Consider the following 72,089-nt stretch of genomic DNA (forward strand, 5'->3'; position numbering starts at 1 on the left):
TTGAGTATACTTTCGTAAGATTTTTTTCTCTCTATGTTGTAAAAAAGCTTTAACCAAAAAATTGTCTTTTAATTTTATGAAGAAGAAACGTTTCTACAAAAGTAAAGAGGAACGCTTTTGGGAGGAAATTATTTTTGGTTACCTTATTAACAGGCCACGTTTATAATAGGTAGCATTTTTCAAGCGTTTTGATGTTTAAAAATGGCGTAACGTACGTAATTTGAAAATCTATAGTTTTTTGTAAGGGATCCTGATCATCCTCTACAATTTTAAAGAAATAATAGATTCTCAAATTGCACAGTTTTGAGTTGTTTTTAGGCATCGAAACGCTTGAAAATATCAATTATTAAAAATGTGCTATGTTCCATAATGAATGCCGAATATTGCATATTTGAGTCCCTTAATTTGCATTCGTTAATCCTTTAGCTTTATTTATAATTTGATGTTTTGTGTTAGTTTTGGTATTTTAGTGTTTTTGCAGGTTGCAACGTAAAAATTATAAATTTGAGGTGAAAAATGCAAAATTTGAAAAGAAAAGCAAATGAACAAGCCAAGCCAATTACCAGATGAAGAAGTCAAGCATGTGAAACTCAAAAAGACCAAAGGAAAAAAGAAAACCCAAAGGAGACTTTTCTCATGAATTGTAAAAAAGCCATGCGTGGGATCGATCCAAAAGAATGAAAGAAATAAGGGGAAAATGCAGTTTACCCCCCTGAAGTTTCAGGGGTTTTGCAATTTTAACCCAAAAGTTCAAAAATTGGCAATCTAAACCCTCCATTAAATTTTTCCGTCTAAATGGACGAAACTCACCCCACGTGCTTCTCACGTGACTTTTTTACCCATTATCTTCCAATTTTGCCCTCTATCTAACTTAATGGCTTTATTACATGATGACCCTCCCCTTTTGAACCCCACCCACACACGTTGCTCGTCCTTTTCACTCCAACAAACCCACTACACAACTGAAGCACGAGAAGAAGAAGAAGAAAGTTCCAAAAGCATGGTCCACTCGTGTATTCAAGCAGCAAATCGCATGGTCTCCTTTTATTTCTACCCCACCCACACGACACATCACGACAACAGCAAGCCGACAGTTTCGGTGAAGTTGTTCGTGGTCCCTTGTTCGTGGTGCCATTGTGTGGAGAAAGGGTACAGCAAACTACTTGTTCCCATAAATTTCGCTTGCTATCTAGGTATGCCCCAATTTTGCAATTAATTTTGGACCATCTACTAGGGTTTTTTGTTAATTTGGGGTTTTTGGGGAATATTGGTTTTATGGTTATTGTGAATTGTTGAATATTTTGGGTTCATCGTTTTTGTCGGTATGCCCCAATTTTGCAATTAATTTTGGACCATCTACTAGGATTTTTTGTTAATTGGGTTTTGGGGGAATATTGGTTTTGGGGTTATTGTGAATTGCTGAATATTTTGGGTTCATCGTTTTTGTCGGTATGCCCCAATTTTACAATTAATTTTGGACCATCTACTAGGGTTTTTTTGTCAATTTGGGGGTTTTGGGGGAATTTTTTTTTTTTTTTTTCTACTTCTCCCTATTTGACAATTTTGAACCCCTATTTCTGAAAATTGCAATGGGAAATGTCAATTCTTTGTTGTGAATCAAACTTTCCTTTGAAGAGATGCACACACACACACACACACACACACACACATATACTTGGAAGTTGGATGAGAGACAAATGTAAGCAACCACATATTGGATTTTGGTTGGAATTTAAAGTAAAAACAGTATTGGTGTTTGGCTATATATATCTCCATGTTTTTATAATGAAGCTACAATCTTAATAGACTCGAACATATGACTTACAAATCATCATCATATGGTCCATCTCCTTGTTGTGCTTGTGATTATATTCACTTAATTTTTTTTTTTTCTACTTCTTCCTATTAAGTTACAATTTTGAACCCCCATTTCTGAAAATTGCAATGGGAAATGTCAATTCTTTTTTGTGAATCAAACTTTCCTTTGAAGGGATGCACACACACACACACACACACACACACATATATATATACTTGGAAGTTGGATGAGAGACAAATGTAAGCAACCGCATGTTGGATTTTGGTTGAAATTTAAATTAAAAACAGTATTGGTGTTTGGCTATATATATCTCCCTGTTTTTATAGTGAAGCTATAATCTTGATAGATTCGAACATATGACTTACAAATCATCATCATATGGTCCATCTCCTTGTTGTAATTGTGATTATATTCACTTAATTTTTTTTTTCTACTTATTCCTATTGAGTTACAATTGAACCCCCATTTCCGAAATATATATATATTTATTTATTTTGTTTCCTTCAAATGGTGGTTTGGGTTTGTTGGCTTTTGGATGGAATTCACCATGTCAATTTCTAATGCATTGCCTATATGTGAAATGTTATTGAGTTTGAAATTAATTTCAAATTATTGGTTTAGGATGGCCAATTGAATAAAATTATTCACTAAAAATGTCTATTTCACTTTGTAGGATGGCCAATTCAAGGTTAGTGTTTGAGGTCCACCGTGGTGGTAGATTCAACAGTACACTTGGATGTGAGTACGTGGGGGGTGATGTGGCAGTCCATACAGAGAGTGTTGACCTGATGAGTTGTCATACTTTGAATTGGAAGGCATATGTCGACAGTATTGGTACAACTAGGGGGATTTAATCTTTTTTCAAGAACTTGGTAAAAGTCTAGTCAATGGTTTGTATTTGATTACATATGACCATAATGTACTATTTATGGTTGCTAAGTACACTGGTCATAGTGTAGTTCACTTATTTGTTGTTTCTTTCGGGGAGGGTGTAGTTGATAAAGAAGATTGTGATGAAGAGGATGAAGATGAGGACGGAGGGAGGGTTGACCTTAATGACCCTTGGTGGCGTAATAGGATTAGTGATGATGAAGATCTTTTTGATGTAGATCTTGATGACATTGATAGTGGGGCTAGACCATCAAATACAAAACCAAATAGTCAGGAAGAGGAACAGAATGGGGATGAAAGAGGTGTTGAAGAGGGTGAGGATGATAGAGGTGATGAACATGATAATGATGAGGGTGAAGGTGATGATGATAGAAGTGATCATCATGGTAATGATGGGGGAGATGTTGGTGTTAACCGAGGTGAAGGGAATAACAGTAGCCGTAATTTCAAGACATCTTGTGACGGCGACGATAATGATGATGATGACAACTCCGAAATGGCTAAGAGTGATATACTTGAGTTGCCAGTCATCAGTGATGAAACTTGAGATGAAACTAGTGGATCCAGTCACTAAACTTGAGATGAAATTCTCAAACATTCAAATGTTTAGGGAAGCTATGAGAGTGTACAATGTGAAGAGGGGAAAGGACGTCAAATTTACGAAAAATGAAACAATGAGGTGTGTAGCGGTATGCAGGGATGCCAAATGTAATTACAGGGTGTATGGAAGGAAGATACCTGATGAAGAATCATTTTAGGTAAGATCAGTATTGTCTAAACACATATGTGGTCGAAAATACCGAAACACCATAGTCAACTCCTCTTGGATAGCACAGAATCTAATTGAGAAGTTTAGGGTTCAGCCCAACATGCCGTTGGATGTAATCCAACATGAAGTGAAAGAGAAATGGCGTGTTGATGTGAACCCAAGTATGATGTACAGAGCTAGGAGGAAGGCCAAACAAAAATTGTATGGGAATCTTGAGGACCAATATGGGAGGTTGTGGGACTATTGTGAAACCTTGAGGTATACTAACAATGGAAGCTGCGTTGTGATGAAAGTTGACAGACTAAACCCAAATTTGCCTCTAAAATTTGGAAGACTATATGTTTCTTTGGCAGCCATGAAGAAAGGCTTTTTGGAGGGTTGCAGGCCGATCATTGGGGTAAATGGGTGCTTCCTAAAAGGAACATTCAAGGGCCAACTCCTTTCTGCAGTTGGAAGGGATGGGAACAATAACATGTACCCAATTGCCTTTGCGATTGTTGAAGCCGAGGTTAAAGACAGCTGGATCTGGTTCCTTGAAACCCTTGTCTCTTATCTTGGTACCTATGCCAGGCATGCTAGGCCTACATTTATTTCAGATCGACATAAGGTAAATTTTTTTTTTTGTTCACAACTTAAATATTCATGCAATTTGTTTGACTATTGTTTTGGTAACATAAAATTATTTTATTTTGTAGGGTCTAATGCCAGCTTTTGAGGTTGTTATGCCCATGGTTGATAACAGGATATGTGTTAGGCATTTATATGCCAACTTTAGAGACATTGGGGGGCATTTAGGGTTGGCACTAAAGGAACAGTTGTGGGCTGCAGCATCTTCATACACAAAATATGAATTCAATGATCATATGGAAGAGTTGAAGAAGATGACTGAAGGCGCATATGAATATTTGAGTCAGATTGACCTTAGTACATGGTCTAGGGCATGGTTTAGTGACTACCCAAAGTGCGACCTCCTAGTCAACAACATCTGTGAGTGTTTCAACTCATACATTTTGAAGGCTCGTGACAAACCCATCTTGACCATGTTGGAGATGATAAGGAAGAAGCTGATGCAAAGATATCAAGCTAAGAGGGAAGGGATAGAGAAGTTGACTGGGAAGTTATACCCCAGGATTGCTGCAAAGTTGGAAGAAATTGGGTTACAAGCAGTTGATTGCATTGTATAGTATGCTGGTGATTCTATGTTTGAAGTTACTTGTCCGGATAGGAGACAATATGTGGTAGACCTTGGTAGAAAGAGGTGTGGTTGTAGGTAGTGGGAAATTATTGGAATCCCATGTCCCCATGCAGTGGCTACTATACTTTATGATTGTGGGGACCTTGAAGATTATGTTGATGAGTGCTTTACTATTGAGGTGTACAAGAAGGCATATGCTCCAGTCATATACCCAATGCTCAATGAGGAATAGCGGATCAAAACAAGTCATGATAAGTTGGAGCCTCCAAGAGGAAGAATTGCTCCGGGTAGGCCAAAGAAGCTAAGGAGAAGGGCTCTCGATGAGAGCAGAGACCCGAGAAATCCATATCGGATGAGGAAGTACGGAGCGCGAATGAAATGTGGAAAGTGTAATGGCCTTGGACACAATAAAAGGTCATGTCCAACCAATAGAAGTGAAGCATCTAACAACAAGAAGTCGGATACACCAATTGTAAGTTTCTCATATATATAGCTCATGTTTAATAATGATATGTTTTATAATATTTATAGTTCGTTGTTATATATGATACTCAACTTGTTTTTGATGTTGTGTGTGCAGTCACAAAGTATTGGTTCGAAAACACCTAAAGTGACCAAAGGCAAAGGCAAACAAACAATTGTGCAAAAGGTAGTGGAAGGACTTCCTATTTACTTATATACATGGTAATATTGTGATACTAAACCTATTTTTGTTTTTATATGTGCGGTCACAAAGGGTTGATTCTAGTACACCTGAAGCGAGCAAAGGCAAACAAAAAGTTGTGGAGAAGGTACTTGAAGGACTCCCTATTTATTTACTTTTATACATGGTAATATTGTGATACTAAATATATTTTTGTTCTTATGTGTGCAGTCACAAAGGGATGGTTCCAGTACACCTAAAGTGACCAAAGGCAAACAAAAAGTTATGGAGAAGGTACTTCAATTATTTGGTATTATTGTCTTTATTTTGTTAAGTGATTTGGTATTATTGTAGTCCACTGTTTAACAAGTTATTGTATAACAATTGTGCTAAAACCAATTTTGTATTTTAGTAGGATATGTCTTTACTTAGGGCATTATGTGGTGGTGGACTACTTGGTCCACAGTCATCTACTATTTTTAAGGTAGTTAAAAACAGTACCTCATACATGATTTCTATTTCTTTTTCTTTCTTTTTTAACCCTCATAATTGTCTTTTATATAACTTATTTTTTATTTGTTTTATTTTTATTTTATTTTACATATAAAGAAGAAAGGTATATCAAACAGGAAAGCATCTACAAGTGTTGGTGCACATTCCAAGAGAAAGGAAATTCACATCCCACATCTTGTTGACGAGCGAGAGCACACACCTCCCCCCGGATTTGCTGATGTACGTAGAGATTTACCACCCGCCGGGGGTGCTGTTGAAGGAAGAGTATCACCTCCCACTGCAGCTGCTGATGAAGAGGGCGTATCACCAGCAATTGGAGTTGCTGATGAAGGCAAAGGCTCACCTCCACCTAGACCTGCTATAGTTGAACATGGATTTGGTGCAGGCATTGAACTACCTCCATCATGGGGTGTGTCACTTAGAGCCTTAACAGATGATCTAGATGATCTAGTAGTTCCTAAGTTGTCTATAGGAGGGCCTGCAGCAAGGACTTGCCATTCGGATCGGATAGCTGGTATTTGTCACAGTGTTCCAAAAAAAAACACTGGCCCAGTACACATTGACCTAACCGAAGATGACTGTGAAACTGAAACTGCTGTAAGAAGAGGGCCATTGACTAGGGGTGGCCGAAGTTCAGGATCTGCAAGAAAAGGCCCATTAACAAGAGGTGCTTCAACTGTATCAACTGCAACTAGGGGTGGTGCACCCAGGGGTGGGGCAACAAGGGGTGAGGCAGTCAGGAGTGGTGTAGCCAGGGGTGCTGCAGCCAGGGGTGGTGTAGGTAGGGGTGTTGCCAAGGGTGGGGCAGCAAGGGGTGGTGGAAATGCTTCTTCATCACTAGACCAAGTGAAAGGCAAACGCATTGTGACAACAGTCAAAAAGGGAATAGAAATTATGGAGGCCAAGCGGAAAAGAAAAAATCCAGATTGGAAGCCATAGTCAGAGATGTTTTATATTTGTAAATTATCACGATGTTGGTTGTGGTATGTTAGGTGTTATGTATAATGACATGTAAATAGGTAGTTTTGGTTTTTGGTTTGTTAGTTGCTAAGTTTAGTACAATGACATGCTGTTTTGCTATGTTGGTTGCTAAGATCAATACAATGACATGCTGTTTTGGTATGTTGGTTGCTAAGATTAGTACAATGTCATGCTGTTTTGGTATGTTGGTTGCTAAGTTTAGTACAATGGTTTAGTACAATGGTATGCTGTTTTGGTGTGTTGGTTGCTAAGTTTAGGATAATGGTATGCTGTTTTGGTATGTTGGTTGCTAAGTTTAGCACAATGACATATTTTGGTATGTTGGTTGCTAAGTTTAGTACAATGACATTTAATTGGTATGTACGTTGCTAAGTTTAGTACAATGACATGTAAATGTGTTTTGCTATGTTTTTGTGGTTTGTAATTGATGCCGAACTTTCGATGTTTGTTAGCAACAACTTGGGAATTTTTGATATATTGTTATTGTATGAGGATATTTGAATGTAATATACAGCTTTGGTATTATTTTTAGTATGTTGTGCTAGTATGAGGATATTTCAATGTAATTTACAGGTTTGGTATTATTTTTGGTATGTTGTGTTGGTATGAGGATATTTCAATGTAATGTAAAGCTTGAGAATTTTTGGTCTATTGTTTTGGTATGAGGATATTTCAATGTAATATACAGCTTTAGTATTATTTTTGGTATGAGGAAATTTGAATTTAATGTACAGCTTGGGAATTTTTGGTATATTGTTTTTGTATGAGGATATTTGAATGTAATATACAGCTTTGGTATTATTTTTGGTATGTTGTGTTGGTATGAGAATATTTGAATGTAATTTATAGCTTTGGTATTATTTTTGATATATTGTTTTTGTATGAGGATATTTGAATGTAATGTACAGCTTGAGAATTTTTGGTATATTGTTTTGGTATGAGGATATTTCAATGTAATGTACAGCTTGAGAATTTTTGGTTTATTGTTTTTGTATGAGGATATTTCAATGTAATGTACAACTTGGGAATTTTTTCGTTTATTGTTTTGGTATAAGAATATTTGAATGTAATATACAACTTTGGTATTATTTTTGGTATGTTGTGTTGGTATGAGGATATTTCAATGTAATGCAAAGTTTGGGAATTTTTGGTCTATTGTTTTGGTATGAGAATATTTCAATGTAATATACAGCTTTGGTATTATTTTTGGTATGAGAAAATTTGAATGTAATGTATAGCTTGGGAATTTTTGGTATATTGTATTGGTATAAGGATATTTCAATGTAATATACAGTTTTGACATTATTTTTGGTATGTTGTGTTGGTATGAGGATATTTGAATGTAATTTACAGCTTTGGTATTATTTTTAGTATATTATTTTTGTATGAGGATATTTGAATGTAATGTACAGTTTGAGAATTTTTGGTATATTGTTTTGGTATGAGGATATTTCAATGTAATATACAGCTTTGGTATTATTTTTGGTATATTGTTTTTGTATGAGTATCTTTAATCAAATTTATAGCTTTCGTATTTTTGGTATGTTGTTTTGGTTTGAGGATCTTTATTGAAAGGTGTTGAACACAATAAGGTCTTCAACACAATCTCGCGTACTACATACTCGTTGGAAGGTCTTGAACACACCTCCCCCCGGTCTTCAACGCAATAATGCAAGATAAATCGCACTTGGGACTAATTGAGTTAAACTAGGGTTTAGGTCTAATTTAGGGTTTACGGTTTAACCCTAAACCCTTAAACTAAACAAATCCCACATGGGACTAATGGAATTGGCAAATTCGTGATCCAACATAGGGACTAATACCTTTAAACAAAATAACTCCAATTAAATAATTCCTAATTTATGGAAACCTTCTAAGGTTTAGCTTATACGTTTAGTGTGCAACACATGGCAACAACATATTGCTCATAACCCAAAAAATAAAAAATAAAAAAAAGAAAAAATCCTTCAAACAACACATATTGGCTAAGATTAGTGTCACAACACATGACACTAATGTATTTAAAGTAAACAAATCCCACATGGGACTAATGGATTCATGATCCAACATATCGACTAATGTCTTTAACAAAATAACTCCACATACGACTACATAGTTCTACCATACTACACCTTGGTAAATATATTAACATATCACAAAACCACAACAAAAAACTACAACACGATCCACCAGCTCCACCATGACGACCAACCTCAAGATAGCATCACACGACCTAATTTGCAGACATGGTGACCATTGGGAATGTATCCAAAGAACAACATGAATAATGCACACATAATTATGATTCATGAACACACAATGATTGTAAGGTAATTCTTCTTCATTGCATTCATCTTTATGTCCACAATCTCGAGTTGTTTACGATACTGTGATATCTCATTCAGCAGTTGTTCCTTTATATGCCGAGCTTCACTCTCCATTTCTGCCTTCAACTGCACAGTTTTTTTCTCATGTTTTGCTCTCACCTTCCTAACTTCAACTTCAACCAATGTTTCATATCGTTTCGCTTGAGCCTCCAAATATTCATGCCTTTGATGCAAACGATGTACCACCTTATTAACAAAGGAGCACATTTTAGGATCAAGTCATTCAAAGAAACCACAGTCTTGGTTAATCTACAAAACACATTACAACTAACAATTACCATCCAAAATTAATTGAATAAACTAAACAAAAGCAGTAAACAATGACAGTTCATATATTGATTACATAAAATATCAAGTACTTGCCTTCCAGTTTTCACAAATCACAAACCTCCTTCCAAAGTTTTTCTTAGTGTTGGCTGTTTTGACAATAGTTGGCCGCTCGCAGAAATAAACGCGCTGCACCGCAGATGAACCATTGCTATGAGCTGAACCAAAAGAGCTTGCACCTTCATTTGAGGTATCCATTCTACATGATATAGTAATACATAATTAGTCCGCTTCCACATTTGTTTTATTGTTGATCACATTTCAAAGGGGTAATAATGCATGCATGTGGCCAAGGTATTCTGAAACTTACGCTATTCTTTTTTTAGCAAAATAATTAGAGAAAGAGAAGAGTGGAAGAAGCTTATTTCAGGCTGAGCTTCGGGCTTATACTGTTCAGCTTTGTCTGCTCCTCTCCTTATTTAATTAATTACGTAGCATTTTATTAACTACTACCTCAAACCATAGAAAATAACCACAGCCAACCAAGCTACAAGTGCTTACAACTGTTCACTACACAGTTAATTCATCCATTAATCGTTGTAGCATGAAAAAGTAATGTTTATTGGAAGCTAAACCATAATAAAGAAGAATAAATAAGAGGCATATAATATTCTCCTAAACAACAACAACTCTAAACAATATTCCAACAAAACCCCCAATTTTTTCTCTACACAAAGCCCTAAAACATTAGATGGTCTAATATTTTGAAATTGGGGCATACCTCATAAGAAATGGCGAAGAGGGGAGATGGCGAACAAATCTTTTAGAGTTCGTTGCTGTCGCTGGGCTAGGAGCATGAGATTTTGGAATCCCTTCTTCACCTTGCCGTGCTTCAGCGTGTGGGTTTGTTGGAGTGAAAAGGACGACCAACGTGTGTGGGTGGGGTTCAAAAGGGGAGGGTCATCATGTAATAAAGCCATTAAGTTAGATTGATGGCAAAATTGGAAGATAATGGGTAAAAAAGTCACGTGAGAAGCACGTGGGGTGAGTTCCGTCCATTTAGACGGAAAAATTTAACGGAGGGTTTAAATTGCTAATTTTTGAAACTTCAGGGGGGTAGATTGCCAATTTTTGAACTTTGGGGTTAAAATTGATAATTTTTGAAACTTCAGTGGGGTAGATCACCAATTTTTAAACTTTTAGGTTAAAAGTTCAAAACCCCTGAAACTTCATAGGGTAAACTGCATTTTTCCTAAGAAATAAAAGAGAAGAAAGTAGAATCCATGCATTGGTGGGGCTAGCAAAACAAACAAAGAAGAACATGGGCCCACAGTAAAATAAGAAAACAAAAGGCATTATTCTCCCTAAAAGACATTGGACACCGCAAGCCACACTGGAGGTCAAGACCGACTTCAATATATAAGAGGATTCTTATGTTTTTCTGAGAGAGGGTGCGCTGCGGGAGAGCCACAGTGCACCGCAAGAGGATCGGGCCACAGAGCGTCGTTTGTGCGCTGTAGAGAGCAGGCAAAAAAAAAAAGAAGGAGGGGTTGCTAGGGTCGAAATTGGAGAGAATAGGAGCAAAAAGGCTAAGGCTTTCTAGTTTTTGGTGGCTTTCAATTTGAATTTTCTCATTGTAAGTTTCTCAATTTCTATGGATTCCCATTTGGTTGTATTTTCTCTCAATTCCATGAGAGGCTAAATCCCCAACTAAGGTTGAGGATGAAGCCTCACAAATGATTAGCAACGGAAAATTTTCATGTAAATTGATATTTCCCATTGATAAAAATTGTATTTCTCATTGTTTTATTTCTATTTCAATTAATTGCGATCACTTTTAATTGACTGCTTGTTTTATTTGTTAAATATTGGATATCCATTGTCATTTGTTCGACGGAGACATCGGATCATTTGGTTTAATTTGGATATCCCTTATGATTTGTGCAAAGCACGGATACATTTGATGATTTAAATTAAATTGGGTATCCTTTGTGATTTGTACAAAGAACGGATACTTTCGATGATTTGATTCATTTATTGTGTAAAAATAGAACATACATAAAATGTGTCATTGAAGACTTTGGAAAATATTGATGAACATGAAAGTTGTTGCTATGAGTTTATGAGGGCTGATTCCAAAAGCCTTAGTATTTTATCTTTTGATTATTTTATTTTGTTTCAGTTCATGTTTGTTTATTTCAATTTAAAAAATCACACAACTTTTGGAATTAGGTTAAAATTCAATCGATTTAGATAGAAAATTCTTTACATGAACACAATTCCTTGTGGATTCGACCTCGCACTTGCAGAAGCTATATTGCAAATGACTCATGTACTTGCGAGTACTTTTAAAACTCACAACATTCCAGTTGAGAATTGAGTATATTTTCATAAGATTCTTGTTCTCTACGTTGTAAAAAAGCTTTGACCCAAAATTTGTCTTTTAATTTTATGAATTCTAAACATTTCTACAAAAGTTCAAAGGAACCCTTTTGGGAGGAAATTTTTTTTATTGTTACCTCAATAACATACCACATTTTAATATGTAGCATTTTTCAAGCATTTTGATGCTTAAAATTGGCATAAATTACGTAATCTGAGAACATACAATTTTTTTAAAAATAATAATAATAATTGTAAGCTATCCCGACCATCCTCTACAATTTTAAAGAAATAGTAGATTCTGAAATCATGCAATTTTGGCATTTTTTTTGTAGTGGAAACCTCCCCCCCCCCCCCCCCCCCCCCCCCCAAAAAAAAAAAAAAAATTGCTTGTTCCGTGCATGCTTCTTCTTCTCATTCACGCATGCAATTTTTTAGCTATTTCTCTCTAATATGAACCTTAAACTAAAGTCAGTATAATAGAGTATCATATAATGCATGAAAACATGACAGTGAAGCATTGGGCATTGAACGCAAGGTGCATTAATTCTAACAACTCAAGTAGGTTGATATGATAGAAAAATAGCAAAAGAAGTGCATGACTGAGAAAAATAACCAAGCACGGAAGAAGCACATTTTATCATTTTATGTTTTATTTCCTTCATGTGTGTAGCTGTTAGTTTGGAATCCTTATTGGAGTGCGGGAGAGGAAATGAAATAAGCTTTGAAAATTATTATTAGTGTTGATGTGTGAGAGAGAGAGAGATGTCATGCAGTAATATTATTAGACTACGTTTGCTTTTTCCTCTCAAACCTCTCCATCTCTCTCTCTCAAAACATGCATCTCGATCGTATAAAGCCTTTGATTTGATCTATAATTGTTCAACCATATTAATCCCACTAAAGAAGACTTTTATGTTCTTTGAAATCATCTAGGAATTGTGTTGCAGCCAGTACTTCTGCTCAGTAACAATGCTAGTGGTGATAATATTGGTTCCCTTAACTACCATGGTCTCCTCCTCCCCTTTCCCTCCCAGGCCCTCCTCATACTCATCAGCAAACACAACCACCACCCAATCCACTTTCATGTCTGTGGTGATTTCCCCTCGACCAGTTGGAGTTGGAGTATATTTTATTCAAATAGAGGTGGGTACTCCTCCGGTCAACCAATATATGGTTATACACACGGGTAGTGACCTTACATGGTTTCAGTGTAAACCCTTTAATTGTTTTCAATCGACAGGCCTTGTATTCGACCCATTCACTTCCACTTCCTTATCAGTGGTTTCGGCCAGTACTACTGCTCAATAACAATGCTGGTGGTGATAATATTGGTTCCCTTAACTACCATGGCCTCCTCCTCCCCTTTCACTCCCAAACCCTCTTCATACTCATTAGCAAACACAACCGCCACCCAATCCACTTTCATGTCTGGGGTGATTTCCCTCCGACCTTTTGGAGCTGGAGTATATTTTATTCAAATAGAGGTGGGTACTCCTCCAGTCAGCCAATATATGGTTATAGACACGGGTAGTGACCTTACATTGTTTTAGTGTAAACCCTGTAATTGTTTTCAATCGCCAGGTCTTGTATTCGACACACTTACTTCCACTTCCTTATCAGTGGTGCCTTGTGATTCTGCAGCCTGTAATCACCTTGGTTGCAACAACAGTCAGTGTCAGTACAAGGTGGACTACATGGATGGATCCTTCACGAAAGGCGTGCTTGTACTTGAAAAACTCATGTTTGGAGGCATTGGTGTTCTGGATGTGTTTTTTGGGTGCATGCACTCAAATCATGGCTTGGTGACTAGAGCCGATGGCCTTTGAGATGGGCCATTGTCATTGCTAACTCAGCTTCGGCTACATGGATTGGTTGACATCTTCAACTATTGCTTGTCGCAAGGTATGGTTTTTGGGTCACTAGGTTGGTTGAATTTCAGCGTTACAGGTGCATTGCAACATGCGGTAACCGCATCCCCTTGCCCCCCAACCCAAACACACCGACCTTTTATTATGTCGGCCTCTTGGGCATAGGGATTGAAGACATGCGACTGCCAATCCCGAAAACAATCTCAAAAGGAAAAAAAAAAAAAGGGTTTAGGGGTGTTGGGTGGTATTAGGCTCTCTCAACCTCAAAAGCTAGCTCTAGAGGTGAACACTTATCAACTGACCACCAACCCCTTTCACAACCGATGTGGAATAACCCCAACAATCTCCCCATCACATATTGGTCCTTGGGTCGGAACAGAGACAACCCGTTTCTCCCATAGACTGTTGAGCCGAGACTTGTTGGTTGAACCTGGGGTTTGATACTAGTGTTGGGTGCAATGGTGGAGCCAGAATTTTGGTTTCAGGGGGTCAAAAAATTTTTTTTTTTAATGAATGAAAAAAAAAATTAATAATTGTTTAAAATATATAAATGTAACCTACAATTTATTTTCTAATGCCTAGAGTTAATTTATTCAATTGTCTTCGGATTTGGTATCTATCACTAGGATGGTAATGAGCATTTTTTTTTTTTTTTTTTAGGAACGATCATCTACTGACATATTTGTTAAAAATATCTCGACACGAGCTCTTTTAGAATTTAATTGAAGCTCAATTGAACCATTGGTGTTCTTCATATCTTAAGTAACTACAATTATATATTTTATACAACTAAAAATTGTAAAAAAATTAATTTAATTGAGAAATCTAAATATAAAATCTTAATCAATATAAAAGTTTAATTGGGTACCTTAAATTTTTTTAAAAAGAGAAATTGTTAAAAGAAAATTGATTTGAATTGTTGGGCGGCTTGAAGAAAAAAAAAATTAGCATACTGAAAAAATGGCTTCAGAGTTTAGAGTTTTGTAGAAGTTTAAATTGCATTTCACAATTGTATTTTTTGCTATCAATGCCCTTTGTTTATTGCTGGACTTTCCTTCTCGATTGAAACCTTATATACTTTAGGCTTTTATTTTTAAAGTTGCCTTAATTATTATTATTATTATTTTTTTGTGTGCAAGTAACGTTGCTTAAGTTTTTTTATTTATTATTTATTATTTATTTTATTAATTAGTTGATTTGGACTTTGGAAAGCCTTCTGGAATTTGATTTCTCAACCAAATCTACTGACGGGTTAAAAGAAATAAATAGTGTGGGATGCAGGCATTAAGGTTTCTTTAGGTTTAGGTCCATAAAGAGTCAAACAGCAAAACTATAGGCTTTTTGTTATTATTATTAGTTCAAAATTGTAGGCTTAACGTGTGGTAAAAAAAAAATTCAAACAATAAAAACTTAATAAAACGGTGTGTTTAATAAAAGGGTATCCTGTGTCAATTGTCATTGTCTTCTTCCCTTTCCTTTCCTCTGGACTAAACCCAAAGGTTGAAAGGTAGAAATTATGGCAGAAAAAATTTAGAACATCCTGGTGCTTTTTGATTCGTATGCCTCTGATGTGGTTGTTGATTACCCCTGATGCATGGCTGTAGGTGGGCAACTATAAAATTTGAAGGATTTTTAACTTAGATAAGAAAAAGTTTTGGGGGTTCTGTGTTGCGAAAATTTTAATAACTCGCAAGTGCACGAATCGTTTGCAGTGAAAAGATTACAAGTGGGAGGTCGATCCCACAAAACTTAAGTCTAAATCAATTTAATCTTAACCTAATTCCAAAAGAGGTTTGAATTTTGATTTTTGAAAGTAAAACAAAGCATAGCAAAAGATAAAATACTAAGGTTGTGGAATTCACACTTACTAAATCATAGCAACACAACTCATGTTCATCAATATTATCCAAAGTTCTCACAATAAAATTTTAGGTATGTTTTACTTTCGCTTCAAAGAGTTAATCCAAACCATCCCATATATCCATTCTTTTACACAAATCACAAAAGAAATCTAATTTAAATCAAATCATCAAATGTATTCGTAAATCACAGTAAGATATCCAATTTAAATCAAAACATCAATTGTATCCGTAGAACAAATCACAGGGGATATCCAATTTTTTTATGAATTAAAAACCAAGCAACCAATTATATGAAATTATATCAAATCATCAAATGTATCATTAAATCACAAAAGATATACAAGAATCATTTCACGAATTGATTACAAGTAAAACAATTGAAATAAAAACTCAATAAAATTGGATAACATTAACTTATATGAACACAATGTTGCTCTTCATTGATGATGCTTCATCCCCAACCTTAGTTGATAATTTAGCTCCACATGATTATTGAAAATAAAACCTAAACTTAAAGAAAAACTAAGCTAAAAGAGAGAAAAGCTGTGGATTAAAATTGTCTCATTTTCTTGAAGGCTTAGAGGTCTATTTATAAGGCTTAGGAGAGTCCTAGGAGCCCTTATAATTCCAGAAAATCTTGCTTCAATCTCCTAGTCAAATTAGGAAGCAATCTTAGTACAAATTGGAATAAGATTCGTCCAGATTTGTGTTATTTTATTGTGGGACAATTTTGGCTCGCAAACGTCAAAATTAGGAAAATCCTATTTCACAGTAATTTGTATTATTTTGAGTTAGCTTTTCCAATGCCACTGGTTTCACCTTATTCTGATACTTGAGTGAAAAGTTATGATCAAAATACTAAGACATAATAATTTGCATTTTTTTTTTCCCTTTAAAGCCGCAGTTTTCCTTTAACAACCTACAAAACACTAAAAACACATAACTAATACAAAACATTAGATTAAGACACAGTTAAATGATTAACAAATGTAAATTAAAGAGCTCAAATATACAATGTTTGGCACTCATCATTCTGCTCCTGGTTGGGTGGTCTTAAGCATGTCTTAACCCCAAAAGCTCGTTCAAGAGGTGAAACTTTCCTTCACACTTAGAAACTAACCACTAGCCCCTTTTACGACTGATGTGGGATAATCTCAACAATCTCCTTCACCCATCGGGTCCTGGGACGGAGCATAGACAACCTGTTTCTCTTGTGTGTATTATTGGGTCGAGACTTATTGGTTGAACCTAGAATCTAGGCTCTGACACCAATTTTTGGAAAATTAATACCTTTGAAGAGTCCTTTTGTGAGATATAATATAGCATGTTGAGACACCGCACAACCCAAATTAATTACAAAATGATCCTTTCCCTTTAGGTTATTTGTTAGTGTAGTCATTTTGTTTAGCAGACCCTTCAAAGCCCTGAGACATCACACATGCACAGCTAATTGGATTAAATAAGCGAATGATGGAAGAAAACAAGGGACGGTTGAGATTCAAATGATCAAAAATTAGAAAGAGCATGAGTGACACGTGGATAGCACTAAGGAATAGTGTTAGTGGGTGAAAGGTTAAAGGCATCAGGAGAAATCTAACGGTTCAAATGTCAGACTGCGTAAGTGGGATTACACGTGTAATTTGGTGGGTTAAGCATCTGGTAGTTGTACAACGCGAGCTGCTTGGGGAATGGTCCTGTGTATCTATGCATGAGCAACAATCTAAGATTTTTTTTATTTTTTATATTTTTTTAGTTAGCAATACGAAGGAAGGATAAGGGGAGAGGAAATAATCTCACATTTGTTTATTCAAACATGGGCCCAAAAGATTAGGAAGTTTAGTTATTTCTCAACTAGAGAATTCTCAGCTAATGGGCCTAAAGGGCCAAACCTCAACCATGATTTCTTGTAATGGTTGGGCTTGAAAGCATTTCGTCAGCTTCAACTATGGCCCATCATTTCTTTATATTAAAAATAAAAAATGTTCAAATGTTGAGGTTTGGAATCTTTATAAAGACTGAGTAATAATATAGAAAACAACTCGGGACCCGTATATTCGTGGTGGTCACGTGGCTTTGTGATTTTCATAGAATTAAGATTTATTGTATTATTGCCATCAAAGAAAATTATAAGAGAGAGTAGAGTATCCTCCCTCACGTGCATTCACGGTTAAATGGATAATAAACTGAACGACTAAATAGAAGAAAAATACAATTCTATTATATTATATTCCTCATCGTAAAAGGGTTATTACAAAATTTTGTACATTTAATCAACTAATGAGTAACTGTTCAAACAAAAAGACAGCAAATCTGCTGCTACTCCTTGGATTTTGGTAACCACCTCCACGCCGTGACCAAACCAGTTTGATCCCCAGTAAAAAAAAGTCCGAGTCCCTTTGGACCATGTAGGATAACTTTAACTTCTTGTTTGGCAAATAATCTGCCCCCATCATCGAATCTACAACAACAATAACAATTCACTGCCAACTGGAAAAGGTAAAGAAAGAGAATTTGAATCATGAATGAAAGAGGGTTTAGCGTACTCACGATGGCATTTCATACAACTGGACAGAATTGTTATTACAAGAGCAATACAAGGTTGGTTTGCCATTCCCATCCCTCATCCCGCAGAAAGCAACAACACCCTATTACACAAATTATGAAATTGGGTCCGTTAGTAGAATACTTCAACTACTATCAAAAACTTTTAGCAAAAGAAAAAATGAAGACCAAGCAACAAATGCGCGTAAATATACAATTTAAGGATTGTGGTGCTTCAATAACTTACGTGTTCCTCAACGTGTGTATAGATTGCTTCCACGTGGCCCTCTTCATTCATAGCCCAAGCCTTTACTGTCCGGTCCAAAGAACCGGATAACAGATAATCCTCCCAACAAATAAGGGACGTCACAGTATCGGCATGACCATCCAGTGTCATAACACACTCTAAAGTTTTATGATCCCAAACCTATTAACACGAAATAGAGATAATATGAAGAGTGATAAAAGAAACAGTCAAGCAATTACTTATATCAACATTAAGTCAAATAGCTTTATCAAAATATTTTGCAAATGTTTACATAGTGAACCTCAATTAATCAAGTGAAGGAACACAATCATGATAGTCTCAATTGCTTCAAGTCCGAAAAATAATGGAATGATATAATTGCTTACACTATCTATGTTGCAAAGAAGATAAAAGTAATCAAATAACATACAATTAATAAATAAATAAAGACACAAGGTCAGAGCACCAAGAACACTCAGTTAGAAGTAAATCTGACTTTTATGCTTGAAGCATCCAGAACAACTAAAAAGTAGTTCAATTTGCAGCTACCATAAGAGAAGAGAAAGAAGCAAAATACCATCATTTTTTTAATAAAAATCAGAAGTGTCTCATCAAATCACTACTAATGAGAACAAAAGTTATAAGCGCAATTATTTATCTTCATCATGTACAAACTTACCCTTATTGTGTGGTCCTTAGAACCTGAATACAACCGCTCGCGTCCAACAGTTAAAGATACTACGTCTGATGTGTGTCCTTTAAGAGATGCGATGGGTTGGAAAGGGGAATTAGTTTCAGTAGTGCACTTCCACGCTAAAATAACACCATCCTGCGGTTACAAGTAATAATGAACCCTTTTAGAATTCAATAATACAAATATGAAAAGTGCTGCAGAAGAATAGTGTGAAAAGTAAAGAGACGATAAATAAGGTGGTCAATCTTGCATGAATATCTAGGCACTACAGAGAATACAACCAAGAGACTCAAAATCCAAATCTAATTTGGTTTCGAGCATTATCATGATATTAGGTGATTTATGAAATTGCTTTGCATAACATGAGTTACGTTGTTTCTCAAACAACAAAATAGATTTAACATTTATAATTAAAAAAAAATTAATCCCAAAAAACAAAAAAGTCAAAACCACTAACAAAATCAAATCTGATCGAGAATTTTAAGAAAGCAAATGTTAATATAGTGATTACCTGGCCTCCAGCAAAAAGCGTAATATCATCAGTTGTTGCCATGGCGTACACTTGACCAATCGGTCCATTGAGATCATATTCGGCACCTAACTCAGTGTTCAATGCCTGCAAACATCATCAAAAATGCTAGATTGAGCATAGATATCAAGCAATCATACAAAATATTAACAACTATAAGAAAATTAAAACAATAACAAAGCAAAACATATTGAGGGTATAGCTTACCTTAACAACATTAGGCATGCCAATGAACACCCAAACAGCTTCACTAATCATTGATCCTATATCGGCACCGAGTTCAATGACTTGAGCACATTGTCCTGTATGACAATCCCAAATCCGAACTGTTCTGTCACTGCTGCCTGTGTAAAGCTTGTTGTTTTTTTCAGGAAGTGCAATCCCTGTGACTGCCTGTTATCATAAAAGTCATAAATAAGGATTCTAAAAGATATTCAATAAAAACCAAACAAATATACAGATTACATATACTCTATTTGTGGAGAAAAGATACAAAAGAAAGTAAAAAAACTCGCATGGAATGTTTTTATAGTTAGACCAGCTATCCCCGGCATTTCAATAGAACACACAAGAAACACAATATTAACACAGCCTTTACAGTCATGAGAATTAGTTGTTAATAAAAGTCTTGAAAAAAGGTAATGATTTTACGTCAATAAATAGATTACAAATACTTAAAAGTTAAATCCAATTTTTACGCAAGCACTGTACCCAAATAGAATAATCTCTCCATTTTATGGAGTATTTTATCTTCTTCAACATTATACTATAATATCTAGCTAATACCAAGAGTACTTTTTCTTTTCTTTTCTTTTCTTTTCTATTTCTATTTTTGATAAGTCCAGTAAACATCATTCAAGAATATTAAATATAAATCGAAGAACATTATTAACCAGCATTAAGAGTGCATTAGAACTTTTTGTTATATGCCTAGAATGTTTCTTCCATATTTTATGACATCTTCTTTATCCATTTTATTTCTTCTCCGGCTTTCCTTTTTTTTCGAATGCATGCTTTTCTAACTACAGCAATCATGTAGACAGTACAACCATACTTGTTTTTACGCCTCCTATGGTGTTTAAGATGAAAAAATTCTGCTTTCGAATGCTACTACTATTTCACACAGCCCCACAACAGCCCAAATTGTGGCTATTTCAAGCTATCTTCCCAATTTGCGCTTCTACAATTAACAACCCTCTAATGATTCAACTAAGATGTTATATCAACTGGAAATTTGAAAGTCAAATATGCAAGTAAAAGCAATATAACCTTCTGTTTTTTTCACATAAACTAAAATTGCTTATACAATTTTAGGTCATTGTAACATTCAAATACTAGAACAAACACATATCACTAAGCATAATCATAATGTCGAAATTGCAGATTAAAAGTTTGGATAATTTATTCAAAAATATTAAAAATCTTTAATTTTTGAATGTTTTCTCCATGACAAAGCATAATACAAAAGGAAAAGGAACAATTAACACAGTGCTACCTTTGTGTGCCCTTGAAGCCGAGCCAAGATCGATAACCCATCCGCATGAAACCAGGAATGCAGAGACTGACACTTATTGCCATCTATGCAGTTGCCATGCACCCAGGATTGACAAACATTTTGCTTAAGAACATCTTCAGATTTCTTAAGAACATCTTCAGATTTCGTAAGAACATCTTCTGTACTGTTGGAACCACTCTCCTCATTCTTCAAAGCTAAGTTCTTAGAAGTTCCCCTTTTGCAGTCTTTAGAACCAGCATCTTCTCGGGAATTTTCAACAGTAGTTTCCAAGAACCTTTTCAAAACCAATTTGTTCTTGGTCCTAATATAATTGGAATTCTTTGTAGGGAGATCCTGCTGATTAGATGACTCCAAGTAGGACCCTTTCTTTGCACATGTGACTGGTAGTTCACTGTGAAGGAACCTACATGGGTTCCTGAGGCATTTACCATTACGCCAGAAGATGCAAACAGATTTGTTGTGAGAAATATCTGAAGGTTTTCTTCCCAGGCGATCAAAAACATAAGGCTTTCTTGCTGTCTTGACGTCCATCTATGAAACAAAAATACATGAAACGAAAGAATGAACAAACTGATCCACATAGTTGCGATTCAAAACAAAACAAATATGTGTCTTCCATTGCAGAAGATCCAAAACAATCAGCAGACTGAGCAAACTGATTCACATAGAAGTCCTCCGCAGAAGATCAAAATCAATCAGCGGCCTTCAGTTCAGTAAAACCCCTCAAATCCGCATTCACCAAATTGGGCAAACTCAAAAGATATTATTGAAGAAAGTAAAACCAATATCCTTCATAATTTCACGCTTAGGGTTTCATATCCCGAGCTTAAACAAATCCTTGAGCTGAAAATTTTCTCCAAAGTCCAATCAAACTGAGTAAACCCCTCTGGAATAAAGCCCTAATTGATCCACTTCAAGTTTTAGGGCTTAATTTCCCAGATTTCGTCAAACCCTACCTTGAAAATTTCGAAACTCCGATCAAACAGGCAGTAAACGTTAGAGCTGAAAATTTTTCCAACTTTCCAAAGTCCAATCAAACTGAGTAAACCCCTCTGGAATAAAGCCCTAATTGATCCGTTTCAAGTTTTAGGGTTTAATTTCGCAGATTTCATCAAACCCTTCCTCGAAAATTTCGAAACTCCGATCAAACAGACAGAGTAAACCTTACATATCTAGAAAACTCCAAACCCCATAAAAGGATACATAATAACTGACTAATTTTTCCCTAAATTCCGATCAACCCGAGAATAAAAAAAGATCTGTTAACGGCGCACAATCAAGGGGTTCGGCGTTTCCGCAAGTTTATTGCAGATAGAAAATATCACAGGACAAGCAAACCCTAAATATAAAAACCTAAGAAAATAAAACCCTAGCAAAACTTGGAGTTCCATAGGCGGGCAAGCAAACCTGAGACAGTGAGAGGAGCCGATCACTGAGAGAGCGAGAGAGGCCGACCGCACCAAAGAGAGAGAGTGTTTTCAGAGAAAGTGAGAAAGAGCGTTTCAATGACAATAAGAAGGATCGGAGTTTTGGCACCAACTGGAGGTACGTACATATATATACAGGGAAGAGGGGTATTATTGGAAAGATTTTCCAATCCGAACCTTACGGACCAAGCTTCTATAAAGGCACGTAAGCCGAAATTTTAGGGAAAACACTTTTTTAAAAAAACTAGCGGTTGTATTGGCGTGCAAATTCTTTTCCCTGTATTTCGTAACATATCCGTAGTCGGTAATCCGACATTTTAGGGAAAGATAAGCTTTGTGCTGAAAACTGGCCGTTGCTAATTCGAATTCTCCAAACTTTTTTTTTTCTCACGCCTTGCAAAGTAAACCCCAATTTTTTGCACTGCATTCTCACAGCCACGAGCACTGATGGCTTCGGTGAGTTGTTGAGCGTGGCGGCCTCACGTGCTTGCTCTTCCTCTTTTCTCTTCTCCATGTTCTCGCTCTCTCGCGACAGCACCGACGGGATTGCTCTCCAGCTTTGTGGCTCAGTGGGGGTACTACATGGAATTCACAATGGGCTACAGAATGGAAACCCTTTTGGGCCAGGTCCAGGTAAAGTCCACTGCACGTGGACTGTTTGATGAAATGTCTTACTTGGCGAAAGTAAGAAAAAAGACAAAACTCCCGACTCTCTATAGTCTCTCTTCGTCTATACGTGAAAAGATATTTTAGTATTTTGCTTGCGTTGTCCTCACACCCGTGCACATTATCGGTTATATCTTTCGTTTCTCGCGCGCTGAGAGGCTCGTACACATTTTCCCACTTGAAACTTCTCCTCCATGCATTCATGTAAGTCTAATCCTTCCCTTTTCTCTCACTGTGTCTATGCATTACAACTGTTCTACATTTGAATCGTGTTCTTAATTTTATGCTGATTCTTTCTGGGTAGTTTTCGTGTTGGATCAATATGTTAGTCTTTCTCTGTTTGTTGGTTTTTCTGGCGTTCACATCAATTCTGGGAGGTGTTTTTGCGAAATAGTACGCAGCATAAGCAGGAAAGACTTTCTGCACACACATGCCTATAGTGGGTTTTATGCTTATCCATTGTGAGCTTTTCAAGTAACACACTCACAGAGTCACACACTGTAAGGCACACAATAATGGATTTCATGGCAGCTTCACTTATTTTCTGCATTGTTTTTGTTCATTTTTATAGCATTCTGATTTCTTCCAAGACATGGCTTCTCATAATTATCCCACAAACAAGCACACATGCATTAAAGTTTCTAGAATTTATCTTCATTGGTTACCAGGTCATATTGCTTAAGGGGTTACTTGAGTTTTTTTTTTTTTTTTTTTTTCTTTGCACGTGATTTTAAAAGCATTGTACTTGCGTTCTCAAAACAATAAATAAGAATACTTTATTCATCTATAAATCTTATAATAGTTAGACTTAAGAATATGAACATAATAAGGAGCTTCAATTTATATGAATTATGGTTTCTCATGCCACATGTTTGCTTTTTAGTTTGAGAGAGGTTTCGCAACCTCTTTTAATTCAGTTTGTGCAGCAAAGACCATTCCTTATATGGTTGTACTGTTGTTTCCTTTTATGAGGTAATGGCTTTTGATGAAAGGGGTACATTGTGAGGAAAATGTTTGGAAGAGATTATTTTTGTGAACAATTTTATGAATCTTGAATGAAATTTTGTAGGTTGATTGTTGGCTGCCCATTTAGCTATATATTCATAGAACCAAGAATCTATAAGAGTAGTTTCAGATGCAAAGCCAAGAATTCAAGTGGTGAGGCTGTTGAAAAAGGCAAACGTGAAGGCCTTTATATTGACAAAGGTGGCAAATGGAGAAGATTTAATCCCAAGAAGTTGTCTAGGGAACGATGTAATGCAAAACTTTACACTCATATTTATGTGCTTCAAAGCATTCAAGTATTTGATGCGTCATCATTTTACAGGCGGTTCTTTAAGAGGACGAGGATGGAAATATGGATCTGGTTTTGTTGATGGAATTTTTCCAGTACTGAGCCCTATTGCTCAGCAAATTTTGGGGTTTGCACAGAATGACCTGGATCCCAATAAACTCTGGGGTTCTCTTGACAGTCTCCCAACCTCTCATACCACGTGGGATGATGTCATTAATGTAGTTGTTCAACTTCGTCTCAATAAACAGTGGGATTCAATTGTGCTGGTGAGAAATTAGTACGTCTTTTTATTATTTTCTAATTACTGACACAAAGACCCAGAAAAAAATGTCTATAGTTGATTTTTTTTCTTTTCTTTGGGTTTGGTTTTAGTTGAATCTTCAAAGCCTAAGCATTTGAATTCTTCAAACTGTTTACAGAATGGAGTTGATAATATTTATTTTGTGTAACTAACTCTGTCATTCTACTTGGCTTATGTTTGAGCATTCACATCAGGCTCACCAAATTTACTTTGCATTTTAGCTAAAATGTCATCTTTCTCTATTTTAGCTACTCAATTTTTCAAAGCACCTATATCTAGCTCTCTATTTTAGCTATCTATTTTCACTATTCTATTTAAATATTTATTTTCAAGGATTTCTTTATTCTTTCTTTGAGAGGAGAGAGAATGTAAGAGATTTTTTAATGTTTTTTTTAAATATTTTTTAATGTATTCACATCTGATGAGTGCATTCACATCTTGCTCACAAAATGTTTTAGCATTTTGCTAAGCCTGACGTATTTCATTTTTATCCCATTTTAGCATATTAGCTAGCCAAAATAACCGGATGAAATGCTCTAAAGCCCTTTATACTAGCTCAATATTGTCAATCTTGGTATTTTCAACACTGGAATCTTCATGTTTTTCCAACTGAATACTTGTACATAAGATCCTGTGTAAAGCAAACTTAGCAATTCAATTTTCCCAACAAAATCTAGCACGCCCTCTCTGTTTCTTGTTATCCATACTTACATTTGACTTTCTAATTTAACATTTTTTGCTGTAAAATTATAAGCATGTGTCCAGATATGTGAATGGGTTTTGCACAAGAGCTCCTTCAAAGCAGATGTTATCTGCTACAATTTGCTTATAGATGCTTACGGGCAGAAATCACTGTATAAGGATGCAGAATCTGCATATTTAGAACTTCTTGAAAACCGATGCATCCCTACAGAGGATACTTACGCCCTTCTTCTAAAGGCCTACTGCAAATCTGGGCTGCTAGAGAAAGCCGAAGCTGTATTTGCTGAAATGCGAAAATTTGGCCTTCCCCCAAGTATGTCTTTGTATCAACTTATAGCCGTTTATATTTTGAGAGAGTTATGTTATAAATTGTCAACAACTTTGAGAATCAATTAATGAGTTCATGATCTTTTTTTTTTTTTAATAACTATGCACTCAGTATTCTTTTAGCATAACAACTACAACTAGAAAATGCTCTCAAAGGGGTAAAATCCTTAAAATCTCAGAAATTCTTCAGGGATACCACCTCCAGTTTTATCCTAATCTGTAATGCACTGACACTTGTATATGCGTGTGTTTCTGACCAAACTGTTAAGTAAAGTTGTGTAATTTCATGTCAATGTTTATGGTTCTCGAAGTACTTGCTTGCTGCATGTTGGGAAGTTTTGATCTAAATACTACATGGATAATCAACTGTTTCTTTTGGCAGATGGCTTCTACACGCCAGAAAAATAAAACCAAAAGTTCTTCATAGTATTCCAGTCTTTAATATTAAAACTACTCTTTATCTTGGCCAAGAGGCCAAGAAAGATGTATATTATTTTGATGGTTAAACAACTTAATTTTGAGAGTATGACTAGTAACTTTATCACCAAGTCCCTCTAGAATTTGAAGTAGAAAATTGGGGATATGGCAATGGCAGATCCAAGAATTTACCTTTGAGGGGGCTGAACTAAAATGGAGACAATTAGATATTTTGTTATTCTTTTTTCATATATGCAATTTTCTATGCATAGTGGTACAAAATATTATAAACACAATTCAATGATGCAAATGAAAATGCTATAGACAACCAAATCATTTGCAAGAAGCCCATCCTTCAATTTTTATGCAGTTTTCTTGTTTAAACATTTTTTATGGCTGAAATGCTAGTTCCCTAGCCCTTGTAAACACTGGAAGAGTCAAAGATGAATTATGTCAATTAGATGTTAGTCATGATAGGCCTTTGACTTATACGGCTCTACTAATCCTTGAAATAGTTCTGTAATGAAAGACATTTTGGGAGGAGATAACCCCAAGCACTGGAAAGCTTTCTCATATTTGCATATATATTAAGGGACTTTTCTAACCTTGGTGGGGAGGAGAAGAGGCTCCCTTTGGTCTACATGTGGCTGGCAGGCAAAGAATCCCCTCAAGACTTCGTTTACCCCTCTTAAGTTTTTACTTTGAACTTTTTATATTCCTTTTTCCATGTTAGTCATAGTAACAATGAGGGAAAGTAAGAAGTATGCCCCATGCCTTTATTAGATGGCAAGGGGCAAAAAATCCCATCGAAAAATAGGCATTTTGTTCACTTTTCTTTGAGAACAGTTCTTCTGCTAAGTGAAATTCCTACTCCTAGGTTTCCATTTTCCTGAGTAGATGCAATTAGTGAATGCAGGGTGGAATTTTTTTTTGTGGTGTGTGTGCAGACAGAGAGAGAGAGAGAGAGATCTTTTAGGAGATGCCTTGAGTTCACTGAGAGTGGACTGCACAGTTCTACCTTTCCAAGTTCAGCAACACAGTGTGAAAGAAATTGTTGTGAAAGAAGTCTTTCTTACAGTATTGCTTATTCACTTAGGGTGTACTCCTTACTTCTGCATTACCTTCAATTTCTTCAATAAAAGTTGTTGAGTCGGATTGCTTTGGTCAGGGGTTTCCTTCTTTTGTGAGAGCAAATCAATAGAGGTGTTATCATAGTGGCTGAGGAATTCTAACTACTTCATGCCATGTCTTTTAAGCATTTATTGTTAAATCACCAGATATCCCACAAGCTTAAGATGATAGGAAATGAAAGATTTAATTATTTAATTAATAATCTGATACTCTTCCTCACGTATGGACTCAAATTCTATCTTAATAAGTGGGGCCCACAGAATATTTAATTCAAATGAGAGGTAAATTATGAAGTTAGAATTTGTACTCAGGACCTTTGCTTTAGTACCATGTTAAATCACCACTTATCCTAAAGGCTTGAGTTGATATGAAAATGAAGATTTAATCATTAGTTTAATAATCTAATATTTATTTCCTGGGGCATTGATTTGGGTCAGATAAAAGATAAAGCCATAGACATGCATTTTGGGCTTTGAGAGAATAGGTAAGAGAATGCTAGGAACCTTATGCAGGCTAGGCACAATGCCAAACACTGTAATTCTGTTTTATCTTTACTTGATTTACACATTTTCTTTTGCAGTTAGGTCCTGGGTACCTGATCTAACATTTTTTTGGATAAGGAGTACCTTATGTAACCATCTTAGATTATATTTTCCTGTTGTTTCATTGCACATAATTGATACACTAACATCTATACCAAGTACAATGTGAATTTATGCAGAAAGACCTTTAAATGTACTCAGGTGCAATTGTCTACAATGCTTATATTGATGGATTAATGAAAGGAGGAAACCCTCAAAAAGCAGAGGAGATCTTCCAGAGGATGAAGAGAGATTGTTGTGAACCATCCGTTGATACTTATACAATGTTGATAAACTTATATGGAAAGGTGAGTTCATTGCATACATCATCAACTTATACAATTTTTTTTTTCATAAAATGCATTCAATTTCAAATATCTGTGCACAAAATATCTGACTAATTAACATTGAAGCATGTTTTGCCACGATCAATGTAAATGGAAGTGACTCGAACGAACTTACAATGTTTAGAGAAGAAAAAGTGTATATGTTTGATGATAGAAATATCCAAGATGTAACAAGTCCAAGTTTCCCGATGTGGCCCACCCTACACATGGACTGAGGGCTACACCACAAACCCCTTGGCTAGGAAGGAGAAAGGAGTTTCCACTCTATTTCAAATGGTTCAAGTACCACTTTGATCCCATATGAAAAAGGTATGATTCTTCATAACCAGAAACCTGGTCAGAAGTTAGGGTATGAAAGCAAAAAGGTGTTAAGCATCCACCTCTGTCCGACCAAAATTTGGCCTCTACTCTTGCCTATTAGCCAATAGGTATTAGGTAAACAAGTGAATTGGTAGATGTGATCCTAAATCCTAAGCATGCTTCGATAGTTGAAATTATGACAATAATCCACGCAAGCTTACACATGAAACAACAAAGATTAATCATTTGAAAAGTTCAAATCACATGTCAAGTAATGTGGTAATTAATAGGCAGAAGCAGCAAGAAATAAATGTGGCAAACCAGAGCATCGCATAGATACATCACAAAACAGCATATGCAGCTCTAGGAGATGCATACACCATTCACTGTTAAATGTTCGCGTTCCCTCCGTTCTTTAACAGAAGAACTCTAACTCTAGGTTACAATCTGGGTTTCTTTAATATGGCAGAGTTCAGTTACAAACAGTCATGAAACACATACACATCAGTTTTCAAACAAGAAAATAATTCCCAAACACATCATCAATGATTGTCTCAAAGAAATTAAGAAACTAATATCAAAACCTTATCATGAAGCATCAACAAAAGACTACCACATACTAAAGGGAGAATATCATGATGCACAGGATGTGGGTGTCAAGTAATAAATAAGGGGGAACAGAGATAATAAGTACACTGCAAATGATACAAATTGATAATGAGACTAGTCAGTTTTATACTTCATTCTACAATTGTGAAATGACATCATGCATATATAAAACACACAAGCAAAACCAAATTAGACATGACATAGAAATCACACAACAGGTTAACAGAATCAAACAAGACAAAATCACACAATTAAACAAAACAAACAAGTTTACGTAGGAGGACATCAGGACATGTGTTCTATTAGTATAAAACCTTATGCTGGGCAACATACCACGTACATTGCTCTTTAAGTAGAAACACAGTATTCTCAGTGGAACATGACTTCTACATTCACATTCTCATTCAAAACCTCATACAGTAACACCGCACCATTGAAACCAATAATAGGAGCACAATAACAGATTGGGATAATGAAATAAAACAGATAAACAAGGGAATCCAAAGGAAGAGAGAAAGAAAACTCAGATTGAAAATCTATGCCTTAAGGAGGCTGCAGTCCACAAATTTGAATGAACCTCCTAACAGCTGCCCAATTAAGGATTTATCGGCTCCCTCGACCCAAAGCAAGCATTTGTTTATCATTTGAATGAACCCTATAGTAGCAGCCTTTATTTAAGCAACAGCCTAAATTGGAACACAATAATACAACAAATGATTAGAAATGCTTTGGATTGCTCTCCTTCAAACCCACCCTTCCATAACTTAAGAACATGCACTAGTAACCAAGGAAATACCTTCACACAAGACCAACTAGAGTTTTCAAAAATGGGTAGTAGGACATTTGGGAGATTTAATCTCTCTGCTCAAAAGTCAGAAGCTAGGAGGACACTAACCATCATTTTATAGTGAAGCCTTGGGGGCTACATGATTTATCAGAGATGCTACATTATTCATTGGGCATCTGATTGTTCCAAGCATCCATATTTATTCCCACGATTTCGAAAAATTTGAAAACGAGGTTGCGTGCCCTAGAACGGCCAGCATATGCTGTTTATGAAGAATGATGCATAATTTTGTTTTGGACTCCACCTACCACCATAGGCCCATGTAATTAAAGCATATGTCATTCTATAGAAAGCATATGTTGGTTATATTGCAAATGTCATTTTTGTTGTCCCCTACCAAATTCTTCTTTAAAAGACTCCTTCTTTCCTTTGAGTCATGGATTAGGCAAATTCTGGTTGCCAACCAAGGCTCTCTTTTATGTGGTATAGAGGGGTCCGCTTGAGATGGTTGAACTGTCCAAATCCTCAAGTCAAGTCTAAAATGACCTCGGATCGGGACTCCTCAAGCTAAGCTTTACCAATGGTCTCGTGGGACTTGAATTGGGTTAGATTCAATCTGCCCAGGTTCCTGCCCTAGTAACTTGCATCAAAACCTCATACCTTAAGAATCTATTGTCAAATGCCATGACTAAAATCATTGCAGTAGTTAAATGTATGGTTGTCATGACTGTTAGCAATATCTGTGTTTTACCTTAAAAGAATGAGTAACTACTAAAGTTCCCTCTATAATTGTTTATATAGCACAATTACACCTAATGTACACCCAAATTGGCAATTAATATGTGCTTATGTAATGCTCTAGCCACATCTGCATGATATTTCAAAAGGACTAATTATAATTAGAGCTATTTGAAATCATTAATATAGCCCAAATCAACCTAGCACATTTATGATGTGGGACTAAACACAAATTCACAAAACATCCTCACACAATCTAGTCTACACAATCAGAGGTATCACATAGGTGCGAAAGGGGGCCTGCTTGTGACACTTCCAGTGCCAATGATATAATGAATCAATGATATTGGATTTTATTTTATGTGAAGAATTTCTTATTTGAACTTCAGAAAATTATGTGATCTTCCTATTCTCTCTATCTTTCTAAAATGAAATATTTTGGGATGACATTATGTTGTTAGGCTTGAATCCTTGACTTATGTGCATGTTTAACAGAAGAAGAGTACTTAAAAAGATTGAACTGGATTTGACTGTCTATATTATATATCAGGAACATATTCCACCATTTTGAAGACTTCATCAACTTATTATACCAATTGATACATTACCTTTTAAATATTTCGGCAAATTCCTATAATTTACTTTATTTGGGTTGTCATTGGAAATCATATAAAGACAATCTCCAATTGAAATAATGTACTTTCAATTCTTCCCTAATTTATTTTTTTGTAAATATTTTTTTCAACCTCAAAATGAGGTTTATGCAGGCAAGTAAATCTTATATGGCCTTGAAGGTGTTTGATGAAATGAGAAGTCAAAAGTGTAAACCTAATATCTGCACATATACTGCATTGGTGAATGCATTTGCGAGGGAGGGACTTTGTGAGAAAGCAGAAGAAGTATTTGAGCAACTGCAAGAAGCTGGGCATGAGCCAGATGTGTATGCTTATAATGCCCTCATGGAAGCTTACAGGTATATCTTTAACACTTGATGTTCCACAAATATGTGATAGTTCAATTATTTTAGTATAACTGATTTTATTAATTTGATAAATATACTTTTAAAGACATCCAAATGGTTAAAAGTGATGAGTTGTCCCTATTGTAGAATATGGATGAGGTGTCCCTCTTCTTAGGGGTGCGTAAAAAAACTGTCTACTTGACTTCCAATCTAGGCCAATCTAATTCCAACCAGCTTGGTCGACTTTTGGCAAGGGATGGGTCAAAAGTTGAAAGCATTTTTGACTTTGACAAAAGTTAGAGCAGAATTCGGAAGCCCAATAGTCTTTCTAACAATTTTCAACCCAACCTGAATTTATTTTTAAAAATACATAATTACATAATGGCGCCATTTTGATTATAAGTTAATTAGACTTTTCCTAAATCCAAAACGGCAATGTTTTGAAAGAATTATAAATAACCGCTCTTTCTTAAAACCCTAACCGGTTGTCCATTCACCTTTCTATTTCTTATGGTCAGTTTGGATTTACAGCTTCAAAACATGCAATTTAAAAAATTGCACATGATTTTTAAAAATGCAGTTAAGTATTTGGTAAACTCGTGATTTGACCTTTAAAATCACAGTTGGACCTTTAAAGTTGCAGTTTGGTCCTAAAAATCATGTGTTTTTTAAATCTTACTCCTTTGTAATTTGAAAATGTAGATTTTTTCATGTTTTCAAACCGCATTTTTTCATAATGCACTTCCAAATGAGACATTTTTTACGATTTTGTTTAAAAACACACTTTTAGCCACTGAAATCGCAGGGCCAAATGGACTCTTAGTCTCTAATCTCTTTCTTTGTCTCTCAAATCTTCCCAAACATTGATCTCCATCACATAATTTTTAAGTTTCTGTAATTCGTTTTCTCTTCATCTCACCATCTTCGATTCTCTATCAAAGATGAAAAAGTCTTTCATCTTCGTCAAAGATGAAGAGATCTTCGTCCAATGAAGAACTTTTTTGACTATTCAAACTAACATTTCGGAGTCTAAGTCAACTCGAAAAGCATCTCCATTGTAGGTGGCATTGAAAGTTTTTCAACTCTAGAGGCAAAAGCCAAAAGAGGTATTTTCTTACTTCTTTGCAGCCAGTGCCCAACCCTACCTATTCTAGAAGGTGGTATGTGTCCTTATGAATTGTCTTATGGTGAGGTGTCTATAATCTAGAATATTGTAGTTATTCCTATATCAATAGATTGTGAGGGCCAGATATATAGAGATATTGCGCCTCTCTTTTGTGAATCTCTTATTTTTTATAGTGTATCTGAACATAGGAATTAAAAAAAGAGTCTAGTCCCTCAGGCTTTGCCCTTTCCTTTGTTTCCTTTTTCCTTGTTTGCAACAATGTGGAGGTCATCGATGGTGTCATTATTGTAACAATTGAGATGCCGCCATCAACCTCATCAATGTGGTGGTCATCGTCAATCGTTAAGGCGGTCAGTGGCTGTGTGTGGTGGGTGAAAAAAATTGTCCCTCGTTGCAGTGGTATTCAATTGTTTCTCATTGGTCATTTATGTGTTGTAGTGGTTGTCAGCCATGTCTTTAGAGGTTTCCAGTTGTTTCTTCGATGGTGGTAGCCATCAGGGGTTTGTGGTGGTCGGTAGTTGTTGTAATTGTGTTTTGCTTTAGGTTTGGTAGTTTTTGTGGTTGATTGTAGTACTAATGGTGTCTGTAATTGTTTTTGTAGTGGGAAGACAACTTGTGTTTGGTTAGAGGTGTATGTTATCCCTGTCTGGGATAAGAATAATCTATGTTCAGTTTAATCTTTTATCCTAGAATAACCATATTTCACTTTTATTCTTGGGCCGAGTCAAAGCACAGTTCGGGGCCAACCCGATCCAAACTTTCTTTCACTCGAGTCAAGCCCAAGCCAATCAATGGAGTTTTTAAAAAAAGCCTAGGCCCATATCCAAACCGAATCGATCTAAATCTGAGTCGACCCAGTTGGTATCCTTGCTTCTGGTAACCCTCAGCTGGTTTTCTGTTTTCCAGTTTTTGTGCTCTCTTACAAGTTTTGGCTAATTCCAAAGATTCTTTTTTTTTTATTTTTTTTTTTTAATAACTAATGAAAACTTTATTGAAAAAGGGAAAGATGCTCCTAAGTACCCAGGCCGTATACACAGGAAGCTCCCACAAGCCCAAAACCCAAGCAACAACAAAAACACCCTCAACCTAACCAACCCATCAAGCCCACCACCCTAAAACCCATGAGACAACAAAGCCCAAGTTTCAACCGGTGTTGGAGATTTTTGGAAAGTTGTGGCCAGTGATGGAGTATTCCGGCATGTTTCCGCCAGATTTTGTGTTTTCCAGCGAGGTTTGGCCAATGTTGGTGTTTTTTAGTATGTTTCAGCCGAATTATGTGTTCTCTGACGAACTTGAGTCAGTGTCTGTGTTATCTAACGAAATTCCAGCAAGTCTTGGCCGGTATTGGTATTTCTAATGAGATTCCGGCTGGCTTCATAGTTTTCCAGCGAACTTCTGGCCAGTTTCAGCTGGTTCTATTCCACGCTTCAGACAGAATTTCGGTAGGTACAGTGCAATTTCAGCCTGTTTTGTTGTATTTTCGGCTGGTTCAATATTGATGTGGCCGGTTCTGACATTTTTTGGCCAGTTCAGTTCCTTTTTGGATGGTTCATTGGTGTTCTGGCTAGATCATTTCGTTTTAGGCTGTTTTGTAGTGTTTTTGCCTGAAGACCAACTTGTTTAAAAAGTTTATGTCGTCATCAATTAGAGTTCATTTGTTTCAATCTAAGCTTAAATGATATATATGCTCAAGCTTGAGATGTCCCTATTATAGAAGATGGATGAGATGTCCCTATTATAGAAGATGGTGAGGTGTCCTAGGAGTTGTCCTATGGTAAGGTGTCCATATTCTAGAATATTGTCTTTGTTCCTATATCTATCAATGGATTGTGAGAGCTAGATGTATAGAAATACCGTGCCTCTCTTTTGTGAATCTCTTATTCTTGACCAAATATAGCAATCAATTGGTTTGGGGTTTCCGGAAGAGTAGTAGCTGGGATCAAAGAATTGTTTGTTTTGGTTGGATTTTTAATCTCTGCCATTATAGCATTAGAGAGCACTTACTGATGTAAAAATGGTGTTATCACTATGACTTTTGATCCCAGAGGTGATCATAATTATTTATTAGTGGTGTCAAGTAACTGATCATGCAGAGACAGCACTGCATATATTAATGCATCAAATTTGGATTTAAAGGGAAAAAGTGTGCTAAGTTTGATATATATGTTAGGTCCACTTCATATTCTTTTAAACAATTCAGAAATTGGTTCTCCTAGTTGGTATAACTTATCAAAAGCCTGTTTGCCTCTGAGGTCTTCGGTTCAAATCCTGCAGTCCTATTTTTGGTTAGTTTTATGTTCTGCATTTGTAAGGTCCCAATTTGTTGAAGATCTCAGATAAGGTTGCACAAGGGGAATTCTTAGTTTGAATTGTACTTGATATATATTGTTGGTCAATCCCCAATAACATAAACTTCTAAGGACACTTGATAATACAAATATTTGCACCTACTGAAGTCACTGACAAACATACTGCTGGATGATGACTAATAAAGTCACTTGGGGGCCCCACACTTTCAGATTATAGAAGGTTTAGAGGCATGCTGTGTACGGAAGTAATTTGATGGAAGTTTATTAAATATGAGGGCGAATGGACTGAGGTCAGGAAACATAGGAAAGGTAAAATGGTTGTTCCAGGCTGTACAGTGAGAAGCAGAAAAGGAAATCTGTTTTTTTTTTCCTCCTTTTTTTGGCCATGTAAAATGAGTCCTTGAATGATATCCAAGATTTCAGTAAAAACTTGACTTTTCATTGCTTTACTTGTAAATCTAATGAAGGTGGACCTAGGAGGCTAATCCCTGATTTCAAATGTCAAAGTGTGATAGGAATGCATGCATTTTGAGAAGAGTGCTCCACTATTGTGGAGTAACTCATGAAAGGTTGTGAATAAAAATAAGCTTTGAGGAGACTCCCAGTTTGAAAACCTTGCTGATGAAGCCCCATGGGAAGAACTCAACATAAGAATGGTAGTCAGAAGTCAAATCAAATGTGGAAAATATGATTACATTTTTTTTTTTTTTTTTTGAAGTGTTGGACATTGATAGAAGTCATATAAATATGAAAGTAAAAACTAGATATAAGCTGGAGTGTGGGTAGCATCTTGAAGATCAACAATCATGTAAGATAAAGCGACTAGAGTTTGGAAACCACTGGCTCTCCATAGCTTATAGTGCTGCTGTAATAGAAATGGTTACATAATATCTGACACTGCACTGAATATCAAGTAGGTCCTTTAGGAGAGAAGACTGGAGTTGAGGGGTATGAGGCACTTGGCGATTTTTTTCCAATAGTCTAGGTGCATATATGGGTAGTCGAGAACAATAGCTGTTCACGGATGGATGGCATACCAGGCATGCCCAGATTGGTATAACTATTGGTAGTGTTTTTACTGTAACAGTTATGATGATTGAAGCATTGACTATGATACTATTTTCCCAATACAGGAAATGCAGATTAAGAATATGATATGTGAGAGATTGATGCAATAGTTGATTAGGACCAAAGTAGCCTTCATTATGAGTGAGTAGCACCATTTTATTCGAGATGTGACCAAGGGAGACCAGATCAAATTGGAAGAATAGTAAGGGAATCATTAGCCAAACTGCCAAAATCATTAATTAGTTAGTGAGGTTCTCACGGGATAATTCTTCTCCAGGTCATGTATTTAAATCATTTGACTTAAAGTTTAAAATAAAAATAAAAAGAGAACTTTACAATGACTTTTTTCTAAGTGCTTATTAATGAAAAGCAACTGACTAATTTATATGGTATGTAGAATATAAAAACTTCATTGACTATATAATTTCTTTGGGGTATCTTAATGGCCCACCAATCTTGTAAATACTATAGTTGGGAATTAATGTTCTAGACTGTCTGGCATCTAATGAAAAACGAAGAACGACTTAAGAATCTGTTATCATTTCTCTTGAAGATCACAGATGAAGCCCTTTTCCTTAAAAGGGCATGTATCTATTTGACCAATTCTAGGCATGGAAGAAAAGAGGGTTATAAACTAAAGTGCTCAACCCATATATTGCTTAGAATGGACAATCATAAATTGGTACTAGGTGCCACTTACAGTAAATTTTCCTTTGGATCAGTTCAAGATGCGCACAATTTTTATTTTTTAACTTTCTTATCCTACCAGTCGTGCAGGTTTTCCTTATGGGGCTGCAGAAATTTTTTCACTCATGCAGCACATGGGGTGTGAACCAGATAGAGCTTCATTTAATATCATGGTAGATGCATATGGGAGAGCTGGTCTTCACGAGGGTAAATACTTCTATTAAAATTTATCATCATTTTTAGTTTCACAGATAACTGGTGTATGTTAATTTGCATGTTTGTGGCCAGAATCTATGCCATCTATCTTAACAACTTCTTAAGATTTAAGTGTTATAATCTAATCTGATCTTTCTTTTTGGTCTATAATTTAGGGATGGAGAGATATCTAGATGAAACGAAATCCTTTGATTTTTAAAGTTAATATAACATTAGTATAAGAAATTTTCCTTCTCAAAATGTCTGAAACTGAAAGAACGTAAAACGTTTTGTTCTAGGTTTATCCAACTACTATTGTTAAATGTCAATTCACACTTATTAAGAAGTTATACAAGTATTTGGACAATCATATGTAGGAAAATGCAGTAGATTTCAGAGGCGTGAAAATAAATTTACCATAATCATTTGTTCTGGTGTTTTTACTTTTTTTCCCTTAATTTATTCACCTTTTGTTGCTTATTTTCTAGAGGAATGTGTGCCTTAAAACTATGAAGTACAGATGAATTGATTCCATTGTCATGGGACATTTTTTTTATTATAAAAGCCTCACTTTCTTCGCTAATTCAAAAATAAGCGTGTGGAATTAGTCTGGCTAGCACATGCGGCATAATAAGGGCACACCAACCTGGCATCCAACTCATTGGTATTAGAATCGGGTTTATGGGTTAGTTGCAATGGCCTAATTTGTTAGGAAGTTAATGCATTTAGCCCAATTAGATTGGGTCATTAGAATTTCTGCTAGTAGTTATTTCCATTCTGTTAGATGGACTTTAACCAGAAACCTATATAAATTCATAGTTGACTTTCGAAATAATATGAGAAGTTTTTAGCCCAAATATGTTGTAAGGAGGCCTTGTTCTTTGAATCTAACCAAATCCAAACCCCAAAACATTGAAACCTGATTATTCCTGGAAGAAATTGAATCATTTCATTTGAAAGGAATGGAACACCACAGGTTCTAACTGGGGGGGTTGAGGGATTAGATAGCACAACCACTAATTGTGTAGCCCATAGCCCCTAAAAGCCTCATATGACTAACAAAAGAAAAGAAATAAAATAGAAGTTTCATCTATCAAGATTGCTAGCACCCAAACTTTCAAGGCATTCTGTTTTACCACTTATCAAACTTACCTACCATTCCAGCCATGTATTATATAGTCTCAAAAATTTTTACTTTCTTGTTTATTCAAATTGCCAGATTTGAACTAATAATATCTAAGAACAGCACATACTAAAAGATGAAGTTAAAACCAGGCAATGCTTCAATAGTAGCTTCACCCATTTTGACCAAAATCTACTCTATGTATGCATTAGCATTCTCATCCTTCCATCGATCTAGTTGTCCCTATTTATGTAACTCTTCTTTCTGTGTTTAGATGCACAAGCTGTGTTTGAAGAGATGATACAATTGGGGATAACTCCAACTATGAAATCCCACATGCTACTTCTATCTGCCTACTCCAGAACCCGCAACGTAGCTAAATGTGAAGATATTGTGAAACAAATGCATAAATCCGGGCTTGAACCCGACACTTTTGTTCTTAACAGCATGCTGAACCTGTATGGCAGATTAGGCCAGTTTGAAAAGATGGAGGAAGTCTTAAGCAGGATAGATGAAGGACCATATGTAGCCGATATCAGTACATATAACATCTTGATAAACATATATGGACGGGCAGGATTTTTGGAGAGAATGGAAGAGCTCTTTCAGTCACTTCCCACCAAGAGTTTAAAACCTGATGTGGTGACTTGGACTTCTCGGCTTGGAGCATATTCTAGGAAGAAACTATACAAAAGGTGCTTTGAAATTTTTGAAGAAATGATTGATGCTGGTTGTTATCCAGACAGTGGAACTGCTAAAGTACTCCTCTCAGCATGTTCGAGCCAAGAACAGATTGAGCAGGTTACTACTTTGATTAGAACGTTGCACAAGGATAAGAGGACTGCTTTGCCTCTTTGATGGATGCTTGTTTTTGTTTAGAGCAATCACACATTGAAAGCAATCACACATTGCTGTCTTTGTAGGTCAAAAGGCACTTTTTTTCCTTGTTTTTAATTTATAGAAATTTGGCTACATCATGATAGAGGACGAACCAAAATATTCCAAAGCACTGGGTTTTATGCTGAATTCAGGACACCAAATTTTTCATTATTCTTATCTTATAGGAAAGTTGACAGCTGACAAAACACCCAATAGAAATATTGAGCATAAAGGGTCTTCAAATTCTTCTAAATGCTTTTGGTAAAAGGATAAAGGTGGTGTTTTTGATAAAGAGTGAGTCTATTGTATCGGATGAGCTTGAGCATTTTCAACGGCTTCCCTATAATTCATTCCATCCCCTATATATAGGAAAAAAATTAAAATTAAAATTTTAAAATTTTAAAATTTTAAAAATAATAAAAAATTCGCAAAAAATCACCCACAGGAGATACCTTATCGGTTCCTGAGCATTGGGAATGCTGCAAATAGCCTGCAATTCTACCTAAATGTATATGGAACCAAAAGAACTTCTTTATAGCTTTCTTATGCATTATTTTAATATAAATTATTTATCTCTCCTCTCTCATCTCTCATCTCTTTACCTTTTATTAGAGATTGTATAGGAATTTTGTAAAAAGGTTGAGAGTAATTAAGAACTTATATTTTGTAAAGAAAGAACATTTAATTGATATAGGGGAAGACAAAGGAAGCTATTGTGGAGTGTATTTGTATAGGAAAGCAAAAATATAGTCTTGTTTCCCAAAATTTAAGGAAAATCAAAAGAAAATAGCTGGGAATACAAAAGTTCTTTACCACTTTAATAATTCCATTATCATGAAACAATTTATGGCTAACATGGATATTTTACCTCTTCTTTTCTTCTCATTGAAAAGTAAATAAACTCCCTTAAATTTATTATTAGACCATTTGAGTATGATAAAGTATTTTTATTCCATGTTATATGCATCAGGTAATTATCATAACAATCTTCTAACACATGTCAATATGAATTTTACATGAGCAGTTTTTTTTTTTCTTTGAGCAAGTTTACAAGTGCAGTTTTTGTGTGCATATCGTGCCCTTACATTAGGGGAAAAAAATTTATCATTGAATTTATAGGGTTCATGTGTAGGACTCATATGGTCCCACAGATCTAATTATAATTTAAAAAAATGAAAGAATGGATGAAGAGCCAGGAGAGAAAATGTTTACAGTGTCTTATTTCTACATTCTTTTACCATAGATTCATAGAGTAACAGACATGGTAAGCTACAAGCAGCAGAAAACATGTCAACAAAGGTTAACAATTTTCGACTCTCAAATTTATTGCAAATGTAAGGACAATCTAGATTATATAATTGTTTAGACAATAAATACAGGACTGGTAAATTTTTAACCCAAGCTATCAAGTTTTTTTTTTTTTTTTGGTTCTTTATGATTCAAACTCTCAGTATTGAATGGTAATTATATTTTATCAAAGAAACTCAAAATAGATCGATGATGCAGTTGATAGTAAGACCGATTTCATACCAAGAATACCTTCAAGAGAGGATGGAGGTGAGCTCAGAGACTTGCCGAAAGTGCTGTCGAATGATGACTCTGATGCTTGAGTCAGCAAAGAATTTAGAGAGAGCGAGAATACAAGAGTAGTAGGGTGTTCAAAATATAGCTACTTGGAGTGACTGCTTTCTCTTACATATGCAGAGTGTTTCTCTTAAGAATCTTTCTAATAATTAGCAACAAAAATTTCCTTTTGCTTTAAAAAAAAAAAAAAAACTTGTTACTACAAGTTATTTTTATTGTAGCATATCAGTATATGCAAAACTGTATGCTACCATCAAGGTCAAGGGTGAAACTACATATATGCTTGGGGGGCTACTGCTCCTCTAAAATTTTAAAAATTCCTTTAAATTATTAGTTTTTTTTTTTTTTTTTAAATGAGATATACCCACCAAATTACATTTTTACCCCCAAAGTCTTTTTTTTTTTTTTTTTTTTCACATAAAATTCTAATTACACCCTAATCAAAGGTACCAGGTCAACTAAGACAAAGAATAATGATTAATGAAGCTAGGAATTCATCTTTAGGGGGGGAAAACTAAAATAATAAAATGTATATATACTATATAAAAATATGATAAACACAATTCAAAAGAGAAATAAAATATTTGTTAACACAATATGCATATCACACGAAATATATATATATATATATGTGTGTGCGCGTGCGCGCGCACGCTCGCAAATATCAATAGTAAGGTAACATATAGGCATTAGTACAAAAAGAAACAAAAATATAAAAATAAAGTGTCTAAAATTGCAGTATACGCTCTTTTATTACATTGGATGTCAATTTATGTGTCTCGTATATAATATAAAACTCAAACACGTGGGTGTTCACCTCAATAAAATTTGTAAAACAAGTTAAAAATACATTTTTATAGCTAAAAGAATAATGAATCATCGGTACATTTCTTTCTAATCACATAGATGTCAAACAAATATTTAAATTTGTCCACATTAAAACAAATATTGAAATACTCATTTTTTTTTTAATAAAAAATTAAAAAATGTAAAAATTTAGGTGTAGGTATTTTTACAAATTTCGTTAAATCAAGACCAACGCATGAATCTTTGCAATTTTTTGTTAAAAAATATGGATATTTTGATCATTTTTGAAAATATTTAACGGAAAATTCTAAAAGAGGAAAACATTGCAAAAAAAAAAAAAAAAAAAAAGAAGAAGAGGAGTTTTTAAGCTTCAAGAGAGTAATTTCAAAACACGTGATAGTTTTAAAAGTTTAAATGAAGTTCTCTCAAAAATAAAATCATCATTCAAAACACAATAATTTTCTTTAAAAAAAAAACATTTTTTTTGGCAAAAGCTTCATTTTAAAGTTTTTGTTAAAAACGCGTTTTGGTAATTTTTAGGCTTTTTGGACCCTTAAAGCACTTTCAATTTTTTTACTTTTTTTTCGAACAGACTTTTTAAGTATTAACTGTAAGAATTTGGAAGAATATTATCATATAAACATCAAATAAAAATACTAACATCTGGCCATGGTTGTTTAAGCACTTGAATTGAATTATCCAGACTTAAATGTTTGTTGAATTCACAATCCTAAAACCAATCATATTTACATTTGCAATCCTAAACCCTCACAATTTGTTTGGAGAGTGATAGATAACGGTTTTTGGCCTATCTGTTTCTCACGTTAAAGTTGTGACTGATGAAGAATCACAGACATATTTATAGGCCAAGACCCTTATCCAATTAAACTTACGTTGCTTCCTTCCATTAAGGAAGACAACTTTTAGTGAAATGACATAACCTTTCACATTTAGTAGTTATCTGTATATTAATTACCCAAGAGTTTTAGTTTAATAAAAACTCTATTAATATTATATGCTGTATACATATAATATATGTGATATGTGTGACACCTTAAAAGATTTATTCTAACATTAAATGTACTTTTAAACTTCTCAAACACAAACTCAAATAGACTCTAACAAACAGAATCAAGATCCGCAATTACAGAAAAACAATTGCACATACAAATGACAAAGTATCATTTGTCACAGTAACAAAACACACGGTGCTAGCATAAAGTGTCACAACCGTGACATGGCTGTTATGGTGGTTGCATGGGTTTGCCAAACACCCTTGCTGACCTCCATGCCCTGGCATGAGGGAGGCATGCTTTGGGCTAAGATGAATGGTGGACTTGTTTTAGCCGTGCTGGTTGTTTGGCTGGACATTGGCCCATGCACTGTCAAAGTGCTTGGCCTTGGTAGCATGGTTGCTGATTGCGCTGGGCATAGATCCTGTTGGAAGCTTGTTGCTGGATGGACATGCTGTGGCTTGCTGCACTAGCCACATGGTGCCTTTGCCTTGTTGAAGAGGACCTGCTGTGCCAGAGTTCCATGATTGCTTTGCATGCCCTTGCATGGAGTCGGGAAGCTAGAAGGACCTTGATTGTGGCAGTGGCTATGTGTGGGGCGCTGGCCAAGCCCCCTAGCTAATGATTGCCTGCTACAGTGGGCAGAATGGTGCCTTGCCATGCCTTCAGGACTTGGACAAGTGATAGGAAGCTTGTTGGGCCTTAATGAAGCAGTTGGATGCTTGCAGGAGAGCCTGCAAGGGCTGCCTTATGGCAGCAAGCTAAGCAAGGGCGTTGGCTGAATTCAAATGGACCATGGAGCATGGTCTAGGTGGGAGGTTGCTTGCTGGAAGTTACCATGTTGCACTAGACAATGGGCTGGAGCCAGGTAGTAGCCCATCGCAGCAAAGCTCTCCCTCCTGATGGCTATAAAAGGGCTGCCGGTACTCTTATTGAAGAGTCTAGAAGCTGCATTGAGAGTGAGTCTTGTGAGGGAGCTATTGTGAGGAAAACACTGAGTGCATGTGATTTGTATTATGGTTTTCTATTGTAAGCCTTGGTGGCTGAGTTTATATTGTGGCTAAGGGTTCCATTGTGTTGTAAGGTGTAACATCCCCAGCCCGTTAAAGCTGAGTTTGCCATTTTTCTTCTTTTACAACAAAAGTTTTTGCAAAGATCTATAAGGTCTATTAGAGTACTTAATTTTAAAGGATTCGATAAATGTATAAAACATTCTTCAAGAGATTTTATTACAAGCAAAATTAGAAAACATTAAACTTTAGTTGCGGAATATCATATTATTACAATAACTGATATGAAAAGACTTTGAAAATTAATAATTATTCCCGCCCCCATTCCGGCCTCCTATTCCAGCGCCCTTTCTACCTGAAAACAAGAAATAAAACTGAATGAGCCCAAAGGGCCCAGCAAGTAAAATCCACAACCATAAATAATTTTACTCCTTGTTCTCAGTTTTGAAAATCGTTTTCACAAATAAATATGCATCCAGCCATAATAATACATATATGTACGGTTACATCTCCCGTAGCATATACATACTATTACATCTAATAATAAATCATCGTCATAAATCATCTTTATAAATCATCATCATAATGCATCATTTTAAATCATCATTGTAAATCATTGTTGAAATTATATTATCATTTTCTCATATTAGGGCTCATGTACATTGTTACCTCTGTGTACGAGAGTTGCGGGTCCTTGTGACCATGGCACTGAACTGTGGCCTCAGCCATGCCCGACCGTCACTTAACTCTTTCTTGGTGCACTCAACGGTCATGTTAATGGAATACCACCTTCTTGCATAGCCTCCTTTAGTGGTTTCGCCTCCATCTGAGTATCGGTACTGAACTCTTCTCATCCTTACTTATCTTGGGGCCAAAAATACTCTCCTCCATACATGTGCCCTCATTTCATAAACATTTAACTCATTTCTTGTACTTTTCTTTGTACTTCTTTTGATACATCTTAGGGCAACATGTAGAAAGGTTTATCATTATTCTTCTTTCTTATAATCATCATCATTTCTCAACTTTCTTTTCTAAAAAATGGAAACTTTTCCAAATATAAACTTGTTGTACTTAGAAAGCGTTTAAAGAAATAGAAACTTTTTAAATAATTCTTTTAGAAATCCTTCATGCATGCAACATATCTCCATGACAGGTAAATAAAATAATCATTTACAGTTTGATACAAGAATGAATAAATAGCATGACATGAAGTAATTTTAGAAGGAGTGTGAATTTATTTACCTCTAGACTGAAGCTAAAAGTGGTTTGAAAGAATCTAGTTGCTCCAATTTGACTAACACCACTAGTATATCTTTTGAAACTAATTTCTCAAGTCCGTTATCTCTCGTGTTTTTTCTTTCTTGCAACACTTTGTCTCGCCCTTTCTCTCTCTGCTCTAAGTAAACACTCTCAGAAAGAAGAAAGACCGAGTAGAAAGCGGAAGAAAGAAGAATATGTGTAAGAGATGGGAGGGGAGTTGTGAAATTTGTGAAGGGGAATAGCTCTATTTATAGGAAAAACCAAATACTATTCTACCTTCAATTTACAATTCTACCCTCATTTTACTATTCCACCTACCTATACTATTAGAGTGAAAATGGAGGAAAGAAGAGAGAGAGAGAGAGAGAGAGAGAGTGAAAATGGAGGAAAGAGATCAGAGAGAGAGCTGGGGGAGACGATTGTATTCCAGAATTAAAAAAATATATATATTATTTTAATTGAAAAATAATTTAAATTAATAAATTTTTTAATTGAAAAAAAAAATCCATAAAAAATTTTTAAAAAGAAAAATTATTTTTTTTAATAATTTTTAAATTACTGACGTGCCAATTTTGACACGTCAGAAAATTCTAACATGTTACATCTGACATGTCAGAAAAGTCTGATGTGTTAAATCTAACACGTCAAAAATTTTCCATTTCTGACACCTATAATTTTAACGTCTGAAATACGTCAAAACTACCCCGTCAGGAGGATTTTCTGAAGTGTCAAACCACCTGACACGTCAGAAAATTTAAGTCAGCAAAAAATTGATTTTTTGTAGTGCCAATTTGCAACCAAGCAAGCATTTATACTTTCTCGTGCATAGACACTAAAAAATTATTGAAAAAAAACATAAAAAATACTTTATTTCAAAAATTTAATAAATCGCCATTGAATTTACAGTCTGAAAAATGTTCCACATTCAAGGGTTTTAAGCATTTGTAGATTAATCTTGGGACAAACTTTCATATAATGAAACATTATAGATAGAGAAACTTTAATTATTTAAGTATAATTTCACAATTCTTTTCAATTGCTTGGAAATTCAGAAAAGTTATTTACAGATGCACGAGTCAGCAGTGCAACGTGAAAAAGCGTGTTGAGAGATGTAATTTCCATGATCCATCAATTGTGATCACAGCATATGGGGGCACCACAACCATCCATCAATATCCAGCAACCCCTGATCTATGTCATGTAACATTTAGTGTAAAAGGGAATTCACAAAAAACAAAAAAGTGTACGTAGGGGTAAACAAGGGATAAAGATGACGGGAAGTTTAGTCATTTGTGTGAAAAGTCGCTGCTAATAAGCGTTTATTAGAGTCGACACCAAAGAGAAAAATAACCGTTGATCAAAATGTCGAGGCTGATAAGTCCCTAATAATAACCTAGTGCGAATTTTTCCCGTGCAAGGCAAACCCTAAAACCTATTAAGGACGACCTTTCTACTATTAGCAGCGACAAAAGTTGACGCTAATAATAAAATATCAGCATTAACTAGTATGTCATCCCTGATGTTATATTTAAATTAAAATTAAAAAACATCAACGTTGATATTAATTCATGAATTGTTGACACTAATAATAATAGGTCAACAGGGTTATATTTTTTGGTCGACGCTATTATCACCCTCACTACAAGAAATTTACTCATCAGGGGCGACTTATTAAGGGCGACTATAAAGTCGCCCCTAATACTCAACTATTAGGGGCGACTTCTGAAAGCCGCCCCTAATAGTTAAGTATTAGCGTCCACAACGAAGTGGACACTAATAGCCGACCGAAAAGATGAATATTAGCGTCTACTAATAACTCGACCCTAATATACACGCGGGAATTATTCAAGAGGCGGAAAAAATATAAGCGGCCAAAAAAAAACTTCTATCATCGACAATTGTCGACGCTGATAGTCGATCAATAACGTCCACTTAAGTGGACGCTAAAAGCTGGCCAAAAAAAAAAAATCAAATAAAAGCTCAATAGCGTCCACTATGAGAGTGGACGCTAAAGATTAGGTAGAAAAAAAAAAAAAATGATGCCCAAAGTGGACGCTGAAGACGCATTATTAGCATCCACATTCAAAGTGGACTCTAATACTTAAGTATTAGGGTTCCACTTTAGTGGACGCTAAAGATTAGGTAGAAAAATACTAAAAATAATAAAATAAAATAAAATTGATGCCCCAATAGCGTCCACTAAAAGTGGACGCTGAAGACCCATTATTAACCCTAAAGATGAGGTAGAAAAATAAATAAATAAATAAAATTGATTTCCAATAGCGTCCACTAAAAGTGGATGCTGAAGATCCATTATTAGCGTCCACTTTCTAATACTTAAGTATTAAGGTCCACTTTACTGGACCCCAAATATTAGGTAGAAAAATAAAAAAAATAAAATCGATGCCCAATAGCGTCCACTAAAAGTGGACACTGAAGACCCATTATTAGCGTTCACTTTCAAAGTGGACGCTAATACTTAAGTATTAGGGTTCACTTTAGTGGACCCTAAGATTAGGTAGAAAAATAAAAAATAAATAAAATAAAATAAAATTGATGCCCAATAGCGTCCACTAAAAGTGGACGCTGAAGAACTATTATTAGCGTCCACTTTCAAAGTGGAGGCTAATACTTAAGTATTAGGGTTCACTTTAGTGGACCCTAAAGATTAGGTAGAAAAATAAAAAAAAAATAAAATAAAATAAAATTGATGCCCAATAGCGTCCACTAAAAGTGGACGCTGAAGACCAATTAATAGCGTCCACTTTCAAATACTTAAGTTTTAGGGTCCACTAAAGTGGACCCTAAAGATTAGGTAAAAAAAAAAAAAAAATGATGCCCAATAGCGTCTACTAAAAGTGGACGCTAAAGACTCATTATTAGCGTCCACTTTCAAAGTGGACACTAATACTAGTATTAGGGGCTACTTTAGTCGGCCTTAAAGATTAGGTAGAAAAATAAAAATAAAATAAAATAAAATTGATGCCCAATAGCGTCCACTAAAAGTTGACGCTGAAGACCCATTATAAGTGTCCACTTTGAAAGTGGATGCTAATACTTAAGTATTATGGTCCACTTTAGTGGACACTAAAGATTAGGTAAAAAAATAAGAAAAAAAGAACAGAAAAAAAAATTGGTGCACAATAGCGTCCACTTTTAGTGGACGCTGAAAATCCATTATTAGCGTCCACTTTGAAAGTTGACGCTAATACTTAAGTATTAGGGTCCACTTTAATGGACCCTAAAGATAAGGTAGAAAAATTTTAAAAAATTAAAAAAAAAATAAATAAATAAATAAAATTGATGCCCAATAGCATCCACTAAAAGTGGACGCTGAAGACCCATTATTAGCGTCGACTTTAGTGGGCGCTAAAGATGAGGTACAAATTTTTTTTTTTTTTTTTTTTTTTTTTTTTTTTTTAAAAATGGAGTTTGGCTTGCCTTCAGAAAAAATTGCTGGAATTTGTATAAATTAAGTGGTTTTTGCGTGGTTAGATTCGCTATGTTTGGTTAAAAAATAATGATTAAGCTCCAAAATCAATACTTTTTTTTATTAGTTTAAACTTTCATAATAATTAATAATTTATTATTATGGTATCAGATAACTTTTCTTAAACAACAATTTGTTTGTAATAGACGTACTACTTATCTCGACGAAAATGAAACTCAGAGTAGTCTTCGTATATAATAATTTAGTTTGAAATTGGAAAACTGGGGACTTCAAATATTTTCCCGTCATTGACATCATTACAATGTTGATGAATATTGACGTTAACTACCTTTAATTACAAGATATTTTTTGTATTTGAGCAAATCTCCTTTATTTTGATCATCTTTTTTTGGTTATTGACTTTTGCGTATATATATATATATATATATATATATGATGGAGGAAATTAAATATGGCGAAGAAGTTGAAAGTGTTAACCTGCATTTTCATTCACGCTACACTGAAGTCTTTGGATTAATAACTATTCCCAATAATCTTCTTTGATGGCTTTTCTTGAACAAAGTGACCGGTTAAATTAGGATTCATTTTATAGTACTCTAAATCAAATTTTATACATTCACTTATTCCATATGTACAGTTGTTTCAATATATATATATATATATATATATATATATATATATATATATATGTGTGTGTGTGTGTGTGTGTGTATTTTTTTTAAAAAAAGGAAAAATTCTTCTATTTCAATTCCATCATCCTAAAGAAAGATTTTAATTTGTATATATTTGCCATTTGGTTAGGAGTTTCATTTGGAGGATAAAGTTTTCATTCGGACTAATTTAAAGAATTAATTTCCATTTCATAATTCATATTAAATTTTACAAATCTAATAGTGTATATATTTTATATGATGAATATATTGATACCTTATGGAAAGATTTTACACCGTTAAATATAACAAAATAATATCTAAACCGTAAAATAATTCCTCTCAGTTTTAAGTGAAAATATATTGATACCTTGCAATTCAACAATTGGCCGGGTGCAAATACGGGGTCATTCTCATAAGAAAACACAAAAGCAAGTAAAAAGAAACAAAACTAAAGACAAATAAAAAGATTGACTTAAAACATACTAAACAAAATAGAAAGGGTAAACTATAGGGTGCCTCCCATGAGCGTTAAGTTTAACGTCTTCAGCTAGACGGTGGTCCCTGCTCACTGCTATCCAAAAGATGATGCTCCTGCAGATGGTGGTGGCAACCGGCTGAGAATGGACTGCATCAATTCTTCTAAGGCGCCTAGGCGTTTGTCCATCAATTCTTTATTTTCCCGAGCCTCCTTTCTTTGGCCAGCCAACTCTCTCCGAAAGCCCGCTATTTCTTCACTAAGTGAGCGGTTTCGTGCTTCACGAAAAATTGTCGGGGCCTCCTCCTCAGCTGCCTCTGGCCCAACTAAAGGTTCATCTTCGGCCATCGGCTCAGCCTCATTCTCTTCCGCACCAGCTGCTGGTGCTGGAGGTACCCGGGGCATGTGGGAGCAGCTCTTGTTCCATTGGCGAATGCCAAATATGTGAGTAGTAGTGACTGGCTCATCAGCTGCGGTACCCTTGATGTCTTTCTTTCGGAGGATGTAGGAGATTAAGTATGGGAAAGGCAACCCCCATGAATGTGTGGACTCCGTTCCTCCAACGTGCACCCCATTCTAAAATTTGTGAATTTGGTTCCAAATTATGTCGGGAATGGAGCACCAAGCATCTTTATGGAAGGCATAGAGTGTTTGAAGAAATTAATCCCGCCTCTGAGTTTTGTGCCCCAAGGGAAAAACATTACGATGTAATACGGAGTCCACAAACCAAAGCCGTTGAGGTAGCTTGGATCGGCTGCCGGCATTATGATGGGCATCGGCATATTGCCCTTCGCACATGTCCTCAATGATTTCCGCCACGTAGAATTTGGGCGGTTGCTCAGCAAGTTGTGCGGCTTCTGGAGGGTGCTTATCATTGCATTGAAGGGCAGCAGCAATGTCGGCCCGTGTTACGTCAATAGCTTTGCCTTGCACATTGGAAGAGAGGGCAGCCAGCCTGTTGCAGTCATGAGACAGGTGGGCATAAAACTCGATCACCAATTTTCTGTAAGCAGTGGGGGTGATCAACTTGAAAAGCTTCTTGAGCCCCCGTCGCTTGAACTCGGCGACCACCCATTGAGTCGCCTCAAAATTTTGAAAGTCTTCGCGAATGGCAAAGGTGGTCTCAAATAGCAGCTCCTGCTCCTCAAAAGTGGGTGGGGGAGAAATGGCTTGGGTATCGGACCCTCGAGAGGACGAAGCTCGAGTTCTTGGCATGATGAGCTTGATTGGGAACTTTTGTCGAACACCTGGTGTGCACTAAAGATAGCTAAAATTGCAAAACAAAGCAACTCCGCTCAAAACCCCCTGCAAAAACACCAAAATCCAACCACAAGAAAGCAATGTGGGTGGATGAACACCCACAATTGCAGAAATATGAGAAAAAAAAAGGTTGGGGAAGTGATCGGCGTTGGGGTGTTGATGGGAATGGGGAACGGGGTGTAAAGTAGAGGTGGTGAAAAGTTGGTGGCATGATTGCCGGAGAACAGAACCGCGTGGTGGCTATGTGGTAGAGGTGGTGAAAAACGGTGGAGGAGTGGAGGGAGTAAGGGTGTGCCAGAGGTGGGTTCTTGGAGAAGTGTATGGAGCAGGGGAAGAAAAATTTGTGGGGTGTGGGGGAAAGTGACCTAAAATAAGTCACGTGGTGTGCTGTCCGAGTGCGCTCGATCGCACACATGGTGCGATCGATCGCATTCGGCCAAGGGTGTGCGTGGTGTGGGTGATATGCGCTCGAATGCACCCAAGGTGCGTTAAATTGCAGTAACAGAATGTTCAAAGCCAAAATTCGATTACTGCGCTTGAGTGCACCCAAGGTGCGTTCGATCGCAATAACAGAATCTTCAAAGCCAAAATTCCATTACTGCGCTCGATCACATACCTGTTGCGATCGATCGTAGAAACAGAATGTAATATATATATTTTTTTAATTTTTTTAATTTTTAATTTTTAATTAATTAATTAATTATTTTAATTTTTATTGCATAATGTACAACAATTTCGATAGTGATACGATCAAATGATCAAGCAAATTTTATACGATTGTAGGTTCGACCAATCGTCCAATCGATCATAGTGCATTAGTCTCATATATCGTGTTAGGATCAAATAATCAATTGAACTTGACACATTGAAAGATTGATCGAATGTGCGATCAATCGCCGTGCATTAATTAGTCGAATCAATTGTGATAAAATCGTAGTATCGATCTAGTCTAATCGATCCTAGTGAATTAGTTTGATTAATCGTGATAGGATCAAGTGACAATCAAAATTGAAACAATTGAAATTAAAGGTTCATTCAAACATCCGTTTGATCATAGTATATTTGTTCAATCGATCATGATAGGATCAAATGATCGATCAAACTTGAAACAATTGAAATTAAAGGTTCGTTCAAACATCCGTTTGATCATAGTACATTTGGTCAATCGATCATGATAGGATCAAATGATCGACCAAACTTGAAACAATTGAAATTGAAGGTTTCATCGAATATCCGATAAATCATAATGAATTAGTTGGATTGATCGTGATAAGATCAAATGATTGAAACAATTGAAATTGAATGTTTGATCAGATATCCAATTGGTCCTACCTAGTGCATTCATTTGATCGATCGTGATAAGATCAAATTATCGAACAAAATTCAAACAAATTAAATGTTCGATCGAACATTGAATTGAACTCTAAGCATTTTATATTATATTAGTGCATTACTTAAATTGATCGGGATACAATCAATAAAACTTGACATGATTGAAGGTTCAATCAAACATCTGATAAAATCAATTCCGATCGATACTATTACATATTAGTCTGATCGATCGGAATGTGATCAAATGTTCGATCAAATATCCGATCTATCATAATGAATTAGTTCGATTGATCGTGATATGATTAAATGATCAATCAAACATCCGATTGATCCTAATGAATTAGTTCGATTGATTGCGATAGGATCAATCGTTCGATCAAACTTCTGATCGATCATAATGAATTAGTTCGATTGATTGTGATAGAATCAAATGTCCGATCGATCCTACTGAATTAGGTCGATTGATCGTGATAGGATTAAATGTTCGATCAAACATCCGATCGATCCTAGTGAATTAGTTCGATTGACTGTGGTATGATCAATTGATAGATCAAACTAGATACAATTGAAGGTTCAATCGAACATTCAATTAAACTGTTAGCTTTTTATATTATCTTAGTGCCTTAGTTATATTGATGTTATATTATCTTTGGATTTTGTATTATTTTATAATTAATTATAAGATAAATATCAACTTAATGATCTTTATCATAAAAATTTCTTAAACGGAAATTTTTAGTTAATATTATAATAATACAAACATATTATAAGAGAAAAATTAAAAATAAATAAATAAAAATTAAAAAATTGGAAGTATACTTTTTTTTGGGAAAAATATAAAAAAGCCACCCAAAGTACCAATCGTTTGCAATATAACCCCCCAATGTTCAAAGGATACTAAAAATTACCAAATTGTATAAAAATGCCACTTATTTTTAATATTCCTATAATACCCCTATTGTTTTAACAAATAAATAATAAAATAATTGAAGAAAAAAAACGAAACAATTTGTAAAAAATACAAGAAAACCAATGGGCGAATAAAAACAAAAAAAAAATGTTTTTTAGAATAAATAGTAAATAATTAGTCACTGTAGTTGGCATAAATTACAAATTGCTTCATGTTTTATTAAAGTAAAATCAAAGATATGACAATTTTTTTAAAATACAAGAAAACCAATGGACGAATAAAAACACAAACAAAAAAAAGAAAATGTTTTTTGGAATAAATAGTAAATAATTAGTCATTATAGTTGGCATAAATTACAAATTGCTTCATGTTTTATTAAAGTAAAATCAAAGATATGACAATTTTTTAAAAATACACGAAAACCAATGGACGAATAAAAACACAAACAAAATAAGAAAATGTTTTTTGGAATAAATAATAAATAATTAGTCACTGTAGTTTGCTTAAATTACAAATTGCTTCATATCCTATTAAAGTAAAATCAAAGGTACAAAATTTGACTTCATGGAATAAACTGTTTTTTTTTTTTTTTTTAAATATCTAAAGAACCGTACATTTGATTTTACTTTGTTAAAAGAATAGGGGTATTATAGGAATATAAAAAAATAAGTAGCCTTTTTGATACAATTTGGTAGTTTGACAGGCTACTTTAGTCCCTTTTGAACATTGGAGGACTATATTGTAAATGGCTCTTAGTTTGGAGGGTTTTTTATTTTTTTTTTCTCATTTATTTTTTATTTTTTAAAAAAATACTCCAAGTCGCCACTAATTGAGCTGCACAAAATAGTTTACCGCCATCTATTAAACTGGCGCGGGTTCTCAAATTTTCGGAGGTGATTTTTTCACCAAATCCCACGACCTCCCATGCCAGCAGCTCATCAATCTCTCACTCTCACTCTCAATCTCTCTCTCTCTCTCTCTCCGACGCAAGTTTCTCTCTCTTCGGCAGCTCTCTTTCTGGCGCTCCTCTCTCTCTCTGCCAGCTCTCACTCCGGCGCACTTAACGCTCTCCTGTAGCTTTCTCTTTGACATACCTCTCTCCGGTATGAGTTTCTCCTAAACCCTTGAAAACCTTAAATGCCTCTCTATCACTCAAATAGTATCCATGAATTGTGATTTGAAGAAATTAAAAAATGGGTGCTTCCTCTCTTCTTCTCTTTCTATTTTTTTCCTTACATAACTGATTGGTTCCATTAAAAAACTGCCGTGGACCCATAAATTCTTCTAAATTTCTAGGAACAAATTTGAAAAAAAAAAAAAAAAAAATTGTAATGGGTACTCAGATGTTATTACTCTGTTAAAGCAAAGAACTCAGTTTCTATTTTTTTGTATGAATCAGTCAAATTGTTTTGGGTCCTGTTTTTTTTTAACTCTCTACTTCTAGGGTAGTTTAGGTTTCAGAGGAGTTTTTTTATTTTCTGAAATATCTGTAAATTGTTGGATCTTTTGCTGCTGAATTGCGTCTTGTTTCCTGAGATGTTTTTGGTTGGTTTTTGTTGGTTGTGGTTTCTCCTTTTGAGACTGGTTTGTAATATCTGGAGGTTGGTTTTGTGTTTCAGCTTGTTTCTGGTTGTTAAGAAAGAAAGTATTTACTCATTAAAAAAAATAAAAAAGAAGAAATTTTTTTTTTTTTTTAAAAAAAAAAGACAGAGAGAGACTTGGAGAGAGAGAACAACAAAAAGACATTTTTTTTATTTGTAAGCATGGGAAACACCGTTTCATTAATAATATATGCAAAAAAAAAAAAGTATACGAGTTGTATAATGTGTACTTCCTAATATTCATGGAGTCTGAAAATTTTGTGGGATGATCCTATATTCATTTTTTTTTTATAAGTAAAAATTTGGATTGATGTTTAGTATCTATCTAATGATGTTAAATTAACCTTAGTGCTTGGATTGATGTTTATTATCTATCTAATGCTGCTATTTATTACCTGTTTGTTCTCCATGCCTAAGTCATTGTATCGGTTTGCTTAGGGCCCTTACACCTTGTGTATATATTCACTTGTTGAGTTTGCCTTGAGGTTGGAGCCTCACAACCAAGAAATTACGCTCTCCTGTATACTGAGGCCAGATGTATGACAAAGTAAGCATCTTTGTCATTTGCATCCTAATTAGTTGCTTCTACTTCTTGCCACGAATTAATTTTTCATTAAGTTTTCTTTTTTTTTTTGGTTACAAGTGTCATCTTGAGATAAATTCTAAGTTGCAAAAAAGCTGACATGCGAATAGAGGTCATAGTCTTCATCATTATTAGAGACTGCTAAATGATGCGGAATGGAAACTATGAGAATCTTAAATATGTTATGATAATATATAATCACACTAAGTGAGTTTCTTAGGTTGAACGTTATGAATGTACATAGGATTGTTTATCGCATCAGGATACTTTAATCAGGTCTTGAAATCCCGGATTATGCAGCTTAGGCTTGAGTTGTGCTCAGGCTGTTTCAAAGCTTATTTTGTATTTTACATACAGAATGAATTGCTCTAAATGTCACTTTTGTGTTTGTTTTGTAAATGAGCAGAGCACAAGTAAGACTACGTTTGATATATAGCCTCATGACCAATCTAGTATCATTGTTATCAATAGGTCCTACTCTCCTACTTTATCGTGAGTTGTAATCTTTTCATACATCTGTTCTCATTTTGATATTGGTGTGAGTCTAAATTAATGAAATTCACTTTAAAATAGCAATAGCATCACTAGTAGGGGAAAAAGTTAGTTCATTGTGGAAATCTAAGTGGATTGAGTTTTTGAAGGTTAGATACAACCTTCTGAGTTCATCTTTTCTACTGCAGGATACTATTTTCTCCAGGTGAGTGACCCATGGTCGCAAATTGATCTCCAACTGAAGATTGCAATTTTCTTTTCCATAAGTAACTTAAGACTGCATTTTTTTTTTAAAAAAAAATTGTACTGTAGAGCTCTCATAGGAATATTGCTGGGTTTTTTTGAATTTACCAACTGGAAGAACAACAGTGAAACAACTTCTTTGGTCATTTGCTGAGATCGTACATGCTGATGAGTGATGGAAATGCATAATTTGCCATGAATGTTTCTAGATATGTATGATAAATTGGATATATAGTGTGATACGATGTCTTCAGTTTGCAGAATAGATATTGTAGAATCTAGAGAAGATAGTGGAAAGGGAAGTGGAATAGAATAACAAATGGAAGTTAAGCTTTTGTTCTACTCTAATGGTGTTTGACTTGATAGTGTATAGTTTCCATTAAAATCACCTACATTCTATGGGTTGTTTTTGTTTTTCACTCCTTAGCATATTAATAGGTTGGAGGTGTGTTAATATATTGTTGTTTTTATTACATTTGATTATCATTTGTAAAATGCTTTACTTAATTTTTTTCCAGGAGATTCTTAAGGAGGTGTCTGGACCTAGTGTTCATCCTGTCTTAAGTAATACTCGGTGCCCAGGAGTGGCTGCTGTTGAAGCTCACACCAAGGTATAAGCAATTAGAGCGTCGATTATCTTTTTAACTGCCATAATATGTTAATGAAAAGCTTCATTTCCTAAGGCTGAAATGAAAATCCAGTGCAACTTGATTGATTACTGTGTTTGATATCATGGTTGTGTCCTATTTCTGTGTATATTCATTATTGGACAGCTTTCTATGTATCTTGTCAAGATCATTTGGTGTTCATTTCTTTAATTTCCTATTGTCTAAATACTGGTCTAACTTTTGCTGAGGATGACATTTGTTAATTTGTAGCTCATGAGAGTTTCAAGCTTATAGATAATGATCAAGTGCATGTGCCCTTAATTATTTACAGAAGTTAATTGTAAAAAAAAAATCACTAGAAAAATATCCTAGCTGTTATTTGAGAGAGAACCTTGTTATTAAGCATACTACTGAGGAAGTTCGTGAATCCCCTGGTAGTGCGATCGATCGCACGCATTATCAAGGCAAATGTTTCTGGTAGTGTGATCGATCGCACTACATACTGAAGTTAAGCCCCTGATAGTGCGATGATTGCACTCACTACAAGGCAAATGTTTCTGGTAGTGCGATCGATCGCACTACGTACTAAAGCCCCTGGTAGTGCGGTCGTTCGCACTCACTACAAGGCAAATGTTTCTGGTAGTGTGATGGATCGCTCTGCATCCTGAAGTTAAGCCCCTGGTAGTGCGATCAATCACACTACCTAGTGCGATCGATCGCACACGTGATCGTTTGAAGACTTGTATTCCCATTGCATCTCTCCCTTCTTTTCTTGTGGTTTGCATTAAACCTTTATTCTTCTCTTGTGGTTGTATTAAACCTTTTTTCTTATCTTATTATTACTTTTAGATTAGTATTAAGTCTTAGGATGATGACAAAAGAACAAAATATTCACCTTCCATGAACTTGATTTCCTGTTTTAATCTCTTTTGTGTTAATGTCTTGTGTTTATGGGTATTTTTTTTTCGTACAACATTCCCAATTGATTCTCTACACTTTTATCTAAACAACATCAATCAACTCAACATATCTTTGTGCACTGATTTGAAGTTGCATAACAGTGAACAAAATATACACAAACAACCCATAAACTTGAAACAAGACAACATTCTATAATAAATATCAAAGCTAACAACAATACTAAAAAATGTAAAACTGTCATTGAGCTAAACTAGTAAATAAATTACAAATAGAAATTTGTTCTAAACTAGTAACCCACTTCTAGAATATTTTGTTAGGTAACATGGCATTGAACAAGCTTCATTTCATGAATATTTGTTCTAAACTAGTAACCCACTTCTAGAATTCTCTCATTACCCATGCTCCTTTTAAACTTTCACTCCCCTAATATTTGAAAACAGACCTCCCATTTAATCCTCTTAATTCTTAAGAATCTGATATTCTAATTCCTTTGTGTGCGTACATGTACGTAACGAATAACCTCTAATAGGGACATCAATATGGATAGGAGTTGGATGCAGAAAAGTACTCGATGTTCAGAGTGATTTCAAAAAGGTGTGGAAGAATTCATGGGAATGGTAGTTAAATCAGTTGATTCACGTGATATGACAAAGTGTCTATGCCATGATTGTGCAAATCGATATTATTGTCATATTAGCGAGGTGAAAGGTCACTTGTATATGAATGGATTTCCTCCGATATACACTCGATGGATATTTCACGAGGAAGAAGATCATTTTAGGGTAAACACTTCTACAAACATGCACACACATACAAGTGAAATGATGGAGGAGGTTGATGCAGTTGAAGAATTGTTAGACGATGTATGTATGGGGACATTTGTTGATGCTAACATCGGAGAATCCTATACTTCACAGGGCCCCACAACTGATGATCACGAACAAACAAGCTCCTTCTACCGATTATGGGAAGATGGTTTACGAGAACTTTATCCAGGCTGCAAGAAATTTACACAAATTGCTTTTGTACTAAAGATGCTTCATATAAAGACGTTTTGCAACATGAGTAACAAGGCGTTTGATATGATGATTGACTTGATAAAGACGGCCCTCCCAGATGGAGAGACATTGCCGCGCTCGTATAGAGAAGCACTATAGTTTAGGCGACACTTGGGATTCTGTTATGATAAGATACACGCATGCAAGAATGGTTGTGTACTTTTTTGGAAAGAACATGCAAACAAAATGATATGCCCAAAGTGCAACAATTCAAGATGGATTGATGGCAAAGGCAGAAAAAGTAATATTCCTCAAAAGGTCTTACGGTATTTTTCAAAAAAATCAAGGTTACAACAGTTGTTTATGACAAAAGAAATGGCCAAGGAAATGCGGTGGCACAAAGAAGGTTGAGAAGATGATGGCAATACTTTCAGACACCCCGCTGATTCTATTGTATAGAAAGAGTTTCATAAAAGACATGAGTGGTTTGCAAGTGATTCTCGCAACGTGCATCTTGGTTTAGCAAGTGATGGTTTCAACCCATATAGTAATATGAGTACAACATATAGCATATGGGCAGTAATGTTAACGGTGTACAATCTCCCTCCGTGGATGTGTATGAAGAGTCTAAATTTGATGTTGTTCCTTATTATCCCTAGGCCTTCAGATCCCGGAAAGAATATTGATGTATATTTACGGCCATTGGTTGATGACTTGAAAGATTTATGGAATGAAGGCATACGCGTGTACGATGCATCAAAGAAAGAGACATTTCAATTGCATGCGACATTACTATGGACTATAAATGATTTTTCTGCATATGAAAAATTATCTAGGTGGTCTACAAATGGAAATCTTGCATGTCCAATATGTAATAAGGATACATCGTTTAGGTATTTGAAGTATGAGCATAAGGTGTGCTTCATGTGTCATCGTCGGTGGCTTCCTCAAAAGCATCCATGGGGCAAAAGATGAGATTTGTTTGATAGTACAGAGGAGCATAGATTGGAACCTAAAGAATTGTCTGCAAGTCAATTGTTGAAATAACTAAGGGATGCTGAGGGTTTACAATTTGGAAAAATAAGCGGGAGAAAGAGAAAGTACACAGATGTTGTGTTGAATTGGAGGAAGAGAAGTATTTTCTTTGAGTTGCCTTACTGGTCAAGCTTGAAACTTCACAATTTAGATGTAATGCATATTGAGAAGAACATATGTGAAAGTATCTTAGGTAAGTTGATGAATATTGATGGGAAAACCAAGGACACAGTCAAGGCACGAAGAGATTTACAGTTAATGGGTATACGTAAAGAATTGCATGTGCAGCCAAATGGTGAAACTTATAGGATGCTACTTGCGAAGTACACTTTGACAAGAGATGAGAAGAAGAGTTTATGTGAGTGTTTGAAAGGTGTTAAATTTCCTGACGGGTATGAATCTAACATTGGTCGATGTGTGAACAAGCTTCCTGGTAAAATTTCGGGTATGAAAAGCCACGATTGTCATGTCTTCTTACAGCGCTTGCTTCCTGTTGCAATTCAAAATTTCTCTATGTCGGAAATACGAACAACATTGATCGAGTTCAGTACTTTCTTTACTCAGTTATATTCACGGACGTTGAAAGTTAATATCCTGATACAAATGAAAGTTGACATTATAATAATTTTATGCAAAATGGAAAAAACATTTCCGCCAGCTTTTTTTGATGTTATGATCCATATAACACTTCATTTGCATCGGAAGGTCGAGCTTGCCGATCTTGTACAAAACCGTTGGATGTATCCGTTCGAAAGAGAACTTGGAAGATATAAGAAGTGGACGCGTAACAAAGCGAGTCCAGGGGGGTCTATTGCCGAGTGTTACCTAGCTGAGGAGAGCTTGACCTTCTGTTCCAGGTATCTTCGGGGGATTGAGACAAGATGGAACCGTGAATGGAGAAATGTTGACGTTGATATTGTAGAAATGAGCCAGCGCTTGGATGTGTTCTCCCAACGAGTTCAGCCGTTAGGAGCAACTAAATTAGTAACACTGGATGCTAATGATTTTGATAAGGCACGATGGTATGTGCTTACCAACTGTAACGAAACGGCCTCATATTTAGAGTAAGTTTAGTAATGGTCTTTGTGTTTTACCTGTTACGACATGCTATAATTTTAGCATTGATGATCATTTACCAATACGTTTATTTCTCATGCAGTGAACATTATAATATGATCAAAAGAGAAGGCGGCCGTGACATTGAAAAAAAACTTAAGGCTAACTTTGAATGTTGGTTCCATAAACATTTATACAATAATAGGCGTACTGCAAACAATGGTTCAAAACAATTATATGATCTTGCATGCGGGCCTAATCGTCATGTTAGATTGTATAGAGGTTGCATCGTGAATGGGGTTAGGTACCACACGAAAGAATGTGCAGAAACTCGTACTACCCAAAATAATGGTATTTCTATTTCAGGTGAGGACAAAACCTCAATAACGGATTGTTATAGTGAGTTAAAAAATATTCTAGAGTTACGTTACCCTGGCCAAAATCTCGTGTACTTGTTTGAGTGCGATTGGTGGGATACTGGGAGTGCAACAGGAGTACGAATGGACCAAGGCTTCTCAATTGTGAATACTTCTTGTAAATGGTGTGAATCCGACCTGTTCATCTTAGCATGTCAAGCTTCGCAAGTGTTTTACTTGGATGATCCCAAATTGGGTGGTAATTGGAAAGTGGTGTAGAAGTGGATCAATAGAGACATCTATGATATTCCAACAGTACAAAAGGGAGATAATACAGAAGATGACCAAAGACTTAGTGATGACGTATTACCAGGAAAGTGAATGTGTTGGGGGTAATATGGTCTTTGTTGATGAAGCAAATGTTAAAGTCTCTACTCAATTACGTAGAGATGATGCGACAATAGCAATTGATGAATTATATATTCAACTTGATGCAAGCATGTTTGCCAAGGATAACTTACCGGACGAGGACCATGATACAAACTTTGATGAGTAAGAGGAGTTATCTAGCGACAACGATATAGACTCTAAACACGAAAAGGACTCTGAACACGAACAATCATCTTCAAGTAACAGTGATACAGATTCTGAATATGAATCTGATGATGAAATGTGTTGAACATAAGCTCACATTTGGTGTAAGTATAAAGTGTTTTAGCATATTTAATGGAGTTGATGCTCTCTCTCTCCCTCTCTCTCTCTCTCTCTATATATATATATATATATATATATATATATATATATATATATATTATGGTGTTTTTTTTTTTAACTAGCATGATTGTTGTACGTTTGTCAAAAATATTGAACATGCTATATGGTTATAATTTGACTAATATAATTTTTTGGTTTTTGAGTTGCTAGCAGATTGATCATAATAATGACAACAACATGACACAAATGTGTTCCAGCAGCACAAGGCCGAGGCCAAGGTCAAGGTCAAGGTCAGGGCCTTATTGACGAGCATGAGAGTCCAACTTCCAATTCTGGGTTTGGTGATACAGATACGCAAATGTCACCCTCGCCCCCCCTCCTCCTCGAGTCAATGGATGGGCATCCTTCGCACGAGTTTAATAATCCTATTCACTCAGTGGCAGGATTGGATTCACAGGGAGCCGCCCCTACTACATCTTGTAAGTTCATGAATTATATGTTTATGAAATGTTATTTTTGTATTATTTTGGTTTGTTATAGACATTTGACAATATAATTTTCCGAATATAACTTACTACGTTACCATGTTTTGCGTAACGGCTATCACGTCTGTCAGAAGTGTAAGGGGTAAGGCCAAGTGTAAGAAGTTGAGTGACCACGTACTTAAGAATGGTCCCTTAGTGCTAAACATCCCAAATAGACACCGGGCACCTGTAGGTGAGAATGCAGCATGGTTTGCAAGCAAGATTGGGGAGATTATTCGTAACATGTGCGAACTCCATCACGGTGAATGGAAAAAGGTCCCAGCTGAAGAAAAGAGAAAGTTGTTATTTCATGTTTAGGTATGAATATCAATGTAATCGTTATGAATATATTTCGTATGAAAAAATAATGTGACACATTTTTTACCATTGTTTTCTTATCTATTATGTATCAGTCAAACTTCGCACTGAATATGGGACGATACGAGCACATCAAAGCTATTGAACATAAATTGGGTCGTGCATATGCTAGGCTTCGTTCGAACTTGTATAGGGACCACTACAAGAAATATTTTGAAGGCATTCATAAAGACGATGATGAGGGGATTGCCAAGGCTAAGGCTATTGGGAGGGAAAAAGTGCCAGCAGGGTATGGTCCTGAACAGTGGAACCTAATATGTGACTCATTTAATAACGCTAAATGGAAGGTAAATATATATTATTATACTGATTAGAAAATTCAGATTGATATAATTTGCATGCACTTGAAGACATTTTATGAATACTTGTGTTTTTTTTTTTTTCTCCAAATTTCATAGAAAAACTCTGAACGAAATATAAAAAATAGAAGCAAATTGGAAACAAAGCACACAGCTGGGACTTGTTCATTTGTCAACGTCATTTACAAAAAGGTAAGTATCTCGTAGCATAATTTAATGAAAGTAACATTATTTAGTGTAAACTTTGATTATATGTATTATATGTAAGAACAAGAAACAAAAGTGAAGCCCAATCCTGTTGAATTATATGAGACTACCCATACAAGAAAAAATGATAAAGAGTTTGTGAACGCCAAATGCAAAAGTCTATATGTAAGTAAATGTTTACGCTCCGATCATTAAGTTGATTAGTGAAGAACATGAATAATAAACTTGCATAAAGTATATATTAAAATAAGGCCAACTATGACTTGTGCAGCCTCAAATGCGAGAATTAACAACAAGTGAGGCCTTAGAGGAAGGCAATGTGGAGGGAAAAAGTGTGGAGGACCGAATGGAAGAAATAGTCACACAAGTGTTAAGAGGCCGACGATTTGGGCACGTTAGAGGAATGGGATGCGGTCTTATTCCTACCCCTTTAAGTATTTCATCTCAAGCGTTCACCCACTTCGACAACCATGACGAGTGTAGGAAAAGACAAGAAGATACTCAAAGCGACTAGAATCGAACTTCATCTGACAAGGGACAATCTGCAAGCCAACGTTGAGAAAACGAACAAATTGAAAGCCACTGTTAAGTTCTTAATGTCACGTATTTGAGGGTTAGTGAAACTTTACCTAGGCATTAATTTTACAAAAACACACATACTAAGTAATCGTTAAAAAGCTTATTGATCATTATATGAAATTCTATTCTTCTTAGGTCTGGAGGGAGCTTGATTGGAGGTGAATCAAGTCAAGCCAACAATTGAGGGAGCTTTGGAATAACCATTTATTTAGGATGTACTTTTTGATACCATCTATCTGGGATATATTTTTTGATACTATGTATTTGGATAGTTGTTGGTACTTTCTATTTGCTACTGTGTATTTTAGTATTTGTCGATCGTGATCTGTTTGGTAATGTATATTTGTTGGTACTTATTATTTTGTTTATAGTATGTTAAGATATTCGCAAAATTTTTGGTTCAAGAACTTTTGAGTTAGTAAATCTCCCTTGACAAGTTTATCAAGGTTAAAGAACTTTGAGTAAACAATGCAAGGGAGTAATAATATCTTTCTAAATTTTCTTTTTAAGTGTATGCAGGATGACCAGAGTACAAGAAAGTTAAACCACCCAAGCAGGTTCTCACTTTAATATGTTTCAAGAAGAAACACATTTTTAGTATCTCATTCTCTATCATGTTGGGTTTCATTCTCATTGTCTTTGATATTATATATTGGTTCACTGTGGTGGATTACTCAAATTGCTTATGAGGATGAATTGGCAAGGAAGAGGATGCAGATAAGTACTTTATTTTGGGTTCTGGAATTTTGCTGGCCATGGATTGTAAAACATATATTTAATAGTTTTCTCCCTTGGTAGGTTTGGTTCATGGGGCAGTTCTCACATATTTTTGATGATTTTGATGAGGTTAGTCCTTTTGAGTTACGTTTCTTATGGGCATTTAGATTAGTTTGAAGATTGTTGTCTGATGTGGTGAAGTAGTGTTAATGCATAGTAGTCTTCTCCAAAAGGTGTTAAACTTTTAAACTTTGCCAGTATTTGTGGTTTTCGGCTTGTGTTTGCAATGATAGGTGTCATTTTGTAGTTTTAAGCCATTATTCATGATATGTTTGGCCTTTATATTATTATAGGATAAAGAGGTATAAGATCATATAAAATTAAAAAATCACCATTTTTTCCCTTTACATTCTCAACAAAATAATGGAGAATCTGAATTTTCGCTTTTTTCTTTTTTCTCTTTCCATTTTCTCTTGGTCTCTTTTTCGACACCATAGATACTACTGTTTTGTGCTTTTTCTTCTACTAGAAGTTGTGATTTGTTGTGTGGCAAAACGAACTATGTTATGTTATGTTTGTCCCCAAAGTCTGATTTCGTCAAACATGTAGTGTGCAAAATTGTAACGAAGATAATTGATTTCTTCTACTGGTTGATAGTTTGTCTGCCTCTGAGCAAGATCATATCTTTGTGTGTTTGTAGGTGGTTTTAATAGGTAGGTATGTGGTGATCCCGGTTGCTATACTCTTAAGAACCTGAATGTCTTGCATCTTTGATTTTGTGGTTATTATTCTTGCTGATTTTGTAGATCTTTATTTTCCTTTTTCGTTTTCACTCAGACCCTTTAAGAGAAGTATTCCGTTGATAATTTTAGCAATCTTGTAATTCTTGACTCATGACTAAACATCCATTCGCTATTCTTGCAGTCAAAATCGGAAGGCTTGGGTACTGGGTAACAAAGCAGTTTGATCCAGAGACGAAGCAGAGGTCTCTTCTTTTCTATGTGCGTGTTTAGTTATTCCTTTTTTATTTTCCCTATTGTGTTTTGATTGTATACATATTCTCTTTCTTGCTGATAAATTGGTAATGAAGAATTTTGTTTATGGATATAATGGCAGTAAGAGAAAGATGATAATAACAATATTTTCCTGGTAAACATTATTGTGTCTCAGATTGAATATCCTGACATTGAAGACCTTACAAAACCAAGACACAAGTTTATGTCTTCTTATGAGCAGGTGGGCCTCTTTGTTTCTTTGAACTAGATTCTTACCTGAAATTCTTCACATGCTTCTGTTGATTTATTTCTCTATATTGCAATGCACTTGACTAAGTAATGCTAAATTAATTGTTTTGTGAAGATGAAATGATGTTCTAACTTCTTTTTATCACTTCTCAATGGATGCAGAGGGTCCAACCCTTTGATAAAAGATACCAGTATCTTCTTTTTGCAGCTGATCCATATGAGATCATTGCTTTCAAGGTAAATCAATCATATAATTGTACATGCTTTTGATCAGCATCTTATTATTTAAGTTTAGATGTAGCTATCCACCCTCAAATATAGGGTCATTTGCATTCTGTGCGTAAATAAAATAATTTTGCTATAAACACTTAACTCTAGATTAACATGCAACGTCCACTACACCATCCAAATTAGGGTTAAAATTAATGTAATAGTGGGCAGATGAATAGTGGGCTGAACTAAGCTGTCAAAATTAATAAATTAGTACCTTTTAATATGTAATGTCCTCCATACATCATCCCCCAACTAATATGTTAGTTTTGACACTCATTTGGAGAAGGTAGATTGGATATAGAATGACCCCATAGTTTAGGGTAGATAGCTGAACTTAACCATTTCATTTAGTTTCAAGAAACTTGATTGATTATGCTTGTTATTTTCATTTCAGGTTCCTAGCATAGAGATTGACAAAACCCCTCCCAAGTTCTTCACACATTGGGATCCAGACTCTAAAATGTTTACGGTTAGTTTGTTTAATATTTGCTCAACTGCTTCCAATGTTTTTAGATGTGATTTGGCACAAAGATTGACAATTTGATTGAACAGTCTACCTGGTTTGAGTTGTTTATAAGTCACTGGACTAAAAACCTTGTGTAACCTAGACATGTCATTTGATTGCCAGTGGGTCAGCTCTTGGTCTTAATTCTCATTGTAGCTCTCTTTCTCTCTCAATTTATTTTGGCACCTATTGACACAACCAAGTAGACCAACTTACCTGCTGGCTGAATTGGGCTGGACAATCTTTTCTTTCTCTTTCATAGTCCACTTGCTAGTCTGGTTAAAATACACTGAATTTTCTTTTTTCAAGTTTTTTTGTTGGTCTGTTCCTGCTAATGGTAACTTATCTGACCCTTTTTTTTTTTTTTTTTTTTGTGTGTCTGTCAATGTGAAGTTACAATTATATTTTAAAATCAAGCCACCAGAGGCAAACAAACCTCAACCTGCCCCTGCAGCCAATGGCACAGCGGCCACTGGTGTCCCACCAAGGCCTTTGCCACCACCACCCCAAGGTCCATCCCCACCACTTCTTCCAACGCAAGGAGGGCCACTTAGTGCAATGCCTGCTTCAATGCCTGCTTCATTCCCACCGCCACCTCCTACAGCAAATGGCCCTAGGCCTATGCCTCCTAGTGGGACTCCACCTGTCCCTCCCCCACCTCCTGTTGGTAGCGGCACGATGGCAAATTTCACTCCTGGTACTAGGCCTCCAATGCCTCCCTCACATGGTTTTCAAGCCCAACAGATGCAAGGCCAGGGTGTTCGTCCACCGCCACCACCTCCTAGCATGGGGCAACATGTCCTCAGGCCACCCTCATCTCAGTAAGCAATTCTCTATGTAGTAGTTGCACCAGAACCGTGTTCAACTACTCTGCTTCGATATATAGCTACGTCCAAGCTGGTACTTTGAAATGTTTATTTTGCTATATGTCTTTAAAGCTTTGAGTTTCTTTGAGATTGCAGATATAATATGATTGCCCTCACATGTTTGCTAATTATTCTCTTTCTCCCTCTCTCTCTCTCTCTCTCTCCCTCTCTCATAGAGGAAGCGAACGTTTATTGTAACTGGCTTAGGACTCACTAGCTCATATAAGTACCAAGTTAGCACTTATGAGTAAGTGCTTCAATATTGCTAAGGGACACCAAAGTTATGCTAATGAATGGGTGGCTAGAGTTCTTTTTATTCTTGATTCTCTGGAGAAACTCTTTATGTCACTATAGGTCATGGAAGATAAATCTTACTATTTGAGACAACCAACCTTAACAATTTGTTAATCAATTCAAATAGTTCAATAAAAGAGGAGGCTTTCATGTGAACAAGCATATCAGAAGGAAAAAGAAAGAAAGAAAGAAAGAAAGAAAGCTTTAAATGGACTATATGTACATTGATGTTTTGAATTTTTTTAGCCATATTTATCTTTAGTTTCACTCAAAACAGAGTACAATATTTTTACTCTTGTCATGATTAATAGATAAATAACAGGATACGTTCAATAAATAACAGGATCCAGTTATAGGAGGCAGTCTGCTTTTGACATACACAACTGGCTATGCTGCTCCTCTCCTTTTGCTCATAATTAACATGTATTGGTGGGACTGTTACTGATATATGTTAGAAATATTGTGGTTATTTCCTGTTAGCCGATATCATGCTAAGTGTTCTCTGGTTCTGCGATCGAGCGCAAGTCGAGTGCGATCGATCGCAAAAGGTCAAAAACCTACTGGTTCCGCGATCAAGCGCATGCCCAATGTGCGTTCGAGCGCAAAAGGTCGAAAACCTACTGGTACTGCGATCGAGCGCAAGTCGAGTGCGATCGATCGCAAAAGGTCAAAAACTTACTGGTTCTGCGATCGAGCACATGCCCAATGTGCGTTCGAGCGCAAAAGGTCAAAAACCTACTGCTACTGCGATCGATCGCACATCGAGCGCAGAAACGCAGATAATTTTTTTTTAAATTTTTTTAGCACCATTAGTGTTCACAAAGTGGACGCTAATGGTTATCTAATCAGCGTCCACTCCACTTTGGACGCTGATGTTTAATTTGTTTTTAATTTTTTTGGACCATTAGCGTCCACAAAGTGGACGCTAATGGTTATCTATCAGAGTCCACTCCACTTTGGACGCTAATGTTTAATTTTTTATTTTTTAGTTTTTTACAATCATTAGGGTCCACTTTTGTGGACGCTAATGGTTAACTATCAGCGTCCACTCCAGTTTGGACGCTGATAGTTATTATTTTTTATTTTTTAGGACCATTAGCGTTCACTTTGTAAACGCTAATGGTTATCTATCAGCGTCCACTCCACTTTGGACGCTGATAGTTAATTTTTTTTTTTTTTTTTTTAATTTTTTAGGGCCATTAGCGTCGACAAAGTGGACGCTAATGGATAACTATCACCGTCCACTCTCGTTTGGACGCTGATAGTTAATTTTTTTTAAAAAAAATTTAGGTCCATTAGCGTCCACTTTGTGGACACTAATGGTTAACTATCAGCGTCCACCCAAAGTGGGAGCTAATGATTGACTTTGCGTCCAATGGTTGACTATCAGCGTCGACTATGCCTTCCGTTTACATTAGCTTTAGGGTCAATACATTGCGACTTTTAGGGTCGACAAAGTGGACGCTAAAAGTGATCATTAGGGTCAACTTTAAGTGAACGCTGATAATCACACATTTGATCATTAGGGCCAGACGATTAGCGTCCACACCTTTAGGGTCCAAAAGTCGACGCTGTTGTCAATAGCGTCGACTTTAGGACTTTTAGCATCCACTCGAAGTCGCCCCTAAAGACCTAAATTCTTGTAGTGCCTATAACACTTTGAATTTTTTTTAATTTTTTAATTTTTAATTTTTAACTTTCTAAACAAATACCCTAGATCAAATATTTTGGTAAGTTTTGGGAGGGAGCCGCTGCATGAAAAATGAAAAACTACAACTTTTTATGTGTGTTTTGAAGAGGGGGAAACTAAATGAAAAAAATGAAAAGTAGCTTACCCAAGTGAGAAGGGCATTATTATAAATTGAGAGAGAGAGAGACAGAGTGGAGACCACGTTGATTTACATAAAGCAATCATTTTTATATGCATGTTTTGGCAAAGAGGCAATTAAATAAAGGAAAATTAATTAATCTAACTAAGAGAGACGTTATTCTGTATCCAATGTCTTTTTATTTATTTTTATATTTGTTTTATGAGGCAGGGTGGATACTTCCTCGTCCTCACCCTCCCCAGTTATATTGGTTGTATGGTATTTAGAAAGAGTCGAGTGTATTTTTCAAGTATATCTTTTGCTGCCTTCTGGAAATTAGTTTGGACCTTTTGATTGATCAGTGGCCTTTGTTTTGTCTTTTTTAGTAATACCCACACGTGTCAACTAGATAGGCACCAAAGTCGCCGGCCTTGCTCTATAATAATTAATAAGCCACCATCAGGCACATGGGTCTGCCCAGAGACGGGGGGGGGGGGGGGGGGGGGGACCGGGGTGGGCCATGGTCCCCCCAAAATAAGGAAAAAAAATATTATAAATAAAAAAAAAATTAAAAAAAAGTAAAGTTAAAGTTTTAATTTTAGTTATTTAGTCTCTTAAAAAAAAAATTGGCCTTATTTTTAATTTTGTTGGCTCATACCCACTAAGTTTTTTTATTTTTGGCCCTTACTTTCAAATGTTCACTTTTTTTGGCCTTTACGGTAGTCTTTAATTCATTAAAAACAACCAAAATAATTTTTTTGATAAAAAAAATTATAAAGAACTGAAAAAAAAAAAATTTGGTTGGCCCTCCCACAAAATTTCCTGGCTCTGTCCCTCGGTCTCTCTCTCGTAAGTCGTAAGCACATATGTCATTCACTCCTCACTCTTCTCTCTATATATTTACTTCTTTCCCTGGCGCTGTCGCTATATAACATATCCTCCTAAAAAACCTTTGTTTTCCCTCTCAAAACCATGGCCACCAAGCAACACACCCAACAGAAAACAGTAGCCCACATAGCCATTGTGCCCACTCCAGGGATTGGCCATCTCATCCCACTCGTTGAGCTCGCAAAGCGACTCGTCGTCCACCTCAATTTCCTGGTCACCATATTCATCCCCACAGATGGTTCACCCGTGAAACCTCAAAAAGCCATCCTTGAAGCCCTACCCAACTCCATATCCTCCATATTTCTTCCTCCCGTGAGCCTTGACGACCTCCCCGAGGACGTTTTGGCCGAGACCCGGATCACACTCACCTTGACTCGGTCCCTCCCTGCCCTACGAGACTCTTTCAAGGTCTTAGCCGAGTCAACTCGGCTGGTGGCCTTGGTGGTTGATTTATTTGGTACGGACGTCTTCGATGTGGCTAAAGAATTCGGTGTTTCTTCCTACCTTTTTTTCGCTTCACCCGCGATGGTTTTGTCGTTGATCTTTTACATGCCAGAGCTGGATCAAACATACGCTTGTGAGTACAGAGACTTGCCTGAACCGGTCAAATTACCCGGTTGTGTGCCGATCCATGGGTCCGATCTGGCCGACCCGTTTCAAGATAGAAAGAATGAGGTCTATAAAGCGCTTCTACAATCAGCTAAACGATACTCTCTTGCTGCTGGAATTATGGTTAATAGCTTTCTGGAGTTAGAACTGGGTTGTTTTAAAGCTTTGATGGAAGAAAAAGAGGGCAGGCCACCTGTTTACCCAGTTGGACCGCTTGTTCAGTTCGGTTCAGACCACGGGGTTGAAGGTTCCGAGTGTTTGAGGTGGTTGGATAAGCAGCCAAATAATTCAGTGTTATTCGTTTCATTTGGTAGCGGTGGGACGCTTTCACATGAGCAGCTACATGAATTGGCCTTAGGACTTGAAATGAGCGGGCAGAGATTTCTTTGGGTTGTTAGGAGCCCAAATGAGAAAGCTGCGAATGCCGCTTACTTCAGCGGACAAAGCGCAAATGATCCTTTTGCTTTTCTACCGGACGGGTTCTTGGAGAGGACAAAAGGGTTGGGTCTAGTGGTGCCCTCTTGGGCTCCTCAGGTGCAGATCCTAAAGCATGCCTCGACCGGGGGGTTCCTGAGCCACTGTGGGTGGAATTCAACCTTGGAGAGCATTGTGCACGGCGTGCCGTTGATTGCATGGCCACTCTACGCGGAGCAAAGGATGAACTCTGTACTGCTAGCTGATGATTTGAAGGTTGCTTTGAGGGTCAAAGTCAATGACAAAGGCCTGGTGGGGCACAAAGATATTGCAAACTACGCAAGAGAGGTAATTGAGGGAGAAGAAGGAAAATTACTAAAGAGCAAAATGAAAGAAATAAAGAATGCGGCTGAAAGGGCTTTGAGCGAAGATGGGTCGTCAACAAAATCACTAGCCGAGATGGGTCGGATATGGAAGAGGGGCCTGTGAATAAGAATAATAACAATAGTAACTGGGGACTTATATTCCATGTAGTACTCAATTGTGTTTCTTGGTGAGTTCTTGAATTCCTGTTGTTTTGATTGTAATTTCTAAATTAAACTCTCAGCACTTATTGTGTTTGCCACAACGATTGGCACTTATTGTGTTTGCCGCAACTTATCCTGTAACGATTGGCATGGATGCTGTTGCATGTGATACTTCTTAGCAAGAAGAAGAACCCCATACACTGTGTTAAAACTTTCACCCGTTTTGAAATACTCCCCATGAACTTTAAAATCTCTCAATTTAGTCCTCTAAACTTTCAATTGCTCTCAATTTGGACCATTCCGTTAATTTTAACCGTTAAAAATTCAAAAAAATACCAAAATATTCCTGATTTTTGTTTTTTGTTTTTTTTTTTTAAATAAAAAAAACGTTTTAAAAGTTGGAATTTTATACAAAAGTTAGGGGTATAAACGTCATGTGACGTTTAAAATCTGACGGAGGGGTCCAAATTGAAAGTAATTGAAAGTTCAGGGGGGGTATTTCAAAACGGG

At 35.8% G+C, this 72,089-nt stretch overlaps 3 protein-coding genes, 1 long non-coding RNA gene and 2 pseudogenes across 4 annotated transcripts; 5 read left to right on the forward strand and 1 right to left on the reverse strand.

The window, feature by feature from the left end:
• Positions 1-3,579: 3,579 nt before the first annotated feature.
• On the forward strand, positions 3,580-6,769 carry LOC148589767 (uncharacterized; annotated as a pseudogene).
• Positions 6,770-12,353: 5,584 nt separating this feature from the next.
• On the forward strand, positions 12,354-13,969 carry LOC132169671 (protein ASPARTIC PROTEASE IN GUARD CELL 2-like; annotated as a pseudogene).
• A 3,807-nt stretch (positions 13,970-17,776) lies between these two features.
• On the reverse strand, positions 17,777-22,606 carry LOC132170945 (zinc finger CCCH domain-containing protein 48). Its single transcript, XM_059582105.2, has 7 exons — positions 21,087-22,606; positions 19,799-19,984; positions 19,574-19,678; positions 19,048-19,197; positions 18,369-18,548; positions 18,128-18,225; positions 17,777-18,038 (listed from the first exon to the last, which is right to left on the reverse strand). The coding sequence occupies exons 1-7, from the start codon at positions 21,636-21,638 to the stop codon at positions 17,897-17,899; spliced, it is 1,413 nt and encodes a 470-aa protein (XP_059438088.2). The 5' UTR covers positions 21,639-22,606; the 3' UTR covers positions 17,777-17,896.
• A 340-nt stretch (positions 22,607-22,946) lies between these two features.
• Positions 22,947-39,081, forward strand: LOC132170946 (Tetratricopeptide repeat (TPR)-like superfamily protein). Its single transcript, XM_088510883.1, has 8 exons — positions 22,947-23,404; positions 24,270-24,454; positions 24,528-24,760; positions 25,561-25,810; positions 28,116-28,261; positions 31,502-31,707; positions 36,968-37,092; positions 38,478-39,081. Coding segments are annotated over exons 1-8 (1,731 nt in total). The 5' UTR covers positions 22,947-23,402; the 3' UTR covers positions 39,062-39,081.
• A 26,237-nt stretch (positions 39,082-65,318) lies between these two features.
• On the forward strand, positions 65,319-66,129 carry LOC132169669 (uncharacterized). The gene is made up of 3 exons (XR_015909817.1): positions 65,319-65,387; positions 65,558-65,632; positions 66,063-66,129. It is a non-coding gene; the product is annotated as an uncharacterized LOC132169669 (long non-coding RNA).
• Positions 66,130-70,089: 3,960 nt separating this feature from the next.
• On the forward strand, positions 70,090-71,661 carry LOC132170502 (hydroquinone glucosyltransferase). Its single transcript, XM_059581500.2, has one exon. It carries the CDS (start codon positions 70,114-70,116, stop codon positions 71,539-71,541), a length of 1,428 nt encoding a protein of 475 aa, XP_059437483.2. The 5' UTR covers positions 70,090-70,113; the 3' UTR covers positions 71,542-71,661.
• The last annotated feature ends 428 nt before the right edge of the window (positions 71,662-72,089 follow it).

This window comes from Corylus avellana, chromosome 1 (assembly GCF_965113065.1).
Source record: "Corylus avellana chromosome 1, dhCorAvel1.hap1.2, whole genome shotgun sequence".
Taxonomy (NCBI): domain Eukaryota; kingdom Viridiplantae; phylum Streptophyta; class Magnoliopsida; order Fagales; family Betulaceae; genus Corylus; species Corylus avellana.

What these genes read in the sequence shown, in the direction of transcription:
- LOC132170945 (XM_059582105.2), bottom strand. Translation starts at nt 21,638, where the DNA reads ATGGACGTCAAGACAGCAAGAAAGCCTTATGTTTTTGATCGCCTGGGA. An exon ending in GCATGCCTAATGTTGTTAAG is followed by an intron (nt 19,679 to 19,798) that starts GTAAGCTATACC and finishes TGATGTTTGCAG; the next exon opens with GCATTGAACACTGAGTTAGG. An exon ending in CGCTTTTTGCTGGAGGCCAG is followed by an intron (nt 19,198 to 19,573) that starts GTAATCACTATA and finishes TTGTAACCGCAG; the next exon opens with GATGGTGTTATTTTAGCGTG.
- LOC132170946 (XM_088510883.1), top strand. An exon ending in GAAGTTGTCTAGGGAACGAT is followed by an intron (nt 24,455 to 24,527) that starts GTAATGCAAAAC and finishes ATCATTTTACAG; the next exon opens with GCGGTTCTTTAAGAGGACGA. An exon ending in AGTGGGATTCAATTGTGCTG is followed by an intron (nt 24,761 to 25,560) that starts GTGAGAAATTAG and finishes GCATGTGTCCAG; the next exon opens with ATATGTGAATGGGTTTTGCA.
- LOC132170502 (XM_059581500.2), top strand. Translation starts at nt 70,114, where the DNA reads ATGGCCACCAAGCAACACACCCAACAGAAAACAGTAGCCCACATAGCC.